Source organism: Pyrus communis, chromosome 5 (assembly GCF_963583255.1).
Source record: "Pyrus communis chromosome 5, drPyrComm1.1, whole genome shotgun sequence".
Taxonomy (NCBI): Eukaryota; Viridiplantae; Streptophyta; class Magnoliopsida; order Rosales; family Rosaceae; genus Pyrus; species Pyrus communis.
In genome coordinates, this window is record NC_084807.1 from 3,338,479 (window position 1) to 3,409,838 (window position 71,360).

At 38.3% G+C, this 71,360-nt stretch overlaps 6 protein-coding genes and 1 pseudogene across 6 annotated transcripts; 3 read left to right on the forward strand and 4 right to left on the reverse strand.

Moving 5' to 3' along the window:
- Positions 1-14,602: 14,602 nt before the first annotated feature.
- Positions 14,603-16,459, reverse strand: LOC137733251 (uncharacterized). Its single transcript, XM_068472399.1, has 3 exons — positions 16,338-16,459; positions 15,870-16,039; positions 14,603-15,639 (listed from the first exon to the last, which is right to left on the reverse strand). The coding sequence occupies exons 1-3, from the start codon at positions 16,457-16,459 to the stop codon at positions 14,654-14,656; spliced, it is 1,278 nt and encodes a 425-aa protein (XP_068328500.1). The 3' UTR covers positions 14,603-14,653.
- A 2,622-nt stretch (positions 16,460-19,081) lies between these two features.
- LOC137733993 (MATH domain and coiled-coil domain-containing protein At3g58210-like) lies at positions 19,082-22,583 on the reverse strand. Its single transcript, XM_068473220.1, has 4 exons — positions 22,465-22,583; positions 22,211-22,366; positions 21,157-21,326; positions 19,082-20,179 (listed from the first exon to the last, which is right to left on the reverse strand). The coding sequence occupies exons 2-4, from the start codon at positions 22,330-22,332 to the stop codon at positions 19,191-19,193; spliced, it is 1,281 nt and encodes a 426-aa protein (XP_068329321.1). The 5' UTR covers positions 22,333-22,366; positions 22,465-22,583; the 3' UTR covers positions 19,082-19,190.
- Positions 22,584-28,981: 6,398 nt separating this feature from the next.
- On the forward strand, positions 28,982-30,334 carry LOC137733572 (uncharacterized; annotated as a pseudogene).
- Positions 30,335-41,782: 11,448 nt separating this feature from the next.
- On the forward strand, positions 41,783-44,380 carry LOC137733762 (MATH domain and coiled-coil domain-containing protein At3g58270-like). The gene is made up of 4 exons (XM_068472942.1): positions 41,783-41,938; positions 42,041-42,183; positions 42,308-42,465; positions 43,320-44,380. The coding sequence occupies exons 2-4, from the start codon at positions 42,056-42,058 to the stop codon at positions 44,219-44,221; spliced, it is 1,188 nt and encodes a 395-aa protein (XP_068329043.1). The 5' UTR covers positions 41,783-41,938; positions 42,041-42,055; the 3' UTR covers positions 44,222-44,380.
- A 1,572-nt stretch (positions 44,381-45,952) lies between these two features.
- LOC137735382 (receptor-like protein EIX2) lies at positions 45,953-49,199 on the reverse strand. The gene has a single exon (XM_068474806.1). The coding sequence runs from the start codon at positions 49,170-49,172 to the stop codon at positions 46,170-46,172; it is 3,003 nt and encodes a 1,000-aa protein (XP_068330907.1). The 5' UTR covers positions 49,173-49,199; the 3' UTR covers positions 45,953-46,169.
- A 10,581-nt stretch (positions 49,200-59,780) lies between these two features.
- On the forward strand, positions 59,781-62,236 carry LOC137733573 (MATH domain and coiled-coil domain-containing protein At3g58250-like). Its single transcript, XM_068472707.1, has 3 exons — positions 59,781-59,914; positions 60,000-60,157; positions 61,495-62,236. Exons 1-3 carry the CDS (start codon positions 59,781-59,783, stop codon positions 62,154-62,156), a joined length of 954 nt encoding a protein of 317 aa, XP_068328808.1. The 3' UTR covers positions 62,157-62,236.
- A 1,244-nt stretch (positions 62,237-63,480) lies between these two features.
- LOC137734954 (oligoribonuclease-like) lies at positions 63,481-68,153 on the reverse strand. The gene is made up of 8 exons (XM_068474297.1): positions 67,970-68,153; positions 67,235-67,366; positions 66,406-66,482; positions 65,670-65,751; positions 65,458-65,513; positions 64,871-64,957; positions 64,159-64,249; positions 63,481-63,756 (listed from the first exon to the last, which is right to left on the reverse strand). The coding sequence occupies exons 1-8, from the start codon at positions 68,124-68,126 to the stop codon at positions 63,641-63,643; spliced, it is 798 nt and encodes a 265-aa protein (XP_068330398.1). The 5' UTR covers positions 68,127-68,153; the 3' UTR covers positions 63,481-63,640.
- Positions 68,154-71,360: the final 3,207 nt, after the last annotated feature.

Consider the following 71,360-nt stretch of genomic DNA (forward strand, 5'->3'; position numbering starts at 1 on the left):
GCACCAAATGCGGAAGCCATAACATCTAAATGATATCAAGGTCGACACACCACTAGAGTAAAAATAAGATCCTAAGTATACTCTGAACAAACCATGCTCTGATACCAATTTGACACACCCCAATCCCAATGTTTGAAGGACAATGGGATGGCCATGTGCTGGCCGACACCCTAGGGTGACGTAATCCATTTAATGAATGCATATGCCAAGAACATGTGAAACATGCATATAATTTTCACTCGTAACCATGCAATATAATATTCAAGTACAAACCTTAATAAAATATAATATTCAACTGTCAACAATTTAAAAGTGATGATGCATGACATGTTCAGAGCATACTACTAATTAAGATTACAAAGAAAGGGGTCCTACACCTAAAGGACTCGAAGATACTGATGTGGGAGTGCCTTGAAGTCGGGATTGTATGGCTTGATTCTAAGTCCTGAGAAGGCGCAAAGCAAAACATGAGTGGACCAAGTTTATACATTATACATTAGTAGTACTAAAACAGTTATTCTTCAATGTACTAACCCCCAATTTAGAAAACTCATATAGCATAATAAGTAGGTTTTCCAAAAACCCTAGCATGCCATAAAACCTTTCATAAAAATATATCATATAAAATGTGCTTAGTAGTGGTGTCACAATCGCTTGAAGGCCCTATCTTGCCCTACCGAAGCCATATATAAATATCTTACAACCGAAGTCACTACATCACCCGACCGAAGCCATATATAAATACCTTCTGACCGAAGCCATATATAAATACCTTCTGACCAAAGCCATATATAAATATCTTTCGCCCGTAGGCACATAGTATGAATAACCACTAAGCACATAAAATCATGAACATAATCTTTCCAAAATATATCTCATTAGAGCTCAATAGCTCAAATATCATATCATAAATATCTCAGTAAACATTTATTCGATAACATATGATATTTCATAAAGCGTAGTCATAAAATCATGTTTTTCATGTATGCATTTCTAGTAGTAAAATAATGCATTTTGGAATGGGTCTACTCACCTTATTCTGCTGTTGAAGAGTCGTGCAAACTAAAGAAGACGGAAAAGCCATTGACAAATGCACCTAAGCACATAAAAAGACCAGCTAATAAAACTCTACTTAAACGATTGAATTTGGGAAAACGGAGCATGGATTTGGAATCAGGACGTCGAAATTAGTTTAGGAAAATTTCGGGCCGAAACCCAAAAAAGTCAACCCAAAAGTCAATGTTGACTGGTCAACAGTTAAAAAGTCAATAGATTAGGTCAACGATCAACGGGTAGGGTCAACTGTCACTGGGTCGGGTCAAAGGTAAACGGTTTGGGTCAACCTGGTCACCAGAATACCCATCGAAAACTGGGTTTTTGGCCAGAAGTTTGGGCAATTTTCAAAGCTTCGTATCTCAATCATTTCTTAACCAAATTCGACCTATAATATATCAAAACGAAGCTAGGAAAGTGTAGAAAAAGATTGTACCTATTTGGAAGCCTAATGGTTGCTAGAGATGGCCATAAAATGGCCTGAAAAGTGACTGGTCTACATGTAAGCTGGAAAACTCGCCGGAAGTTGGGTAAATTTTAAACGTTCATAACTTCTTCAATACTCACTGAAATAAAGTGATTCAAAAACAAAAATCATACTTCACGATGAGACAAAGAGAATGGTACCTTGGACGACGGCTATCTCATCGTGGTTTGGCTGTAAAATGCCTCGAAAATGGTGGTGCTCGCTGAAAAATTGGGGAAGCTTTCACCATGAGATTCCTATGTCCAACCACCACCAAAACTTCTCAAAACTACTTCCAAACCTACACCAATACACGATCTACAACTTTTGGATGAGGTTCAAGGATTACCTTCACCGGAGAATGTTAAAACTTGTCGGAAAACTCGGTGAATAGTGAATGCACTGTGCAGCAAGTTTGGAAGGGTTTTGAGGGTTCTCATTCAATTCTGAGTTCACTAGGGTGATGGTGGGGGTGTTGTTGTCATTGTTGTGTGAAAAACCCTTGAAGATGGTGGTTCTAGAGAGGGCCAAAAGTGTAGAGAGGGTGAGAGTTTGAGAGAGAGAATGATAGAGAAAGAGTGAGGTTAATAGAAAGAAAAGAGGGAGGGGGACTCACCGGTAAGGAGGAAAGAACAAGGGAACAAAAATCTCAAGTGGGTTCCATTGGCTCACAAATTAAAGCCACTAAAGACGAAACACGAAATATCCGAAAAACGTTCAAAGTTTCATAACGTAAAATCTTTGTGATAATTCCAATTTTAAATCTGTTCGCGACCACGTGTTTGTCGTGATGAGTACGATAAGAATAAATTACTAAAATTAGAAATACACGTTTCGATGAGACGGTTAACGAAAGTCAACTCAAGGGTAATTTGGTAGTTTCATAAGTCCGATAATACAAAATACGATAAATCAGGGACGAGGTTTCACATCCGACCTCCGCCGCCACTGCCTCATTCCATCCACCCATCTTTCCCTTCCCCTCTCCCTTTTTCTTTCTATCTACCTTTGCCTTCATATTCTTCATTTTCTCACCATTATCTGGCGCTGGTGTAATTATTGTCATCGATGGAGGTGGAGGTGAAGGTGGATGTCTTGTCTTGAGTTCATGGCGGCGCGTATTGGGTATCTACTTCTACCTTCCTATTCTTCATTTTCTCCTCACTGGTGTAATTAATGCCATTGATGGAGGTGGGTCGTTGTCTTGCCGTAACTTCGTGACGACGCGTAATTGGTTACTGTGAGTTCTAGGCATGGGGACAGTGGTTTTTTTCGAAATTCTATTTCTCTCTTAGGGATAAATTAGGAATTGTAATTAATAAACGAGTGCTACTAGACCTACTTCAATGCCCTATTTTTCCATCCATATGATAATCCCACCCACCAGTAAAGTTAAAAAAGTAAAATGTCATTTCCTCATCCACTATTATTCTGAAAATAACCTTAATATTATTTTGTTTTAAAAAATATAATATACATTTAACTAATAAATAAAAACAGAAATACAAAAGAGAATGCAAGAGTTGGAAATTCATCATCTACTTCAAACCACGCAAGTCCTTAAATCATGGCATCTTTTTCATAATATCTTTTCCTACTAACCCCAAATTTGCTGCCTTGATCTCTTTCCAAATCTCCACCCTATATTTTCACCGTATACCATATATATGGCCCAATATTCCTTACCCTTACCCCTCTCGACAAACCCTAGTACTCAAAGCTATCGCTACTCCACAAAGACCTTGAACCCCAAACCATTATTCTTCTTCCCAAACCATTATTCTTCTTCCTTTTTCTATCAAAGTCGCATATCTCACTGTTTCTTGCCTCCGTCTAGTACACACCCATTCCTTCCTCCAACCTTTCTGTTGATTGTGGCCCAAATCTTTCTTAGCTTGTCTAAGCCGCAGATATCACACCCCGCACACCATTATTTATTTATTATTTATAATTATGTTTTGTTTTTTTTTTCTTTCAAAATTCTTCTTTTAAAAAGATAAATATGACAATAACATTTTTATGAAATGGTGGGTGGGGAAATAAAATACTACAGTTGACACACCCCGACCTGGAACATCCACTTGGATTCTGAATTGAGCTATGTTGGCCGACACCAGAAAGGTGACGAAACCATAAAATGTAGTTGTGTGGAAAAAAAAGAAGAAGTGAATAAGTTTAAACCTAAAAGTGACTAAATGCAAAAGTGCACATGCACTACTACAATATAGGCTATCACCGGCGAAGCAAAAAGCGACAAGAAATCCAATTTTTGTCGGAAAAATGGCAAAAATCCGACATAAAACAATGTAATGTCGGATTATAATAGCGACGCTAATGCTACCGTCACGAAAGGGCTTCAATGTCGGTTTGTTCGCTTAATCCGCCACTACACAACGTTGGTTAAAAGCGACATTAATGTTGACGTCGGTTTAAAGCGACATATACTTCAACATTGCGTCAGTTTAAAGCGACGCATACTTCAACATTACGTCGGTTTAAAGCGACGTGTACTAGTAATTCAACTATAAAATATTCAACCTACTGTCGGTTTTAACCAACATCATGATAAAATTAAACAAATAAAATATCCCTTAACCGACGCCAGATAACAATTAAATAACTAAAATATGCAAACTAGTAATGGTTTTAACCGACACCAACTTTGTTAATAGTAATAAAAATATTTGGAAATCTGTCTCTCCATTTGTTTTCAATTAATTGTACCTAAAAAAAATTATATAACCAAAATAATAAATTTCAATTAATTTATTCAAGAATTCAACTGAGGTCTTTGGGTGTAGAATTTCTTGTTAAATGCATTCTATTTCATATAAACAAGTAAGTACAAAGCTATTAGAGAACCAGTTACAAGATGAAGATAAAAAAACTAACAATTACATATAATACTAATCAGAGCTCCATGCTTGCGTATAATACTAGCAGCTGCCATGATGCGTTCCCGTGCTTGCCTTTGTCGAAGACCACATATTCTGTAGCTCCATGCTGCCATATATAATACTAGTAGCTCCATGCAACCATGCTTGCCAGCAGATCAGTGCTCCAATACTTTACTACTTCAACATTAGGGCTCTAATCTCTATAGATTAAATTCAGGTTTTATACCTTTCAAAAATTATGGATCTGAAATTTCTAGTGTCCTTGCTCTTCAGATCCAAAATGAACATGCATGAATTTTTATATGGATTTTCGAACTGTCGATCTTACTGAACAAGAACTTAAAAGAGGAGCTCAGTGGAGATTATAGCTTTAGTGAGTCATGCATTAGACTGCTTAGCATTCACATATTAATAGCTACATGGAAGGTTATAAATACATCAAGAGTTCCACTTATTCTTCCTACCTTTTCACCACGAAATCATCCAATTAGAATAGATTTTGTTGTTATACCTTTAAATGACGGATCTAGAACGGAGACAATTCTCTGGTGGTTTTTCCTTGAGATGCGATTTGAGGCTGTACCAGTGGTTGCATCGTCTTTTTTTTTTTTTTTTTTTTTTGTACAGATCTCGGGTCCCTGCAAAAGAAACAACACAAGCATGAGGAGTTGAAGATTTTTTTCTTGTATGGTATATTTCAATCCATGAACCTAAGTGCATGAATCGGCAAATGAGGGTGAGAAGTTTACCTGGGTGTGTCGGCACCAAGATCGGTGTTGCTACCCTTCTGGTGATGCAATAAATCCATGTGACACTAATGAGTGTGTAAGAGAGAGAGAGTCACATGAAGTCTGACATTCTTTATTGGAAATCACAGCGTCGGTTTAAATTAATGTTGGTGTCGGTCTAAACCGACACTAACTTCTCACACACTTTTTAAAATTCACGTAGCGTCGGTTTAATGAAACTCGCGTCGAATTAAAAATGATAGCGTCGCTTAAAACCGACACCAACATTTTAAGATTTTAATAAATAAAATACTTAATAAAAAAATATAATTTTATTATAAAATATCATCACATTCTAATTGAAACATAGTCTAATTAATACTTAAAATACATAAAATTAATTAATATATTTTAACTCTGATTTTGATTATTTTTTATAACTACACTTATTGATCCTATATGAATATAATAAATAAATTCAATCTTCATTTTAAAATATTTACACTAGCGGATACCACAAAATCTTATGTTATACTCAATGAAAGTATAAATAAACTCTAAGTGTTAGTGAATCTATCGTTTTGATGGGATACGCATATTACGAAACTAATTTCAACGATCCAACTATCAAACTTGTTTGTATATGCTTCGAGATCGCATAAACCAAAAATTGTAAAAAACAAACATTCAAAGATCAAGTAACGGTACAAAACTTTTCGACAGTTATAAACGAAAAATCATGATTTAACAGTTATTTTAACTTTGATTTTGATGATTTTTTACAGCTACACTCCTTCATCCTATATGAATACAATGAACTAATTTGATCGTCAATTTAAAATATTTATAGAAGTGGATACCACAAAATCTTATGTTATACTTAATGAAAATATAAATAAACTCTAAGTGTTAGTGAATCTATCGTTTTGATGGGATACGCATCCTTCGAAACTAATTTCTACGATCCAACCGTCAAAATTGTTTATATATGCTTCGAGATCGTATACTCCAAAAATCGCAAAAAACAAAACATTCAGAGATCAAGTAACGGGACAAAACTTTTCGACTGTTATAAACAAAAAATCACGATTTAACGGTTATTTTAACTCCGATCTTGATTATTTTTTATAGCTACACTCCTTGATCCTATATGAATACAATGGATGAATTTGATCTTCAATTTAAAATATTTACACTAGTAGATACCGCAAAATCTTATGTTATACTTAACAAAAGTATAAATAAACTCTAAGTGTTAGTGAATCTATCGTTTTGATGGGATACGCATATTACGAAACTAATTTCAACGATCCAACCGAAAAACTTGTTTGTATATGCTTCAAGATCGCATATGCCAAAAATGGAAAAAAAATAAACATTCAGATATCAAGTAAGGGGACAAAACTTTTCGACGGTTATAAACAAAAAATCACGATTTAACGGTTATTTTAACTCCAATTTTGATGATTTTTTACAGCTACACTCCTTAACCCTATATGAATACAATGAATGAATTCGATCTTCAATTTAAAATATTTACACTTGTGGATACCACAAAATCTTATGTTATATTTAATGAAAGTATAAATAAATTATAAGTGTTAGTGAATCTATCGTTTTGATGGAATACACATTCTACGAAACTAATTTCAAAGATCCAACCATCAAATTTGTTTATATATGCTTCCAGATCACATACACCAAAAATGGCAAAAAAAAAACATTCAGAGATCAAGTAACGGGACAAAACTTTTCGACGGTTATAAACGAAAAATCACTATTTAACGGTTATTTTAACTCCGATTTAGATGATTTTTTACAGCTACACTCCTTGACCCTATATGAACACAATGAATGAATTCGATCTTCAATTTAAAATATTTACACTAGTGGATACCACAAAATCTTATGTTATACTTAATGAAAGTATAAATAAATTCTAAGTGTTAGTGAATCTATCATTTTGATGGGATACACATTCTACAAAACTAATTTCAATGATCCAACCGTCAAACTTTTTTATATATGCTTCAAGATCGCATACGCCAAAAATCGCAAAAAAACAAACATTCAGAGATCAAGTAACGAGACAAAACTTTTCGACAGTTATCAACGAAAAACCACAATTTAACAGTGATTTTAACTTCGTTTTTGATGATTTTTTATAGCTGCACTCCTTGACCCTATATGAATAAAATGAATGAACTCGATCTTCAATTTAAAATATTTACATTAGTGGATACCACAAAATCTTATGTTATACTTAATGAAAGTACGAATAAACACTTAAGTGTTAGTTAATCTATTGTTTTGATGGGAAACGCATTCTAGTAAACTAATTTCAACAATCAAACCGTCAAATAGGTTTGTATATACTTCGAGATCGCATACGCCAAAAATTGCAAAAAACAAACATTCAGAGATCACGATTTAACGGTTATTTAAAAAAAAACTAAAAAGAAAAATTGGAAGAACGAATAAGAAAAATGCAAGAGATGAAGATGAAAACACGGGGCAGAGTACATAAAAACCATCAATTTGTCGCTTACAACCGACACCAAGTTTCAAAATATTAAAAAAAAAACTAAAAACTATGTTGCTCAGAACCGACACATACTTTGTGTCGCTTAAAAACAACACTATTTTGTTTTAAGTGACGCGAATATTTAAAATTTTTTAAAACATATGTCGGTTATAAGCGACATTAAATGTTTACATCGGTTTAAAAGCGACGTAGACATTTTATGACGCTTATAAGCGACAGTAAATCCAACGTCATGTTTAGTTAGTGTCGCAACTGTCTTGTCCGCCACTATATTATATTAAACCGACACCACCTACTGACACTATAAGGCCCTTTTGTAATAGTGATGTGAGCAGGATTAAACCCATTTCACACATAAAGTCAGAGTATAAGTAAAGTACAGTAGAATTAGAATGAGAATTATATCATCAGATGTAGTCTCCTAAATCAACTTTTGCCAGAAATCCTCGTCAACACAAGAGCTCAACCACTAAAACTTGGAGGGGCGAAAAATAAGAATGAATGGGTCTGAAAATAAGGTTTTGTAAAACCTTTTTGAAAATGTATAATCCCTCGTCGTTAAACAAGTATAGTTTCCAAATATATATACTACATATAGTATAAAAACACTTACCATAACCAACAATATTTCAGAAATATGATAAGTCACAATATTTTGCATATAACATCCAGTAATCATAATATATCACGTAAACGAACATATAATATCGGATGTTCATCGACATATGCTGACACACAAGTTCATGCAGATGTATTCTGACATGAACAAGACTGGTCGTAAAAATGATTTATGCTTTAGTACTACAATCATGTGAACATTGGCGCTATGCACGTCACATACAAGTCTTAATTGCCTATAGCAATCTAGGACATGATTGACACTTACAATGGATCCAAAGTGAGTGTACCGATGCTATGTGAACATACACGTGAAGGATGGCCTTGGCCTGGGTGAGTACTAACACCAATGTAGCATGCACGATGAACAATAATAAAAGTATGATCATGCAACGGTAATTCGATAGTTCTAATCAATAAAATACTATTCAGGCCACAAATATAATTAAAGCATCTCATAATAGTACACATACCTTAGGATCCTGTAGGACGTAGAATAATTTCATAAATTTCGCCAAATTTGCTAATTCTTATAAACGTTAATCTAATCTAGGCGTAACGTAGAAAATTCTTTATTAATTATATAAATGGAAACTAAATAAATATATAATATTTAAAAGCAAAGACCCACTCACAGTCATGTCATCGGGTCGGACCTGCCTCGCGAGCATCGAAGATCTTTGCAATGCATTTCACCTAGAAACGAAACTATTTATGTAAATATATAACGTACTAATGTAAATTCGCGTATTCGTACAAAGTATGGCTAATAAAGGAATTATTTTAAAATAATCCAATTTCAGAAAACAAATGGTAAATTTAGGTTCGGCACGCTGAGAAACCTAAAAAGAGACCTCAGGTTCCTCTACGCGCCGCCATAAGGTGGTTGCACTGGTAGCCACATGTCGAGGACTGGGCACCACCCACACGTGTCCACACGCCGTGAGCACCAATGTACTTGTATTCCTCGCTAATGCCTATAGGTTGTATGCCCGTTTTTCCGAGCTCATTTCGAGCTCATTTCTCAACCAAAATCATTGATTTAAAAGCCAAAAGCGGAGTTAGGAATGTAGAGAATTTATTTATACCAAAGTGGGGCCAAGTTATGGTCAGCATTGGCCAGAAAAATGGCTTGACAGCCACGGTTCTACTTTTCCAAAAAGCTAGGAAATATTCCCCGAGGTGTTTCAACGTCAAACCTTAACCAAAATGCATGAAATGAATTATAATCCATAGTTTCGACACAAGGAATTCAACGAGTTCAAACCCTACCTTAGTCGGAATTGACGAAGATTATGCTGCTGAATATCTGATAAATTCCGGTTGGACCAACTCTCTCACTATTTCAGTTATATGTTCTTGTCGTGTGCTACATTGTTCGATATTATGTGCTGCTGAATATCTGATATATTCTGGTCAGACCTATGTGATAATGTGATTCCTAGCTAAAGGATATGGACATTGAATCTGAGCTTCTATTACGACAATTTTAATACGCATCAGTTACGATTACTCTTTTTATGTTGGGCATAATGAATTTTCTATGCCTTAACACAACAGAAACCCAACAGCAACGATTCTCCCAACAGTTGTAGTCCTGCACCGGCTAATGCATTTTTTTCATCGAGGGGTCCTGCACAGCTTACAGAAAACATTCTCTTTCTTTAGCTGGCACTTCTTTGTTTTTTTGAAATTCACCTGCACCTTAACATGAGATATATCTGTACGTATTTAATTTGAGTACATTCCCAATTTTACATTTCTCCAAACATTTATAGAGTCGGAAACCATATTTAGTTGGATTGGCACTAAATCTTCTCACTCTGAAGCAAGTGTACAGCTCCGATGAAATCGGATAATAAAGGATTTACATGCCGTGTCGATATCATTGTCACAAATCAGATAGCACCCACAAAAAATGTACTACCCGTACATTTACCAGGTTTAGTTCGATAATGTATCAGTTGTTTGCAAAACTAACTGTAGTACTTTTCGCGTTTCTTATGTATTCAGCCTGATATAATGGCTCCCGGAGTGGCCATTTTAGCTGCCATAGCTCCCAAGAATGAAAAAGGGACAGTCCCAAATGGGAAGAAGCCATCAAAGGCTTGTCTACACATAACGGGGGCTGCTACATTCATCAAGTCAGTGCATCGTCGATGGACTACTTCCATGATCAAATCAGCCCCTATAACTACAGTTATTCTTTAGACTTTTCGACATCTTGTGCAGCCATTCTATGTTAATGATATTGTGGGCATCAATCCTTTATTTAGGAAGATACTTACAGCATGAGAATTACACGATTTCCTTACCTGGATTATATTTGTTTGAGTTTATTTTCACTTGAAAGTACCGGCACATAGGAGATACTTATATCGACATCTTTTCTTGTATCAGCAACCATTTACAACAACATGAAAAAGCCTTTGACAAACAGCTCTAACCACTTTGCAAATCCACACGAGGTGGGGCTCGGAGAAATAAACCCACTTAATGCTCTTAACCCAGGACCAGTCTTCGAAACCACAACAGAAAACTATCTTGAATTCCCTTGCTATTACGGCTACCCAGAGAAGAATATAAGATTTATGTCAAACACAAAGTTCAACTGCCCTAAAATCTCCACTGAACAACTCATCTCTAACATCAACTACCCCTCCATCTCCATTAGTAAGCTCAGCCGGCGCCAACCTGTAAAGGCCGTTAGAAGAACCGTGACTATTGTTGGAGCTCGGAATTCCACGTACATTGCAAAGGTGCAGGCTCCGGTAGGATTAATGGTCAAGGTACTTGTTATATCCCACATCGTCCAGGGGAGTGGATCTTCTATGCCTTACATGTACATGCTCACCTCCATATAGCACGAGGCCTTTTGGGAGCTCATTGGCTTCGGTTTCCATTGGAACTTTGAAGTTAAGCGAGTTCGGGTGAGAGCAATCCCAGGATAGGTGACCCACTGGGAAGTTCTCGTGTGAATTCCCGGAAACAAAACCGTGAGGGTGTGGTCGGGGCCCAAAACGGACAATATTGTATTACAACGGAGGTGGGGCCCTGGGTGTGGTCGGGGTCCAAAACGGACAATATTGTATTACAACGGAGGTGGGGCCCTGGATGTGGTGGAGCCCATGTCAGGATGTGACAGTACTTCCGGAGAAATTGGTTTTTTCTAAGGGTGTGAAGACGGTGTCTTTCCAAGTGTCATTTTACGGCAAGAAGGCTACTGGCGGCTACAATTTTGGGTCCATAATATGGTTTGATGGTCGACGTTCAGTTTGTACTGTGTTTAGTGTGAATGTTGAGTAACGTCGGAATGTGAAAGTGTTAACTGCTTGGAGTGATCTAAAAGATAAAAGAGATCTTTCATGTGAGGATGGGAAAAATGTGAAAGAAAAGGAAGACAAAAGTATTGGGGGTGGGCAAACGGGTCCTGGGCCCGCGGATAGGGGCGGGTATTAGAGGTTCGGGGCAGGTACGAGGCGGGTGCTAATTTTAAAAAAGAGAAACGGGGCGGGGTGGGCCTTTGAAATTTTAGGTTTGGGCTGGTTCCAAAAGTATAGAAAAACGGGTACTCGGACCGGACCGTTTGCATGAATACCCCCGTGTTAGGTACTGTCTCCCAGGCCCACTTCCTATTGTTCCTCTTTGCGACAGTTCTCACTCTCGAGAACTCTCCACACACACACACCCCACTTCCCCATGTTTCCCCCTCATCCAATCTCTCGAACCTTCTCCCTCATTCCTTTTCTTTGTTTCTCCCCCCATCTTTGCAACTCTCCTTCCCGGAGCACAGACACACCCCACCCACACCCACACCCCACCGAGAAATGATATGCTGCCGCCGCCCTCCTCCCCCACCAACTCCTCTGTCTCCTCCTCCGATCTCGATACCGAGGTAACTCATTTCCTTCATTTCTTCCAATTTCGTCAATTTCTTAATTTTGATTTACAAAATTTGTGAAATTTTACATCGTAGGTTTGGCTTCTGGCACTCCTTGTCTGGGATGAAGATGGTCTTAGTTGGCAGGTACTGCTTGAGTCCTCCAGTTGCAGGATCTCCACTCAATTTGGGTATTTCTTGAGGACACTCCAGTACATGGCGTAGATGTGCCCCACCGCCACATCGCCGAAGCCCTTGTACTCCGTCCACTCTCAAATATGTTTCTGGGTTTTGCGTTTTGAGTTGAATCTAGCTCCATTTGATCTTTAATTACAATCACATTTATATAGATATAGATATTAGATATATAGATATAGATAATGTAATTTTTTGTTGAATTGGTGTTGTGAGTGATTGATTTGAAGAAAAAAAGATGGAAATTGAAAGTTCACCCTCCTTCTGTCAAACTTGGTAGTTGATGGACTCGGCGAGCTCGTCTTTTTGCTCTTCCTTCAAAGCAGTAGCCATTGGAAGAGAACTCCGAGGAGTAAGACCCCTGCGCCATCCCAACGAGCTCGTCGGGAGAGCTAAAGAAGAAGAGAACAAAACCCATGAGGGTCTTGATGTCGGAGAAGATCTGGAGGATGAGCGGAGGCGATCAAAACCAAGTAAAAGAAAAAAAAGAAAAAAAAAAGTAAGAAGACCCGTGGACCTGTCCCGAACCAGCCCATTTGAAACGGGCCGGGTTAGGGTCGGTTCCAATGATCAAATTTGCAATACCCGGCCCGATCCATCCCGTTTCCTTTTTAAGCAGGTTCGGTCCGGTCCCTTCAAATTTGGGCCTGGCCCGACCCGTGCCCACCCCTAAAAAGTACGATTGACATCTTTATATCATCACAAACCTGTCCTCAATATGCATAGAGAAAAAGAGCTGGTACGAGGTGAAGGCTAAGGCTCGTCAGTGTTGCAAAACACAAATGGACAAAGGCAATGTTTCAGCCATTTTGATCTAATTTACGTATCCCCTAAACCTTTCGCCTTCTCCCTGTCTCTGTCTCAGTCATTCTTTTTATCCACTGCCATCCGGCCGCTATTTGACAAATGTATTTTTTACTGTGATTGTATTTCCTTCTCTATTTGGACAATGAATACTACCTATTTGTTAATATGTTATAATTAAATTTGGTAATGACAAGGTTTCGTAGCCTTGATTGTTGTTTCAAGTAATCCACAGCCTGAAAGAGAATGTGTAATCTCTCATTTTTGAGCGGCAAGGCCAGCCTTGAGCTTCTTAACGGTCTCATTTATTCCGGTGGTAAACACAGATAGCAGCACAGAAACTGTTGTGTATATTTGCATTTCCGAATGCTAAAATAGCGTAGGCTGGTAAATCAGCTACCGGGTTAAACTGATAATGGAATAGTCCCTTGGGGAAACACACATACACATGCCTCCAACTCCAAGCTTTTGTGTATATAGAACGTTCTTCGTGTTTAACAGGGAAGCAATATCTGAGAACCAATAACAGGGAACAAAAGTTCAGCGGAGCAAGGGTGGGTGTGAGGTGGGTTTACTCCACCGTTAGGAGGTGTGACACACTTTGTTCGTTAAGCGCAGGCAATTCAGTCAAAGCAGTTTTTTTACGTTCAAGGTTTTAGGAACATCATCGAATACTCCCCAGCATCCAGTGTAAGTGAAAATGGAGGAATAATCGTTATGTTATTTGGCTGGACTATGAAGTAGGTTGTCAAGATGATCGCATCTAGAACCCTTTTGGAGGTTGCCAAGGCCAGTACAAATATGAACAGCAACTGAACAAATCTCAATTGGCTCAAAACTTTCCGAAAAACAGCTACGATTACTCCATAGAAGCAAACGCAGCCACCATGTGCTCTGCCATGCAGCAGAATCTTGGTACAAAACGAAAAAGCGGGATTCGGGAGCAACTACACTGCTACATGGTGCATTTTCATTATCACACATCAAACATGTACAATAACTCATCATAGACCACAATTATAGACGCATACACTATCAATTCCACATGACAAACGATTATCTATCAGGGAAAACACTAGTTCGTCTTTGGGCTGATTGAAAAGCCACAAGCTGTCTTGCATATGAGCTGATGCAACTAACTAGAATACAAGACATAATGCCAAATTAACTAAGGCTTTATACAAAATACCAGACCTAATTATAGTTTAAGCTACAATAGCTGCTACAATAAACCTAGCAAGTACTACAAACAAGAAACGACAATCACTACAATAAAACCCAGAATCATCGCTACTGATCTTCAGCTAGAGGAGTTTGATTCAGAACAAAAACTGAAATGGCGGGGCTTTCCCACTCCATTGTTAAGAAACATGATCACTTTCATCCTTAACATGCAAGGGAGTTTGACCTGTAATACATAGATTGCATGTGTTTTTTCATATAAAAGAGATAATTCTGCAAGGACGGCTAATGCCTCCCGCCGTAACCGAGCTCACTATCCATATTTATTGCAACAAAGCTTTCTTCTGCCACTCCCATGTCTGTTTTCGCAACCACAAATTCTACCTCCGCAACAGTTAGCCAAGCCTTCAATCTCTTGATCTCAATATCCAAAGCATCCACATTATTTCTCAGCTCCGTTACATGTCGTTCCCTTTCCACAAACTTCTTCATACCCAAAGCAGACTGAACATGAGGCTCCAACCAAGCCAAGTCAAATTTGAAGGTTCCGAGCTCCTCCCATAAAAGTTGAAGGTGCTCCTCACAGGGATCCTCGATCATATCCTTACCCCTTGTAGTCTTCAAAAAGTGCAGGAGTCTACCCAAAGCTGTGAATGCCCATTCAGTAAACACACGACTTCTCTTCCTCTGGCACTCGATCAATGAAGGATGCAACAAACAGACTTCCTCTAGAAATGGAACATAATCTTTGTCTATTTTCTGTAAACCCCGGAAATCCATGAGCTCACCAAGTGGGGTAGAGCGTGCTAGCTCATGTTCCTTGACTATGGGAGATTCAACAGGGCTATCGTTAGGCTCAGGGCAATATTGTTCAGAGCTTGGTTCTTCCTGGAAATCAATCACTTGATAAGAACTGGATTTCGTAAGTGCTTTTGAAGAGTTTGGAGCTTGCAACAAATTAGCATTTGTTTGCTTTTGTTCAGAACTTGGTGAATCCTGAAAAGCAGGCACCTGTGGAATTTGCACAGCATCCACATTTGAATGTCCTTGCCTTTCATTATCGTTCTCTGAGGGTTTTATAGGTGTAAAAAACCAAGTTTCGTGGACTTCAGAAGCACTCGTGTAGTCAACCTGACTTACAGCAACCTCGGCTTCCAGAACACATGCATCGTTCACAAGAAACCCTTCGGTGCAATCAAAAAGCTCGCTTAGAGGCATGAATGATGTGAAGCCCCAATCACTTTTACTTGCGCTGAACACATGTTTAGTTTCTGTACAATCAAACAACGGCGGATTACAAAACATTACTGTCATAGAAAAATTGCTACTGCAACCGACGCCATAACCTAGAGCCGACAGACAATTGTTTGGTACGGAGTCTTGTGAAAAATGAAAAATAAAAACTGCATAGAGTGCAATCAAAGATTGAGTGACAGAAACACCAACAAGTGCACAAACGTGAAATAAACAAGATGAAGAGTGTGGAGTGTATATAAATTACCAAATGTTATGGACTTATCACTGTCAAGTTGATTGACGACGGTCAAGGTGAATTGGGCATATCTGCTCCACCCAGATGACAATATTCTAGCATCTGCGACATTCAAATATATCGACAGGTCGTGCCTTCCGGGATTTCCACTGCTTCCCTTTGGATATACAACCATCTGCCTGAGATAAAAAAAAAAAAAAAAAAAAGACATTTAGGCTAAATGATTTAGCATCTTCTCGAGTAAATTTTTCATATTATTATTACATGCATCTATCTGAAAGCGAACATGATGGCTTTGCTACTTTTGGTTATCATATCTGGTTTAGTAATTCCTCTTGTTCAGTAATTTCTAGATTAAACTTTGGTTGATCTTCGTTGTAATTTATTTATTTATTTTTGTTCAAACCGAAAAATAGGGAAATAAGAAACTGAAGAATGTCATTGATTCAATCGGAGGAGAAACTAAAACATACGTACCATTTAAAATCACCGACGGCGAAACCCTCAGAGTAATGCTTCTGGGGTCTCAACCTTGAGAATTTTTCAATCCTCCATGTGAAGGTTACAGATACAAGCTCCCCAACTTGTTTTTTCTCCATTTTATTATGCAACTCAAAAGCAACAAACTAAACAAAAAAACACTAAATTATCACACAGCTGAAACTTGTTCTTTATAGTGTGGCTTTATACTCTGTGTGTGTGTGTGTGTGTATATAATATGAACTAGTTGTGGCATGGCTGTCAAGATATTCACAGTATTATATTCAAATGGGTAAGGATGCTCTCCTCAGCTCTCCTCAGCTTTTAGTAAACAAATTAAATAAAATTTAAACGTCATATTGAGATGGACTTTACGTTCTATACATCCTCTTCGGATCTCTTTTTCCTAATTCTAGGGATTCACCAATTCGGGCTATTAAATTTGATATAACGGTTATAAATAAGAGCTTACTTTAAAAGTTATAATAACTTTAACCGTTGAATTAAATTTCAATGATCCGAATTGATAAACCCTTAGGATTAGGAGGAAAGAATACGGAGAAGATCCCTGACCGCATTATGTCTTCCTAGTGCCGGAGGTACACATGAAGGCATGGCGCTATTGGTTAAACCCAATTTTTAAATGGAGCAAAAAGTTATGGCGTGCTGTTCGGGAATTACAAACCCTACCACCCAGCTAAGATCCTAACGATGATTGCTGTGCTTTGGTGGGTAAGGACTATTTCAATGCTAACAGGATGACCAATGTGAGACCTATACAAAAGCATATCCCTATCATCAAATGGATAACTTCGGCGATATAGATAGTCAAACTAAACTTTGATAGAGACAAGGCTGATCCTGGTTTTGTTAGTCGACATGCAATTGGTTTATCTACTATTGCTTGGGTGTTAATTAATTAGTAATTTAATATGATGCTAACCACTAGTTTGAGTGTGCTGCACAAATTAATCTCATAACCTTAACTATTCATTTTTCATGTCATTATTCATAGATTATCTTTGTCAAAATGTACTCAAATCGGAAATGGTTTAGAATTATTGTGAAGATTTTATTGTTTACCGACAACATCTTGTTCGTCTATTTATCAAATAACATGTTGATAACTAAATGATTTTTGATTTAGTGAATTGTTTTTTACGATGATCATTCAACCATACTTAAAAAATAATCGGTTTAGATTATGAAAAATATTGTTGAGTGGTCCTATATGAATGGTTAGTGCCATTTTAAGCTACCAACACATTAACTCTCTTGTATATGAAGAGTGAAATTTTGTTTTCGAACCAGTCAATGGGCTTTATTTATTTATTATGTTTAGGTTAGTGAGGCAAGCTCATGATTTTCAGACCCTTAAAATATAAGGATTAACTATTTTAAGTAAACTTTCTTCAAATATCCAACTCCTTAAAATATAGGGATTAATGTTTGGGGTGATCAATCACCATCTAATCTAACTAGCCTGTTGCACTAGGAGTTCATCAGTTTATTGCCGTCAGTTTTCTGCTGAAATCTATGACATCATTTTAGTGTTTTCTTCCTATTTGCCCTGATTTAGAGCCATTTCTTTCTTTCTTTCATTTCTGACTGAATATGAAAATTTCTTCAATACTAATTGATACAATAATGAATGGCAAGATCTAAATAATTACGAAAATCAAATCTAACAACTAAAACATCTGTAGCATTAAAGTTACATTGGAATTTCAGAGCATGTCTCAAATTAAATATCCAAAGTAGAATTATGAGAGAAACGGGTTAAAGGTTAACTTCCAACAACATTGATATTGTCATCAACTTGATATTTACTACCTGCATAATCTGTCAGGTGTATGATTTTATCACAAAATGCCTCAGTATTAGTTGGAGTGACGTTAGGATATTTAAACATTTCTTTTCTCAAAGACACGACCGATGTAGGATTTCAACATGCCCTCTCACGTAGAATTCAATTAGTAGGTCAAACGTGGGAGATCCTCGCATCGATAATCATGTGGAGCCAAGGGGCCCAACATCATCACGTGGGGCCAAGGGGCTCAACATCATCACGTGGCAGTACATACGGGCCAACTCCTCAGCCTTGTTACCAAGTACAAAATTATCAAAGAGACGGGTCAAAGACTCACTTTCACCAATATTGATATTGTCCGCAACTTAATAACTACCACCTGCATAATCCGTTAAGTACGGAATTTTATCACAAAAAGCCTTAGTATTAGTTGGAATAGGGTTAGGAGATTTAAACACTTCTTTTCTCAAGGACACAACCATTGTGGGATTTCAACATCCAACATACAATAATATTGTATCGTTTGCTCAAAAAAAAAAAAAAAAAAAAAACATACAACATAGCCAAGTTTTTATTAAATACATACGATATTATTTACACTCAAGGCCAGTCCTAAGAGTTTTAAGGCTCAAGGTGATGCCAAAAACATGCCCTAACTTCAAGATAATAAAAATTATTCGTTTTCGCACATAAAATTTCAATAAATTTATACTTAGATAACCTCTTCAAAGTTCAAACTCAATAATTTAGAAACATGTAAAAACCAATTTATTTTGTATTGAGAAAATATAACAAAAAAAACTCCAAGCTTACAAATAGATAGATGATGAGTTTTATTTTTCTTTATCTGAACTTTTAAATTATTTTTATAAGAATCGTGTGGTTTTTTTATTTATTTATTTACTAACCATGTCAATATAAGACTAAAATAATAATCATATTTTCGAGTCTTGATATATATGTATAAGCAACGAACGAGGACCAAATTAAACCTAGTATTGGCAAAGACATATACATTATTGAAGGGAGAAGGAGTACGGCTATTGCCTCCCACCATAACCAAGCTGGCTATCCATATTTATTTCAACAAAGATTTCTTCGGCCTCTCCCATGTCTCTTTTCGCATCCTCAAAATCTAACTCTGCCACATTTAGCCTAGCCTTCAACCTCTTGACTTCAATCTCCAAAGAATCCACATTATTTCTCAGCCCTTTTACCTCTAGTTCCCTTTCCACAAACTTCTTCATACCCAAAGCGGACTGAATGTGAGGCTCCAACCAAGCCAAGTCAAATCTGAAGGACTCAAGCTCCTCCCATGAAAGTCGAAGGTGCTCACAAGCATCCTCATTCATATCGGTACCCTTGGTAGTCTTTAGAAAATACAGGAGTCTACCCAAAGCTGTGAATGCCCATTCAGTAAACATAGGACTTCTCTTCCTTTGGCACTTGATCAATGAAGGATGCAACAAACAGACTTCCTCTAGAAATGGAACAAAAGCTTTGTCTATTTGCCCTAAACCCCTGAAATCCATGAGCTCGCCAACTGGGGCAGAGGATTTTTGCTCATGTTCCTTGCCAATCGGAGATCCAACAAGGCTATTGTTACCCCCAGTCCAAAACTGTCCATCACTTGGTCCATTCCACAAGGCCAGCACTTGAGCAGAACTAGGTGTAGTAACTGCTACTGAAGAGATTAGAACTTGCTCAAAATCATTTGTTTGCTTTTGTTCAGAACTTGATGCATCCTGAAAAGCAAGTATCTGTTCAGAAGTAGGCGCTGTAAGTTGTACGGCATCCACATCTGTATGCCCTTGCCTTTCATCTTCTTGGTCTGAGGGCTTTATAGGCGGACAAAACCAAGTTTCGTTGACTTCGGCCATATAGTCAACCTGACTGACAGCAACCTCAGCTTCAAGAACACATGTATCATTCACAAGAAACCCTTGGGAGCAATCACAAAGCTCACTTAGAGGCATGAAGGATGTGAAGCCCCAATCACTTTTCCTTGCGCTGAACACATGTTTAGTTTCTGTAAAATCAAAATAAGATGGATTTCAAAACAATAATAATAAGAAAAGCATAGCTCATAGGTAATTAAAGAACAATAACAATGGAAACTCAACATTACTATCATGTAAACAATAATTCTCTTCTCGGATGGTTAAGTATGTCTGGGCAACACAAGTAGACATGCTTTCTGAACAACTAAATAAATCTCCCTTCTATGGGAAAGTAAAAGTTACCAATCTTCTTAGTCTTCACTTTTTTGAGAAGAAACCAAAATATTATTATGAAAACCATCAAATTTAGCAGTCCACTTTCAAATTACAGCAGCAAAACTATAAGTTAAATTGAAAGACCAGACATTCAAGCTTCAAACCACAATCAATCAGCTTGCTGCAACTTTCCAGTCCAGTAACCATGCTGGCAATTGGTATGGATAACTCCCTGAACTCTACATTGACCGGAGCCCAAAGAGTAGACATAAAACTAACTCACAAGCACACCTGCCCCCGAACAATCCTAAAAAATCCTTCTAGTTTCACCGTTTCTAACCCCCAAAAAACGACCATCACCCTTCAACCTCAAAGAGTTTTGGCTTTCATGCTGTCTCCTATGACCTAGACAACTGTATACTTAACAACTCATAAATCCCTTTTGGAATCGCCCAATTTACCAGAGACTCATTTCCACCATATCTGAAACTCAGTGGGACGCTGTATGTCCAGAATAAACAAGAGAAACAAACTTTCATATTTCCTTTCTTTTTTTCAGCGAGTCCCCTGTTCAACGCCATGACCTAAAGCCGGTAGACAATTGTTTGGTACGAAGGAGTCTTGCGAAAAGGATAACAAGTGCAGACAAGGCAATCAAAGATTGAGTAGCATTCTAAACTAATATAATATTATTCGAGCAAGTGAGAGTTTGAATGAAAGCAAAACCAACATAGAAAAGCACTAACCTAATTGTGAAATAAACAAGATGAAGTGAGGGCATATAACTCACCAACTGTTATTGACTTATCATAGTTGACTTGATTGACAACGGTCAAGGTAAATTGGGCATATCTACTCCACCCAGATGGCAATGCCGAAGCATCTGCAACATTCAAATATATCGACAGGTCGTGCGTTCCAGGGGTTCCGCTGCTGCCCTTTGGATATACGACAATCTGCCTGATGATTTAAACATGTAAATATAAGAAAAGTGTTTATATCAAGATCTCAGAAAGACGGGTCATCGGCCAACTACTAATCAAACGTATACTGTCCTGTCCCCTATTTGCATCTTACCACGAATCAGCATAACAAGTAGGATTTTATCACAAAAAACCTCAGTGTCGTTACAAGAATCAAACAACCAAAGTACATATAGGCCCTCTTATCTCTTCCTTCTCCGAGCTCGCGTTATGGAAGAAGGAGAAGAAGGAATCGAGAAGAAAGTATCAGCAACAACCGGTTTTATTACGGGACAGCTCATGATGTTCATATCGGTCTATTATGTGCCTCTGCATCGCACCAATAAAAAGTAAAATACAAATAAGAGTCATGGCATTAAATCTCATATTGCAAGAAATCCAAGAATTTCTGGGGGCACTAGCACGAGCAAAAATGGTTGAAAAATCTACTGTTTGAAAGAGAGTAAAACCGCCCAAAATCCCAGAAGCAATCCAAAATCACCTACTCGATTAACAGGCAGAGCTTTTGTATACAAGAATCAAACAACCGAAGTACATACATACAAGAATCAAACAACCGAAGTACATACATACAAGAATCAAACAACCGAAGTACATACATACAAGAATCAAACAACCGAAATACATACATACAAGAATCAAACAACCGAAATACATACATACAAGAATCAAACAACCGAAATACATACATACAAGAATCAAACAACCGAAGTACATACATACAAGAATCAAACAACCGAAATATATACATACAAGAATCAAACAACCGAAGTAAATATATAACAAAAGTCAAACCAAAAAACGAAACAAGAAAACGAAGAACGTCATTGAGTAAAATTTGGAGGAGAAAGTGAAACATACCATCGAAAGTCACCGACATTAAAACCATCAGAGTAATGCTTCTGGGATCTCAACCTAGAGAATTTCTCAATCCTCCATGTGAACGTCACCGATACAAGCTCCCCAACTTGTTTTTTCTCCATTTGTTTCTTCCGCAACTCAAAAGCAACCAACAAACTTTAAAATAAACAAGAAAAACACCAAATTAGATACTTAGAAACTAACTTTTAACACCGAAAAAACCCAGAAATAAAAAAAATACAAAGAAAACATACCTTCTTCAAATGAAGGAATCAATCTTGGCACTTGCACAGTGAGAGAGAGAGAGAGAGAGAGAGAGAGAGAGGAAGAGGTAAGAGGATAAGGCAATGACTTCTGTTATTGTAGATTCTTACGCTTTGTAGATTTCTTCAGATCCAATTCGTGGCTCCTGTTTTCTCTGGCCATTACAAGATGACGTGGCAAACCATAAGCCACACCATGTCTACAGTCTACAGTGTTTAGTGAAATTTAATGCCGACGTGAAATTTGGAGGGTAACGGGGAAATGTCAAATTTACGCCATAGATGAGACTAATTGTAGGGCCACTACACAAGCCTTTACGGCATTTAATTGAACCGTAGATATTTTGTAGTGTTACTAGATACCGGGAACTCCAGACACTTGATGTACCCTATAAACGAGCACCTGACACCTGGCCTATATTACACATGTTTGCCATCTTTTTGACACGTTGTAAATAATATTCCTCTGTAATTTGATTTTTTTTTTTTAAATGTGACCGGCACACATCACGTATCGTTATAAAAATGAGGGATATATATATTAAAAATTTAATAACTTAAAAAATAAAATATCTCACCTCTTATATAAAAATACGTGATGTACCCTCCGCATTCCGATCACAATGAAAATTTGAGAAATTTTTCCGAGTACAGGTACTCTAGATAGTTGATGTACCCTACAAATGAGCACCTCACACTTGTCCTATCTCTCACATGTTGTCATCTTTTTGATACGGAGGAAATTGTAGCAACGATCATTTAACTTTAATTCAATTGGAATAATGGTCATTCAACTAAAAATTTGTAACTATTGATTCCTTAACTCATCAAAACATGCAGCTATGGTCTTTTTCGTCAGCTCTGTTAGAAATTCCGTCAAAATGAGTCACGTGTCATGCTCATGAAGATGAATCAATGGGCAAATATGAAAAATCAAATAAGAATAACTATAGCAATGATCTCTTAACTTTATCCCAATTGAAGAAATGATTCATCAACTTTAATCCAATTGGAGCAATAACCTGTTAACTTTAACACAATTATAGAAATGGTCCTAAATATGACTTATTTTGGCAAAATTTTGGCGAAAACAAATAGAACTATAGATGCATGTTTTGATGAGTTAAGGGACCAATGATCATAGTTTTTTAGTTGATAAACTATTACTCCAATTGGCTTAAAATTGAAGAAATATTGTTACAATTTTCTCTTTTAACACGTTGCAAACAATTTTCCCTTTACATTCCCTAAATTTTCAGAAACAAAATAAAAAATAAACAAAAAAGTTAACTGAAAAAACTGAATCCAGACTCTCGTCCTGGGTTTTCGACCACCACCCTGAAGGAAAAATTTTGTCCTAGCTAAGAACATGTAAGAACATTTGAATACATATGCATACTAATAACACTTTAAAGTAGGCATGCATTCAAAAACAATTCATAAAACCCATGACTTTCAAAGCCTAGTATATGGTGAACCATAAGACTCTTTAACAATATTAAAGAGAATAAGAATTTAGAGATTCTTTACCCTTGAAGCTCATCCTTGATTGCACAAGGGATTCACCCAAGTGGAGGGCCTTCAAGTCACCTCCTTGCTCCTTGGATCTTCCTTGAGGATTTGAGGATTTGTTCTCCAAAAACACCAAAGGTTTGGTGTCTCTAAGTCTCCACACCAAAGATGTAGTGTGAAGATGAAATGGATGACTTAGGGAAGAAGAAGATTGCTAGATGTTCCTCCCCTAAGTGGCCGGCCTCTATCTAGAAAATGAGAAAATATGTTTCACCCAAATTCAATTAGAAAACCCTAATTTGAAACAAAGCTATAATGTTGATTTTATACTTCATTTCATGTGAGTGGCAAACTTGTAATTAATACAAGTTTGCTACCCCTCACCCTTATGGCCGGCCATATGTTGTTATTGGGCTTAATTGCCCATTTTATTTTAGTTGTCATACAACTTAAACATAATGGGCCTTGTGGACCAAAACGTTTTTGTGCCCCGAAGCCCAAAACTAACTTAAACGCCCAATACGAACGTTTCGTATAATTAATTAACTATTTAATTAATCTTGATCATTCTTCAATTAAACCATTTAATTGCTTATCCATTTCATATAATTTCTTCACTTATATCCTTACTCGGTGTACGATCCATTAGGTTCCAATTAGCGAGATAGTGGGCGATGTTACTCTTAACGATCGATTGTGAATTGAAACCACATTTCAATTCTCCCTTAAAATTAGTGTTTGCTAATCTTTAGGGCTTCCACAAACCATAGGTGACGCCTACCAGCATGTCATGGTTACCCAAGCTAAGTAGAAGTGGTTGGAGAACCTATCCAGTTACAACTACAATGCAATACGGTCCTTCTCTAATACAATACTCTTAATCACATTGTTTAAGTGATAGTTTGTTTCATGTCTACTATCCAATGTGATACTTCTCTATATGATTCAATTGAATAAGATTTGGAACAAGCTTCCTTAGTCATATTCATATGCTTTGGCCAAAGACTCTCGAATCATATCTTAGAGTATTCTCCTTCCACCATGGAAGGTTAGAGATCCCTTGTTGTGCATTCATATGCCTACATGACTAGATAGCTTGACCCCAACAATGTCGTGGACACTCCAATGGAATGCCGTTGACATAATCAAAGATCAAAGACCTAACCATTAGACATCAATGATGCCTCAGGTCAAAGGACTACTTTGCATATTGCAACTATCGAGTTCTCACATGACATGTATGTTCGAACTCTCGTTTGATCGTTGTTCAGTGTACTCGATTACTCTTTTGAGCACCTATGTGTTTGCCTTAGTGTCCAACACCAAATGACTTGAGACTAGTTCATACTCACACTTGAGTCGACATAACACATACTAACCTTAGCGGATTGTCAATGCCCAATTGGCAATCCTATGGCTAGGAACGTTTTAGGAATGAACATAAGAGAAAGGTCTCGTTAATTTAACTAACTTAAATCACTTGTCTCTTAGATCAAATACATTCCTTGGATTCCCTTATTGCTTAAACACAAGATACTATAAATAGTGATTAACAATAAGTTTTGCCCTCTATTAAACATATAAAAGTTTAACACAATAAGTATTCCAAAAAGCTATTACATCAAATGAGTGGCTTTGTGGGCATACTTCCAACACACCCCACCCTCACCCATCTATCCCTTCCCCTCTCCCTTTTTCTTTCTATCTCCTTTTACCTTCCTATTCTTCGTTTTCTCCTCACTGTTAGGTGCAAGTGTAATTATCACTATCCATGGAGGTGGAGGTGGAGGTGGATGTCTTGTCGTGAGTTCATAGCGGCGCGCAGTGTGTATCTCCTCCTACCTTACTAGTCTTCATTTTCTCCTCGCTGGTGTAATTATCGCCATCGATGGAGGTGTGTCGTTGTCTTGCCGTGAGTTCATGGCAGCGCGTAATGGGTGGTTGGTTGCTGTGAGTTCTAGGCATGGGTAGGGTGGTTTTTTCGAAATTCTGCTTCACTCTTAGGGATAAATTAGGAATTACAATTGTACTACACTCACCCCAGTGTCTTATTTTCCCACTCACATGATAATCTCACCTATCATAAAAAGTTAAAAACGTAAAATGTTATTTCCTGTCACCATTATTTTCAAAATAACCCTAGTATATTTTGTTTTAAATAACTCTAATATATCTTAAATAACATTTAATAAATAAATAAGAATGGAAAAATGAAAGAAAATGCATGACTTGGATATTCATCATCTACGCAAATCCTAGTACTCACAACTATTGCCTCTCCGCAGAGACCTCGAATCCCAAACCACTCTTCTACCTCATGTTCTGTCAAAGCCACATATCTCACTACCAAGTCCCTCCTTCGTTGAAGTTTCTCACCTTCGTCTACCACACACTCATTCCTTCCTCCAACCCTTTTTGTCAATTGTAGCCCAAATCTTTCCCAGCCTCTCTTCGCCACAGATATCACACCCCGCCCACCATTATTTATTTATTATTTTAAATTATGTTTTTTTTCCTTCAAAATTGTAGTAATTAATTAAATAGGGGGTTAAAAGTATTTTTATAATAGGATAAATATATCATTAACTTTTTTTATTAAATAGTGGGTATGGAAATAAGACACTGGGTGGGAATATTAGCACTCTTGATAAAAATAAGTTAGTTGGAAATTGTTTAATTAAAAATCTAAACAAATATGTGTCAAGCCTCTATTTGTTGGGAACACCAGCTTTAGACGGGTACCGTGTACCCTGAAAAATTCCTAAAAGTGGTATGAAAATGTTTTAAAAAGTTGCATTTTTTATATTTAGCCTTTCATTCATAAATTATTAATTTAACCTGAAAATATTTACTCGTTTGAATCTCATAATAAAGTTCTAATATATTTTTTATCACTATGTTCATAAAACTCTTTGAACACAACTTATTGCCTCAACTATTTCTAATTTGGCTAATAATTTGTAAAAATAATCAATGAACTACAACTCGTATAACTAAAGAAATTTCCTTATTTATTATAAAAAAAATAGAGATTCATCTCCTTAGTTCTTATAAAAAATAGAGATTTGTCCCCTTAAGCAACCTGCACCACGTAAAGTAAAACTACAACCGGTTACAGGTAAAGAAATTTTCTTATTTGTATTTTTTTAATAAAAAAATACGATATTTCATTTAGTTAATAAAGAGTATTACAATAATAAAGCAATAAGCGACTTCAAGTATTTTTGTTTGGATCACAGTCTCATTGAACAACTTCTAATCTAGAAATATTACTTCCATCTTATAAGATACTTCTGCTCAGCATTTTTTATTTGGCGTTTCAAACTTTTTATCATCCAAAATAGAAATAAATATTACGTCGTCCTATATGGAGAAGCTAATATTACATTAAATTCTATTTTAAAAAATAAACAAATAAATTAAAAAGATTCAAGAGAAAGCCAATTCACTAATTAACACAAAAAAAAATTCTATGGGCTAGGAGTAGGAGATCACTTTCAACTTTGACAACTTGGGGTTTGGTGGTCATGGTTTTGTTTTGTACATATATGCATCGGATTTTAACTCTTTTATATTTTTTTTAGTGATATTTTATTGAAAAATGTTAAGGAGATTCTCTCAAAGTAAGACTTTTTGTACTCTCTGTTATTTCATATTTTTACACAATATTTTATAATGTTGGCACGAAAATTATCCCAAAAACATGAGATGACGGAGAGTACAAAGTCTCACTTTTGGGAGTCTCATTAGCATTTCTCTTTGTTAAAAAAGCATAGAAAAGACCACTTAGTACTACGGTCTAGTAATATTCCTCTTCAATTGTAAGTAAAATGTCTTAAGTTCGATGAATGTAGCTTTATGCAGACTAATCTCTTGGTATGCACTCACGTTAACCCAATAGTTTTTCAAGAGGAGGGGAGGTAGCTACGTGGCGGGATAATTTTCAATACATGAGTTGTTACTGGGTTGTTCCTTTAAACTGAATATTTCTTATGTGTGCATTGTTTATTTTTTATTTTTCGAAAGGATTTCTCCTAGGTTTGATGGATGAGCGGATGACTGGATGAATAACATACTCTATTTATCTTTTCATTCAAAATTTTTGAATTTAAAACGATTTTATCAATTATCATCCTAAAATAAATGTCTTCTCTTTCAGATTTTTTGTTTTGTAATTAGGGACTTATTGAAGATTTAAAATAGAAGGAAGAAACGTATGATATTTAAAAGAATCTTTGTTGCCCAAGTAATCAAACTTCTACCTATTAAAGAGGCGTAACATAGAAATTAGAATCCCCCGTAGCAGGAATTAAGCCCTAATTCAACCATGGAACCAAGGCAAACACTCTTGGTTCTCAAAGCATGCCAAATCCAAAATGTCAACCTTTCACAGACCCTTGCAGGAATGGCTCATACTACTCTTCTCGGTCCTCCGGAGATCAGACTCCCCACACCACCACCTCATCCCCAACGGCCTGCTTCCAGCGATCGCTTCACCGACCTCATGGTCGCCAATTTCAACCGTACTACAATTCAACCGACGCGGTAGAGACCCCTAATGGGCTTGACAGAGAACAACTCCCCCACTTGCTTGTCCTCCGGTAACCCTTGCCTTGATTTCTTCTTCCACATTGTACCCAGTACTCCTGCCTTTTATGTGAACCAACAACTCATGTTGGCCTGGTCACACGATGCCCTAACCGTCCTCAATCTCATCTGCAACTTTCGAGGTGTCCGTGGCACTGGAAAATCTGACAAGGAGGGGTTCTACAAGGCGGCGTTTTGTCTCCACCAGAACTACCCCAAAACCCTAGCGTGCAACGCCGCATCTGTCGCCCAAATCGGCTTCGTTAAAGACGTCCCCAAGATTCTCTACCGCCTTATAGAAGGCCAGGAGGTGAAGGAAAACCAGAAGGCCGAGTGGTTACAGAAATAAAAAAATAATAATAATAAATAAATAAATAAATAAAAGTCAGCAAGCATATCTCCTACAGCTATGAATCTGATGATACAGGTCCTAAACAGGGTAAAAGAGGTGAAGCTGGAAAACAAAGGAGCCGGCATGGAGCTTACAGAGGTTCGAGTGATGAAGGATTTGGAGTGGGGAAAATTGGAAAAGGCAAAAGCTGGCGCTTTGAGGAGAGAGAGGTTCATCTTCCAGACCAAGAAGGTTTTTGAAAGATACCAAAGTAATCCAGATTACCGGTTTTTACACGAGCGAGTTTCGGATGTTTTCGCTCAGTGTTTAAAGCACGATATTGAAAATTTGAAGTCCTCTAAAAAGAATCCTCACTTCACTCTGGCGGCCAAGTGGTGCCCTTCCTTCAACTCCCCCTACGACTGCACCATATTGTTGTGTGAAAGCTTTACGAGTAAGGTTTTCCCCAAATAATTGTACACAGAATATCAAACGATTGAGGATAAACACTACGCATACAGAGTGAGGGACCGGCTGAGGAAAGAGGTTTGGGTGCCGTTAAGGAAGGCCCTGAAGTTACCCGAGGTTTATATAAGCTCCAACCAGTGGAGCTCCATTCCATACAATCAAGTTGCCTCTGTGGCGATGACTTTTGCAAAGAGACTTTCTTGTGGCATGATAAAGTGAGGTTTGAGGAGAACTTGGAGGACGTGGAGGCAGGAAAAACCAAAATCGAGGTGGGTGCTTTGCTTCCTCATCAGATCATAAGTTCTTTAGAGGAGGGAGATATTGATGGGAAAATGGCTGAGCTTCAGTGGAAGAGAATGGTGGATGACATGTTAGAGTACGGGAAGATGAGGAATTGCTTGGCAGTATGTGACGTCTCGGGAAGCATGTGCGGAATACCCATGGACGTGTCTGTGGCTTTGGGGCTTTTGGTGTCTGAATTGAGTCTTTCAGTCCGTCCCCTCAGCTGCATTTGATACAAGGCGACGATCTTCAATCCAAGTGTGAGTTCATGAGGAGTATGAACTGGGGAATGAACACTGATTTTCAAAAAGTCTTTTATTTACTTCTCGAAGTTGTTATGAATGATAGGCCAGAACATATGATAAAGAGGATTTTTATGTTCAGCGACATGGAGTTTGATGAAGCTTCAGAAAATAACTGGGAGACGGATTATGAGGCAATACGGAGGAAGTTTAAGGAGAAGGGGTATGGGGATGTGGTGCCACAAATTGTCTATGGAATTTGAGGCACTCAAGTTCTACGCCGGTGTTCGAGACACAACCAGGGGTGGCGCTAGTGTGTGGCTTCTCCAAGAATATGCTCAAGTTGTTCATGAATAATGACGGGGAAGTTCGCCCAGACCATGTCATAGAAGCAGCCATTTCTGGCAAAGAGTATCGAAGTCTGGTTGTAGTGGATTGATTCGATGGTCATCATCAAATTTGTTGCAGTTTTCTTTTCTATTTCCTTGAAAACAAAATTCGATGTTAAAACTCTTCGTTTTTCAATTTCTTACAACCATATTTTCTTGCTCCATGTGTGTTGATTTCTGCAGACTGAGTTTCTAGCTATTTTTCCTTGAAACAGGTAAATTTCAAATGTTCCTTTTTAGCAATGATCTCACACACATATGGATATATAATCGTTATCGATTGTATATTATTTCTCGAGCCACGCAAGAGCAACTGGTTGATTATTTGTTGGGAAATATGAGCTTTTGGCATAATATTAATCACATTGTTTTAATAGGAGTTTTCCTCTGGAAATATATGTGAATCCATGTGTGTGATCATACACAAGGGAGTCAATCTCTCTGTTGCTCTCTTGGTTTTGCAGAAGGTGAAAGAATCTGATATTGTAGAATCTGGTGCATTTTATCCTTGCACATGCGTGTGGCTCCTCATTTTTTGTTTATTTAAGTTGAAGAAGGGTGTGACGTTTCAGATTTTCATTAAACTTTAGGTAAACTTTACAAGGCTTTATACACCAAGAGGTCTACAGAATATAGGGGTCCCGTAGCAGCTATACTATACAATTAAATACAAATTACAATTAAAGGATAACAGCTCATCATAACTGCCCTTGTCTACACTCCCCTGTAAACTTGACGCTAGAGAGGAGACAAGTTTGGAACACAAGGACTGAAAACACGTCTTCGACAAGCCTTTCGTAAAAAGATCAGCCAGTTGCGAAATGGAAGGAAGAAAGTGAACACGGTGAGTTCCTGAAACGACACGTTCCAGGACGAAATGATAATCCAAAGCAATGTGTTTCGTGCGAGCATGAAAGACCGAATTAGCAGCCATATATGTGGCACTCAAATTGTCACAATGCATTAGTGCTGGCTCAAAGACTGGTACACAAAGCTCACGCAAAAGACCCATTAGCCAAATAGAATCAACACATGTAAGGGCAAGGGCCCGATACTTCACTTCGGCACTAGATCGAGAGATCGTCCGTTGTTTCTTAGCACACCAAGAAATCAAAAGCCAGTGGTAGAACAACATGTGTCAGGGCACCCTGCCCAGTCCGCATCAGAATAAGCAATGAGACGAAACGGTTATGAAGATGAAGTTAAGCGAAGTCTCATACCCAAGCTGCCCTTAAGATAACGCAATATTCACTTAACCGCTTCTATGTGAGTAGTAGTAGGATGACCCATAAACTGAGAAACATTTTTTATAGCAAGGGAAATATCCGGCCGAGATAATGTAAGATACTGCAAATAACCCACAAGCTGCCGATAAAGAGATAGATCCGAGAGGAGAGCACCGATGTGTGCAGAAAGTTGAGTCTTGGCTGCTATAGGTGTGGAACAAGGTTCACACTCTAATAAGTCACCACGTTGTAATAACTCCAAAGTATATTTTTTTCTGAGACAAGTGAATGCCATTAGATAAATAAGATACCTCTATGCTAAGGAAATAGTGCAGCTTGTCGAGATCATTTAGTTCAAACTCAGTGCTTAAAGTTTGGATAAAGGATTGAATCAAGGGAGAAGAATTACCCGTCAAAACGAAGTCATCCACATATAGAAGAAAAACAAGGATAGATGAGCCATGATGATATGGAAACATTAAACTATCAACTCGACTTTGAACAAAGCCCACTTAAATGAGAAAGGTGTTTAGATGTTGAAACCAAGCTCGCAGAGCTTCTTTAAGATCGTAGATGGCTTTTTGAAGCTTACAAACATAATTGGGACGATTAGGATCAACAAATCCAGGTGGTTAGGTCATATAAACCTCTTCCATAAGTCAACCATGGAGAAATGCGTTCTTCACGTCAAGTTGATGTATCAGCCAACCAAAGGACACGACAAGGCTAAGCACAGTTTGAATCGTGGTAGGCTTCACAATGGGACTAAAGGTCTCGGTGTAATCAACCCCAGGCTGTTGATGGAAACCTTTAGCGACAAGACAAGCCTTGTAACGCTCTATCGATCCATCAGAATTACGCTTTATTTTGAACACCCATTTACATTCGACAGTGTTAGCATAAGGAACATAAGGAATTAAAGTCCATGTACCTTGTTTGAGCAACGCATTGAACTTATCCAACATAGCCTGGTGCCACTTAGGAGATTGTGAAGCCTGTGTAAAACAAGTGGGCTTTACATCAGATTCAACAAAGGCAGTCATCGCAGAGGGAATAGGATGACGACTGTGGAGCCAAAAATAATCACAAGGCGACACGTGGATTTTTGGTAAAAATGACAAAATTACCCCTGAGACACATCGGTTGTCCTATGCACGAGCAGTGGACAATCATTCTTTAATCAAGCCAAAAGTGTCCAAAATAGGTAACAAATTCCAAATTATCTCATCCATCCTCATCTTAGGTAATTCCTTCATAACCTACAAATTATTCCATATAAATGGAGATTAATTGGCTAATTAATGGATTAATTCCTAATTAATCCATTAATCACCAATTAAATCACCCATTTTCACACAAGAAAACCTTTAAAGGCCGGCCACCTCCATTCCCTATATATATGACCCTATTTTTTCTAAAAAGCTAAGTCCACACTCTTGTAAAACTCCAAAAACTCTCCAAACACTTTTTCTCTCTAAATTCTAACTTTGGCATCGGAGGTTCTTCAGCCAAAGCCCCCCTCATTCATCGTGGGCACGTAAGGCTCTTAGCCTTAACCTAAGGTGTTAATTGTTTTGTAGGTGAAATTTTGTCCAAGATCAAGAAGGCGGAAATTTGCGTCCACAAATTAGTGCTTTCATTGAGAGTTGAAATTCACACTCGTAGAAGACTCTCGCAAAAAAAAGGTTTTTTTTCTTTATTTTCTAGTCTACTTGTATTTTTTGTACGTTCTTATTATTAGAATTTTTTATTTGCAAAGATTCTTTGATAAAACGAAAAAGAAAAATACAATGGCTAGAAATTTAGAAAACTCCATGAGTGAAAATTCCAATATAAAAGAAATGGGATCGCGGAAATCCACGAGATTAAATGTGATCCTAGTGGGAGCGGCACCACCACCACAAGGTTCCACCATGGCACCACTACCACGGCCCGAGCTGTGCCACCAAAGCAAGCCCAAAGCCGTGCCATCCAAGGCTCGTGACACCCAGGCCATGACCTAAGCCATGTCACTCCAAGCCTAGCCTTGCACCTACGTGTGTCACATGCCGAGTAACCCACTCCCGTGGCTCAACCTGCTCCCACCGAGCAGCTTACTCTCGTGGCCCAGCCTGCTCCCGCTGAACAGTTTGCTCTCGTGGCCCAACCTGCTCTCGTGGTCCAACCTGCTCTCATCGAGCAACCTACTCCTGCAGCCCAGCCTGCTCCTGCAGCCCAGTCTGCTTTCATGGCCTTCCAAGCAACCCAAATTGGTCCAAGACTAGTTCAACCGTCCCAGCTCTAAATTTCTGGACCGATGATCAAACTGGGAGCATTTTCACCATATTTTTCTGCAGATTTGACATTTCCCAGCTCAAATCTCGCGCCCGGAGTCTACCACACTTTTACTGCTCAAAGAGAAACATTCCTTCCAAGCTCTTCCAATCCAAATGGCGAACAACACTTGTCTCGACCAGTCATAAAGTTGATGAGCGCCCTAACATAGCAGACGACCTTGGTGAACCAGCTCTTGCAGCGCACGAAAACGCAACGTGTTCCAAACGAGGTGTCCCGAAGAAGGACAAGGGTAGGGGTAGATGAAAAACCTCTCCAATAGTATCTCGACAAGCAGCCACTCGACCTGCCACGAACCGAGCGTTTTGGCAAAGTACAATCCCGATTGGGCCCCCGAGATAGCGTATACTCTCATCTTAGCACGTGCAGGAACGTGCACTCTCAACTAGACCCACGAACGAGCATACATTCACGGTTGGGGCCACACTCTGATAATCAACATGAGTAGCCTTCCAAGCGAAGTGTTTATTTGCGGCTAGGCCCACAAAGAGCATCCTCTATATCATATCGGAGTAGGCAGCATGACAGGTGGAGAGAAGCAGTCACCCAATCCGGCTTAAGTTTAACCAGCAGCCTGCGAAATCTCTCGTCTGCTAGGAATCCACCACATACACAACTACCGAGGCATAGATGAGCAGAACAGCCTAAACCAACAGGTCAAGACTAGGGCAGCCGAGAGCTCTGCCATTCCCAACAAAGGTAAATTCAGAAAGAAGTAGAAATGATCCTGACCAAGCGATTGCACAATTTCCTGTGCAACGAAGCTATTGACAAGACGCTTCGATAAGACATGACGAAGATGAGCGAGTCATCTTTCAATAACAAGATCGAGCAGACGGGACTACCCCACATAGATTGTCAGATATAAAGACAACCTCTGCTCTGACAAATGCAGCAACTCAGCCTAATGGCGCACCGGGGGCAGACGAGTACCAGAAAGACACACCAGCCCAACTACCAAAAACTGGGGGCAGGCTAAGGATTATTTCGGTTGTCCCAGCAGTCCAACTTTCCTCAGCTGCACTCACGACAATGATTTCCATGCTCTTCAGTGTGAAAGGGTAAACCAATTCCCCGACACCCCAAAATGGTATGTTCTTCAGTGCGAGATGATAAACCAATTGTTCTCCAGTGCTAGAAGGTAAACCAATTCCCCGACACTCATATGGGTCTGCTCTCTAGTACGAGAGGATAAACTAATTACTTTCTAGTGCAAGAGGGTAAACTAATTCCCTGACACCCATATGGGTTTACTCTCCAGTGCGAGAGGGTAAACTAATTGCTCTCCAGCACGAGAAGGTAAACTAATTGCTCTCTAGTAAACCAATTCCCCGACACCCCAAAAGGTTATGTTCTCTAGTGCGAGAGGATAAACCAATTTCTCTCTAGTGCGAAAGGGTACACCAATTCCCCGACACCCATATGGGTTTGCTCTCCAGTGCGAAAGGATAAACTAATTACTCTCCAGTACGAGAGGGTAAACTAATTCCCCGACACCCATATGGGTTTACTCTCCAGTACGAGAGGATAAACTAATTGCTCTCCAGTGCGAGATCTTAAACTAATTGCTCTCCAACGCAAGAGGGTAAATTAATTGCTCTCCAGTGCGAGAGGGTAAACTAATTGCTCTCCAACGCAAGAGGGTAAATTAATTGCTCTCCAGTGCGAGAGGGTAAACTAATTGCTCTCTAGTGCGAGAAGGTAAACTAATTCCCTGACACCCATCTGGGTAAGGTCTTCAGTGTGAGAAGGCCACATAGCATAAAAGATCGAATGCTTGAAGATCAACTAGGCAGCAAATGGTCAGAGGGCAACATCTACTTTTGCACTTAACAGTTCACTCATTCGACACTTCATCTTCAGCAGCTCCAATCTTGGCAGCTTTATCCTTGACTGCTCTATCTACAGCAACTGAGAAATCAAACTTAAGCAGTTTCCTTATTTTTGGCAAAGCAGCCCAGACATGGCAGCCCAAATCGTTTCCCATGCCATGCCACTTCCTCGGCCCATACCGAGCCAATCCTTGGCTTCAATCAAGCCGAGTAGCACAAGCAATGACCTATGCCATACCACATCTTTGGCCCATGACAAGCCGACTCCTGGCCCCTACCAGCCGACGTGCCGTACCACCCTGACGGCTGCCCCATGGCAGCACCTCCTAAGAAGAAGACAAAGAGAATTAAGTTTTCCTTACATCGGTGCGGCACGGAGAAGACGAAGAAAGCAACGAAAGAAGGTCCTTTGCACGGGCAAGATGTAGAAGATTGCTAGAGGAGGGGAAACAAATATCCTCTAAGTTCTCTCTTTCTCTCTCTCTTGTAGGGTAGAATAAATCACTCTCCAAAGTTGATTTAATAACCCACTTAAGGTGGACTTAAATAGGCTTTGAGAGAAATTTATTTCCCTTTCCTAGAAGTATCTAATTTCATATTAAAGAGGGAATCTACATCAAAATAGGAAGCAATCCTAAGTTTCCTAGAGCAAGAAGATCTCTACACCTGCTGCTCTTTCTTACGAACAGCCCAGCAGGTGTGGGGGCATTTGTGGAGCCAAAAATAATCACAAGGAGACAAGTGGATTTTTGGTAAAAAGGACAAAGTTACCCCTGAGACACACCGGTTGTCCTATGCACGAGCAGTGGACAATCATTCTTTAATCAAGCCAAGAGTGTCCAAAATAGGTAACAAATTCCAAATTATCTCATCCATCCTCATCTTAGGTAATTACTTCATAACCTACAAATTATTCCATATAAATGGAGATTAATTGGCTAATTAATGGATTAATTCCTAATTAATCCATTAATCACCAATTAAGTCACCCATTTTCACACAAAAAACCTCTAAAGCTGACCACCTTCATTCCCTATATATATGACCCTATTTTCTCTAAAAAGCTAAGTCCACACTCTTGTAAAACTCCAAAAACTCTCCAAACACTTTTTCTCTCTAAATTCTAACTTTGGCATCGGAGGTTCTTCGGCCAAAGCCCCCCCATTCATCGTGGGCGCGTGAGGCTCTTGGCCTTAACCTAAGGTGTTAATTGTTTTGTAGGTGCAATTTTGTCCAAGATCAAAAAGGCGGAAATTTGCGTCCACAATGACTAGCAAAGTAAGCCTTGGTTTTGGGTTTGAAAATTCCAAACTTAGACCATGTGTAAGGTCCTGAGGAATGAGCATGAGCTACGCCACTAGTTGGCAACTGAGATGCATGTGAATGTAATTGGTGATGCTGAGTTGCAGTATGAATTGACATGAGGACAGTTGCAAATGTGTTGACATCAGCTAGTTCCAAATTTTGAGGCACAATCACGGGTGTTGCAGGCAGCATGGGTGCCACACCACCAGCTGACAAGGGAGATGCTTATGGATGAGAGGGTTGTTGCTTAATTGCAGCAGGGACTGACGTGGGGACAGTGGCAAACATGTTGACATTGGTTAGTTTTAGATTTTGAGGCACAGTTACGGGTTGTATGGAGGACAACATGGATGTCAAGGCATTGTTGTGCTGAAGTGGGACAGGTATGGGGACAATAGAAACAAATACCAAGTCTGATTCTTGCATGGAAGACGATGCCATAGAAGAGAGGAATGGGAAATCATCATCATTGAACTTAACATGATGGGACAAGTATACACGTCCAATGGGGGGATGGAAGCAACGATAGCCTTTATATTGATCACTGTAGCCAAGAAAAACACATGAAAAAGATCTGGGTTGTAGTTTGTTAGTTGCATAATCACCTAGATATGGAAAACAAGCACACCCAAACATGTGCAAAGCTATATAATCAGGAGCTCGGCCAAATAAAATTTGAAATGGAAAAGCCCACTTGAGAACAGGAGTGGGTAGCCGATTAATTATATAAACAGCGGTGCAAAGTGCCTCAACCCAAAATTTATGCAGAAGATTGGCAGCAAGTAATATGGTGCGTCCCATTTCTGAGATACGACGGTGCTTGCGTTCTGCAAGTCCATTTTGCTGCGGGGTATGTGGACAAGAAAATCTATGGTGAATCCCCTTATGCGCACACAATTGACAAAAAGACAAATTATCATACTCTTTACCCCCATCACTTTGGAGTATTTTAACCATTGTAGAAAATTGATTAAAAATGAAAGTTATGAGATTGTTAAAGTGATTAAAGACCTCAGACTTCTTACGCATAGGATAAATCCATGTGTATTGTGTGTAATCATCCGTAAACAAGACATAGTAACGAAAACCCGACACCGACACAATAGGAGACATCCAAACATCAAAATGTATTAATTCAAAAGGAGACATAGCATAATGTTTTGAAGATGTAAATGCTAGGCGATGGGATTTAGCCAACGCACAGTGATTACAAAAATCTTTAGTGGAGACAGTAAATGACAAGCCTAATACATCACTAAATGCTAACACACTAAGAACTTGACAGGAGGGATGCCCAAGACGACGATGCCAGAGTGAGGGTGATGCAAAAATGGAAACAAAAACATGTTTGGCAGTATAACCATTTCTAGAAGCAAGACCAAGCTTAATAGGATAAAGACCATCTTCACATAGGCCTTGAAAAAGAATAACACCCATCTTTAAGTCGCGTATGACAAAACGCCATGGAAAGAATGTTAGACTAACAAGATTATCACGTGTAAACTTAGCAACCGACAATAAATTTTTCCGAATTGCTGGAACATGCAAAACTTGGGAAAACCAAAAAATGAACGACCTGGACTTAAACCAGTGTGCGCAATAGGGAGGGTCTCACCATTACCCACAACAACCTTGTCATTAGAACTATACCCCATAGCTGAAGTAATGGAGCGAGAGTCACTTGTCATATGGTGAGTAGCACCAGTGTCTGGATACCATGTAGGATCAGAGAGGGAAGCAATATGCATGCCATCGAAAGCTCAAGAGATATCATCATCAAAACAAATCGCTCAAGGACACAACATAGCTATATGACCAAATTGATTGCATGCCCAACATTGAGGGGCACGAGTAGCAGGACATAGTCCAAGGATGCCAAGTTGTTGTTGTGCAGCATACTGACCATATCGGCCAACACCACCATGCATAGTAGAACAACCACCACTATAAGTACAAGGATGTCGATTACCACTTGAAATGCCATGATGGCGTAAAGGCGGACCAACACGTCCCTGATAGAAATTACCACCAAAATTACGTGCGGAATAGAAAGCAGAGGGAGCTAAAGCAGCTTGAGTTAAAGTATGTTTGGAGTCATAAACTAGAAGACAAGCACACAAATCGTTGAGTGACGGTAGTGGAGGAAAGTTGGACAGCGCCAAGACAATAATCTCATATTTAAGCCCAAAGCCATTAAGTACATAAGTCACTAAATCATCATTCTGAACAAGTTGGCCAACCAATAGAAGCCAATTGATCTGCCCAATGTTTGGCAAGACCCAGATATTCCAAAATCATTTTAGTACCTTTCTGAAGAGACAACAACTGAAACTGAGTATGGGTAGAGTTGGCGAGGGATTTTGAGAAAAATTTTGACGAAGATGCTCCCAAATCTCATAAGAAGTCGATAACCCAGCGATCATAGAGATAACAGGCTCTGTAAGTGTAGTATGCAACATGCTGACAAGTGTTTGATCAGTTAGGTACCATACCAGGTAATCAGGGTTGGGAACACTAGTAGTCACAGGAGGCACCACAGTGGATGAGTCGAAATCAACAAAGGCATTTGGTGAAGCTGCATGAGTGGTGGTGGTGATAAAGGGAGGAAGGCAAGGGTGGGTTCCATCTACAAAACGCCAAAAGTTTTGGCCAATCAAGAATAGCTTAACTTAACTTTCCCAAGGTATGTAATTAGACTTAGAAGGTTTGACAAAAACTTGTGTAGAGATATTAGGGATTGGAGATGTAGGAGAGAAAGTTGCGGAAGCCATGGAAAAAAAAAAAGGATCAGAGGCTCAATACCATGTGAAGTTTTAGATTTTCATTAAACTTTAGGTAAACTTTACAAGACTTTATACACCAAGAGGTCTACAAAATATAGGGGTCCTGTAGCAGCTATACAATACAATTAAATACAAATTACAATTAAATGATAACAACTCATCCTAACTACCCTTGTCTACAAAGGTTTTTAAAGTTAATTTCGACAAGGACGATTTGTAACCCGTGTGCGAGGATAGCTAGATAACTTACTTTACTATGAATTCATAACTCATTATGTCTTTTCTTGTTCAATTTTTATTTTGAAACAACAAACAACTAACTAGACTCAAGTCTATTTTAATTGGTCACAACCTATCTTGATTGGCCCACCAAACAGGCCTTAAAGGTGAAGAAAGTTGTGATTACTTATGTTTGATTTAATTTAATGGATCTTCTTCACCGTTGGATACAATATTTCTTATTGTTTCAACGATTTTAATTATAACTTCTTAAAGTTTGTTACAGTAATATAAGTATTGCTATATTGCTTTTGATTTATTGATATTAATATATTGTATACTAAATTCTTCCTAACAAGTTGTATTATATTACTTGTAAAGAAAATGTTTTAGGTTTTAATTTTATAGATGAAGAGTTTAATACTAATTTACTCCTCTCAAACAACTTATATGATACAAGTATATCGTCACGTCGCATGTCGGGCAAATTAAATAAAGACATTAGAATAAAATATTTACATATATTTTTTATTGGTACGAGCACTATTCTAAAATTCCTAGCTTAACACTATCTAGACCCCACCTAGGCGCTAGGCGCCTGTCCATCACCTCGATTAATTCATATGCACTTAAAAGTTAAGAAATGGTGCCTAGACTTACTCAGGCGCTTACCTAGCCCACCTAGGTGCGTGCCTAACCCGCTCAAACCATCTAGGTCGTGACTTTCACGTAGACAGAAAATAGATAACTTTTATTTTGCAGTTTATGTATCCCATTGAAATTATGTATTTTTTAATTATAAGCAGACACTTACTTAAATTTGCATAATCTACCTCCCCACCTCATGCGTTAGGCACCAACCCAGAAGTCGACTAGCGACTGACGTATTTAGAGCAGTTCCACCCCTAACACAAATGCGCCAGCACCCAGCGCATTTATTCACTCAGTGAACAGTGATAGACCCCGATGAACAGTAATAGGCCAAATGCATCTTCACCCCTAAAACTAAATAGCCTAATCAATTTTATTAAAATATTATTAATTTTTATTATAAAATAATAATTTAACTTTTATTTCCTGACCTTTTAATAAAATAAAATATTATTATTATTATTATTATTAAAATACGCACGACGAGCGAACCAAATTGTTATCCTCATCATCCTCCTCCAATAAAACCAGAAGAGAGAGTGAGAGTGAGAGTGAGCTGAGAGTTTGTGCTGCAGGCTGAGCAGTTGAGCTTTGGGGTTTAATTTCTACATCTCCACCCCTGCACTTCCCTTCCATTCCCGCCGCTACCTCCAAACCTCCACACCTCCTGTCCTTCAAATATTTTTAATTTCTGCATCTCCACACCTCTTCATCGTCCGCTTCGTCCTCCCGTCCTTCTCCCTCCGTGGCTCCTTCCCTCTCGATAGCCTCAACCAACTCCACTCCTCAGCATCCACAACAACTCCCTCTTTGGCACAAAAAAAATAATAATAAAGGTGGTCGACGTCACACTGGCGTTAACGTGGCGTCAACGTGGCGTCAGATGGGCCGGTCCCAAGGTCTGTCAATTTTGGGCTGGCCTGGAGACCAGCTTGGACTGGGTGCCAAGTAATTCGCTTGGTTGAAGAGAGTTCCCTAGGTGTCGGGCTATTTTTTTGGCTGTGTGCCAGCCTATCCCACCCTCGGAGGAAATGCTCTTAGAACCTTGCATGTAACATGTTAGTGTAATAATGAACTCATACGATACAACGCCTATAAGTCCTTCTCCTGTCCCCACCTTTTATTATAAATATACGTTAAAATTAATTTTGCCACCGCATCTTTGAAATCCTTCCTTCAAAATATCTGCCGTCCAAAAAGTTTCCTGATATAAAGTAACCGACATCAATTGCCTCTGCTTGGCATTTGACTTGCATATAAGTCCTCCTCTCTCCCTCTGCGAACTCTGAATCGTCGATTGGAAGGTATGCCTGAGTTCTTCATCCTGTAAATTAGTCTCTGTTGTGTGATAATCGTTGCTAATGATATCGATGGTGATTTTTGTTTCCTGTTTATGGCTTGCGTAGCTTGGATCATCAACGATGGAGGATAAGCAGCAACTGGCAGGCGAGCTTGTCACCAAGTCATTCACATGGACAATCAAGAACGTCTCTAAGGCGACAACCCAGAAGCATTATTCTGAGGTTTTCCTCGTCGGTGATTGGAAATGGTAATTTAATTTTGTGCATCCCCTCCTGCTAATATTCAAATCCGTTCGAGGTTGTGTGAGTTTTGAGATGAATTGTTGTTGGTTTAGGGATTGATTGATTGATTTTATTGTTTGGTTTGATCAGGCGGATCCTTGTATATTTGAAAGGGAACAACGTAGAGCAGTTGTCCATGTATTTGGAGGTTGTAGATGCTTCGGACTTGCCATATCTGTGGACTAGGTATGCCCAATTCAGCTTGACTGTGGTCAATCAGCTGAGCAGCAACATGTCGATAACAAAGGGTATTTTCTCTATCGTTCATTTGGGTTGATTTCGCAGTTACGATTGCGTTTTTTTGTCTGTTTTCGTTTCATTTTGTGCTCAATTCAGCTTGGATGTGGTTAATTTATGAAACGGAAATTGCGATTCTTGCATCCGGTAATGGAGGCTTTGGTTTGATTCAGTCTCACACTTCCTCCTGTAGATTGATTATTTTTTATGATCGCAAATGGGAACCTGATTGTCATATTTTCGTTTTTTTTTTGTTTATTTTTTGTTTATTTTTGTTCCAAAACAAATGGTTAGAATTTAACTTTGTTTGCAAATAGAAGTAAGCTCATTTTAGGATGTGGTCTTCGGGTGTAGTTAAAAGTTTTACATTTGTTTGGAATCACGGACTTGAGGGAAAAACTAAACTAGAGGAAGTATGCAATTTTGGTTCTTTTCGTTATCGGAAAAGCATTAATTAGAGAGAGAAAAATTGTGACTTTAACGTTCCAAGGATCTATAGAAGGGAGGTTTCTTTTGTAGAAAATAATGCAACTTTGAGACCCTTGGATTCATCCGATAGTTAAGATCAGAAGGAAATTCTATGTTTCCTCTTACGTGCTTGAATAACTCTACATGTATATATGGACTTGGGTTTGGTTGTGTTAAAATTAGGAATAAGCTGTTGAGAGTTGTCCCACATCGGTGAGGGACAAGGTTTGCTATGTGCTTATATGATCTTGGGCTACTCCCCATATTGCCAATTGGTTTTATGGTGGAACCTCAATTTCATCATAAGCTTCCTTTGTTGTTTTTTTATTAGTTCTTGGTTTGTTACAAATACTTTATTAATTGTGTTTCTGTGATCCTTCATGTTTTGAATTTACAGAGACTAAACACAAGTTCAATGCAAGTGAGAGTGACTGGGGATTCACGTCATTCATGCCTCTAAGCGATTTTTTTGACGGAGAACAGTTTGTTTGCAATGATAAATGTGTTATTGAAGCCAAGGTTGCAGTCCGTAAGGTGGACATAAAGAATTTGGGAGACCAAGGAACTGACAGTTCTGCACCCAGAGAGTCGGAACATTCAAGTGTGGATTCTGTGCAATTTCCACTCTCATTACCAGTTACAACGCGTACATCTGAACAGGTACAAGCAAATGTGAAATCGGAACAGGTGCTTGCTTTCCCGGATGCACCAAGTTCCGGAGAAGTTTGCATTAAGCCCACTGATGTCCCTGTTAACCCTTCCTTAGTCAAGGGACACGAGGAAGTGCCCCCCACACCAGCTGGTAAGCTCATGGATTTTAGGGGTTTAGGGAACATAGAGAAAGCTTTTGTTCCACTGCTAGAGGAAGTTTGTTTGTGGCATCCCTCGTTGATTGAGTGCCAGAAGAAGAGAAGCCGTACGTATATTGAATGGGCATTCACAGCTTTAGGTCGAGTTTTACATTTTCTGAAGACTACGAAGGTGAGGGACATGACTCCAGACACCTGTGAACACGTTCAACTTCTGTGGGAGGAGCTTGAGACTTTCAAATTTGACTTGGGTTGGCTGGAACCTTATGTGCAAGCTGCTCTGGATGTGAAGAAGCTTGTGGAAAGGGCGGGGATAGTTAAAAAGCAGAGAGAGGATGTGGATGCGTTGGAGATTGAAGTGAAGAGGCTAAGGGCGAGGCTAGCGGTTGCAGAGGTGGATCTAGAAGTAGCAAAAAGAGACTTGGCAAAGGTAGAAAAAGGCTTCGGTGACACCGATATGAACAGGAAGTTAGGTTATGGGCGGCATTGACCTTATTTGAGAAACATCTCATTGATATTAAAAGTGGTGTGCAATATTTGCAGCTCATTGCAAAATATAATGTATGATGTACTTGCATTCCAGTTGTGTTTCAGTATTTTACGGTATTTCAAGAATATCATAGCAAGCAGAAATTGTTTGTTTTTTCTTCTTTTGGAGAATTCGTTCACTTGAGCTCAATATCGGGAGGTTTATCAAACCAAATAAAGTCCCAACTCTTTTACTAGCGCTATCCAATTACGTTACGACCACATACGGGGAGTAGTAAGATGGGAGAGGCTGCGATTAAAAGCAGCACAAACTCACCCAAAATATTTCGAATCACACCCCGAGGACCTCCCCTTCCCAACCGTTGCATTGAAGGCTCGGTCTCTATTTAATTTTAACCAACCAATATCCTATTTAATTATCATATAATAATAGCATTTTTTAGTACAAAACCACATCCACTCTCTTTTTCTTTTTCATTGTTGCTTATGGTTTGGTGATCATGTCATTGGTAAACTCAAATGCGATCACAAGGTGCAGACTTTGGTAGATAAAACTAAAATAAGATGTTAAAGTCGAATATATCCTCCCATTAAAGTAGAGTATTTATGTCTTATTTTTAAAGCAGAATATCGTTGCATGAAAAAGAAATAAAATAAAATAAAATAAGAAGATGTCATATATAGTGACTACATACCGAGTGAAAAGAAGAAGATGGTAATGGATACTAAAACGATTAAGTTCTTGGTAATGAGGGAGAGATAACAACGGGCCCTTTCTATTTACTTTCGATTTCAAATGATTGTAATGCTACATATGGCTTTGAGATTGTGACGGTATTTATAGGATTAGGAACATATCTTAATCAAGAAACATAATATTAGATTCATTGATGCACACATAGTATTAGGTTTTGCTTTCCATCCACAGTTTTGAATAAAGATTTAATAAAAATACGGTTTTGAATCATTTGACATTAAAATCTTAGTAGAAAAGAATATCACTAGACCGTAATACTAAGTGGCAATTCTACTAAGATTTTAAATACAAATGATTCAAAACTTTATTTGTCAAATCTCGTTAATTATTCAAAACTGTGGATTGGAAAGGAAATTAAATTTTAACCTAATATTATGTGTGCATGAACCTAATATTATGTTTCTTAATTAAGATCTGCTCCTAATCCTATAAATACCATCACCATCTCAAAGCCATGTATCATTACAATAAGTTGAAATAGAAGTTCCACCTCAAAGACCATTCTCGTAAAATATTAGTCAAATCAAAAATATATGAGGCATCTAATTGAGTTCAAAGAAATTTACAACACTATGTTAAAAAAATATTGAAATTTTATTGTGACAATTAAATTGGAAAATAGTTTCGGACTGAATTGAATTTTTTGCAAGGATGATCTAGGAATTGAGACTTACAAAGACGATTCGAATTGTTGAAGTTCGATATGAAGTAGGTCCCATAACTAATCCTTTTTTTATTTAAAAAAAAAAAGAAAAAAAAAGAAAAAAAGAAATCTCTTCCCTAAGGGTCTGAACCTATATATATTAGGTTAGTGTTGAACCATGATAATGAATTAGTTAAACAAAAAATGTTAAGGTTGTTATTTAAAACAACCCTAAATATTAAACCGTAAACCCACTTCAATTAATATGAAACAATTAAACATGAGACCCTAACGAGGTGTAACTTTCTTTTTTAATATAATAAGACCCTCACCGATTTTTTTTTTTTTTAAAGTAAAAAAAATATATGAATCTCTTTTGGTTGTTGCATTAGGTCGAAATCCTTGCAAAACAAACACTAGGTTATACTCCATTCAGAATTTACTGATAATTTCTTGCATACAAGAAACTCGACGTACTGTTAAAACTTAAAATGTACTGATAACTTATTACAAACATATTCAAATACTTTAATTTCAAGAACTATTCAATTATAAGTTCCTTTGAAAACGAGCCACTTTCACTGCAATTGCTAACATTGCCTTATCCTTGATGGCATCAAACCATCGAAAATAAGCATGCCTCCATGACTTCTTCAGAAACAATGTGCCACAAACGCTCCAAAAGCCTACAATAAAGCCGAGTGTAGAGCTAACAAAGAACCACAACTCATCATGTCCATCCTCATTGTCATTGTCTTTTGGATCCTTGGTTGTCGGATTGCCAGCTTCCGAGCATGCAATAGAAAGAGGAAACCCGCAAAGTAACGGGTTGCCCTCGTAAGTGGATTCGGGCAGTGTTTGCAGCTGGTTGCCCAAAGGAATTCTACCACTCAAGTTGTTATACGATAGATTCAAGTTGGACAAGAAGGTCAAGTACGAAATGCTCTGAGGAATCTGTCCCGAAAGTTGGTTGAGCGAGAGATCAAGATTTTGGAGCAGCACCAACTTTCCAATCTCCAAGGGAATGTCTCCACTTAATTGATTCATTGATAAGTTCAAGTTGGTCAGCAGGACGAGGGTGCCTATTTCTTCAGGGATTTCACCTTCAAGTTTGTTCACAGAAAGATCAATGCTTTTTACAAACATCAGAGATGTGTTATACTGGAGTGCTCTTCCTTTCATCACTGTTGTTTGTTGATCGTACTCCAGATATATGTTATAAGCACTGTAATAAGCAACTTTCAGAGCAGTGACATTATTCAGGCACTTGGGAATGGTCCCTGAAAAGCTGTTGAGAGCAAGGTCTAAGATGTGGAGGTTCTCGAGATTACACAACTGTTGTGGGATATGTCCACTTAGAAAATTCGACCTCAGTCTTAGGATTGACACAAGCGGCGCATTCAATCCTATCCATGAAGGTATTTTCCCAGTAAATTTATTGTCCCCAAGATCAATGTTCCTCAAAGAAGTGCAGTTTTCCAAGGAAAGAGGAATCTCACCTTCGAGATTATTGTTGTTCATCTTCAACATGAAAAGAGAACCCGAGGCACCCATTGAACTAGGAAGCTTGCCTGAGAGATTGTTGTATGCAGCATCTAGAATCAATATGTCAGGCAACAAACTCCATTCTCGGGGGAATTCTCCAGATAACTGATTGCTTCTTAGAGAAAGGACTAACAAGTTTCTCATGTTGCAAATGGAGGGCGGAATGGTACCGTTCAAATGATTTTCTGCAAGATAGAGTGATTCCAATTTGGGAAACTTTTGGTCCAAATTCCATGGGATTGGCCCGGAAAATGAATTGACTTCAAGCCTAAATCGAACCACATTGTCACCCGACCAAAGTGGTAATGGCCCATCAAATTGGTTATGACTCAAATCCAAAACCAGTGCACATGGGAATTTCAATTGGAGTGGCAGTTTTCCATGGATTTGGTTGTAAGATAAATCCAAGTACTGAGCTTGGGAAGATATCTTCAAGAACCAGTCCCCGGGTATGGAATCCAAGATTCCAGTAGCATGAAGTTTGACAAAAAGGAGTTCAGTTTGAGACTGCAGCCATAACCCAAAGGTAGGACCTACTTTACAGCAGCCAATGATAATTTTGTGAAGCATGAAAGGAGGAACCCAATCATAAGACACTTTAAAAGTGAGGGGAATAGGTAGAGTTGGCTGTGGAAGTACACTGCCTACTGCAAAGTATTTCAATCTTGTGAGATTTATGAAATGGGATTCAGTTAAAAAGCCTTCCCACGGATTGAACGATAGATCGAGGTGAACTAGCTGAGAGAGTTGCCCTAAACTTTCAGGAATTGACCCATTCATTTTATTATTGTAGAGGGTAAGAAACTTCAAATTGGGTAGCATCCCTAAAGAGGCAGGCAATTGGCCATTCAACATATTAGAAGACAAATCGAGTGACTCTAAAACACTATTGGGACAACTTGATAAACCATCCAAAAGCTCTTGAATCCCCCCATCAAATTGGTTTTGTGCAAGATTTAAGATCTTTAGATTGCAAAAATTCCCAAGAAGTTTCGGAACTTGACCCTCAAGGCTATTGAAAGATAAGTCAAGGTGTTCAAGTGATTTGAGGCTTTCAAATTCACTTGGAAGGGGACCACTCAAAGAATTTCCGCTTAAATCAAGTTTTCTGAGGTTAGCCAGATTGAAAAACCATTCAGGAAACGGAAACGTCAAATTGTTGTATGACACATCAAGGATCAAAAGTGATGCAAGGCTAATATTTCCTGGTGAAAGTGGTGGAAGGCTTTGAATTTGGCATGATGACAAATGTAACTCTACTAGGAAAGGAAGCATGTTGACAACATTTAGCCAACTTACCCCGGTGTTGCTGAGGTCCAATCCTTTGAGGTCGAGGTACTTTAGGGAAGAGAGACGATAAAGCCAATTCAGGTTTTCGGAAGGGAGTTCAAGCATGGAGTATTCAGATTCTTCGCTAAGGTCAAGATAGTTCAAGTTTGGCAAATTACCAAGATGAGGTGGAATCTCTCCTCCAAATGAAGCAGATGAGAGATTGAGATACCTCAAACTTTTAAGCTGACCAAAGAACTCGGGAATGGAAATCCCTCGAAAATCATTCCTGCTTAGGTCTAGGTAATTCAAATGTTTCAAGCTAAGCAAAGAAGGATTTACCTTACCACCCAAAGAAGAGTACTCCATCTCGTCCCACTCTCCATCAAAAGCAGAAAGCGTATACATATGCGCATTCTGGAGATTCATCATTTCAACACGACCCGTGATGTTGTTGCATGAAATTCCCTTCCACTGACAGCAGTCAAGTCCAACCCACGAAGAAAGCCTCCCGGAAGGATCAGTAACGTCTTCTTTGAAGGCGAGAAGCGCACGTCTTTCTTCGTCGATGCATGAGTTCACACTAGTGTGTAGATATGAAGAGGCCAAAAACCAGAGGAGCAAATAGTGAGCCATTTTGAGGTGAGAAGAAGGGTTGAATAAGTAAGTTGCAAAGCTAACCATTATCGTACAAAGTTCTCTTTGCTTTGGTGGAGATAGCTTCTTAGCACAATACATGAATTTATGATTAAGATGATGCCTCCCAACTTCCAAATTTTCAAAGTCTTCAACCCATTTTACAACTTGTTTATTATAAAGAGTAAGATTCTCTCTCCTCTTTTTTCCTCCCTTTCCCTTCCATCCTATTTAAACGGTTACGGTTAAGGCACGTCAATATTTTATAGAAAGAAAAAGATAAAATAAAAAGTGTGAGATGAGATAATGAAAGGAGATGAAAAGAGAAGGGAAGAAAATCTTATTCCCCACTGTAAAGTTCAACCAAAGTCTGTACTAGATAGACTAATAGACAGAATAATAGGACAACAATCCTATACGTTTTGGGCACCAAAGTCTTTGATTGGGACGTGGGTTTTGAATAAAAAAAAAGGCAGCAAAGGCATTGACTTAGACTTAGAATTCACGAGTCTTGTTCAATGGTAATCAATAATTGTCTAATTGTAAATGGTTTATTTGTTGATAATTAGCTAATGATGTGTGAGGAGTGGCCGGCAGTCTGATGCTAAATTAATATTTTTATTAATAATTTATAATTTTTTTTGATTTTTTTTGTTAGAAAATTTAGTCTTCTTCTCCGTGCATTCTTTGAAGTTGGTCTGAATGTGCATTTTCCACTAATCTTTCCATTGAACTTTCAACTAAGTTCCAAACTTGATCACAATATTCTTTGAACTCTATCCTTTTTCTTATGTCGTTATCCTTTTATTTCAACTTTCAATTTCTCCCCACTAAACGTTCATGGTTCAAAGGCATTCTTCTAATATTAAAATTATGGGTTAATCTCAGTTTACTATTTTGAAGTTCATTGATTTTCAACATTTGATACATCAAGTTTTTTTCGTCCCAATTTGATATCTAAAGTCATAATTCTACGACACTTTCATAGATCCGTTAAGTTTTTCATCAAAATCTCTGTTAACTGATGACGTGACGATTACATAGACACTGACTAGACGTCACATGTCAATATGGGCCCATGTAAATTAAAAAAAAAAAAAATTAATTTAAAATTTAAAAACTTAAAAATTTAAAAATTTAAAAAAACTACCCGAATAATTTTACACCTTTCTGACTTCTTCCTCGGCCACACGCACCCGCACTCAACCTTCAGATCCTCACCCCTCTCAGCCCATCCCAATTCCGATTCCTCAACCCACCAAAATGCAGCGTTTCGTTTCGATGTGTTCTTTGTTTCCAATTCCATCCAATTAAATTAAGGAAGTTTTAACGAAAAGTCCACACTGTTTATTTTAACAAAAAACCATATTTTTACACTAAAAAGTCAATCCTGAGACTATTCATTTTATCATTTATTCTGTCCCTATCATTAAAACTCAAAACTTTTAAATTCTTTTCATTAGTTTCCTTTAAATTAAATTAAATTACCTGAAAATTTGGGAATTTGTGAAGATAGCAGTCACCTTCTTCTACCTCGGGAAGCACTGGTCAGATGGGTTACAGTGGTTCCTCTTCTTCACCACCACCTGCTAGGATCAGATATGGTAAGAGGTAAATTGCAAGAAAGTAAATGCAGGAAATGGAAAAGGAAATCAAATGAAATTCATATCTTCATTTATAGTCTCTTTTCATCATAAAAAGGGTTTAAATACATCCAAAGATAGCTAGGATTTGAGATATGGATGAGCCTAATAGTATTACCTAAGTAATGAGCCTAATGGATAGTAATGACAATAGGTGGTCTAACTAGTCATAACCAAAGCTCAATAGGTTAGAGTCGCATCCATCCCACCCCTTAAGATGAGGCTTGTCCTCAAGCCTCTCAAACTGAGAAAGACGCAAGCAGCAGTCGGGAAAGAGGCCATCCAATTTGTCCAATTGTGTACCATACTCATGTGCAGTATTAGCTTTTGTATGGTCTTTAAATCACGAACCATGTCCTTCCAAAACTTTTTCAGTGTGTTCACCCAAAAAAGAAAGATCATTAACTCATATCCTGCCAAAATGAAATCATGCAGATTTGCCAAATACTTTGAGATGGAATAAAAGAGTTGGAGCACACTAATCTTGACAGCATTGAGCAAGAGAACAATCAGCTTTGTTGCATCACCGACCACCAACTCCGGTGGTAGATAGATTGCATTAAAGATGACCAATACCCCATTGTAAGTGAATGAATTGCAGTCTAGTACCCAAAAAGAATGACAATTGTTGTCCAAATGGTTTTCTGCATTTTGTGCAGCTGGTACCCGAGTCTCGGTAATTATGGTCAAGAGTAGACAACTTCGAATATTGGCATTCAGATTTTTAGGCTCAGTAACTCCCATTAGTTGGTCAATCCAACTTGTAGCACTGCGGACAATGAGATCACTGTTGGTGCTCATAAACAAATGCGCCCATAAATTGCAGACCCAAAACTTAGTGAATAAGAAGACCCCAAGCTTAGTGAGTGAAGGCCAATTGTTGTTCTGCAATACACCAGAAAATGTCGAAGAGATCTCCCACCAGTTGAGAGATTCCATGGATGATTGAATGCTTTGATGGTTCCTGAAGTAGAGCATTGCTGCAAAAAGAGTGCTAAATCAGCAAGACTCTTCCAATAATCGAAACATTTTTGCACACCATCAAAGGGGTTTGTCATCTGGTCTACTACAGAGCAAACATGTCTGATCCAAGCTGCAGATGAACTATCACTAGTGAGGAACCATATTACAGCCGACTCATTACTCTGGACTGCATAGGTGAATAAGTGGATCAGATAAGCATTTCTCTTCCACTGTGTTGTTTGACCCCTGTCCACCTCGTGAAAGTAATGTTTGTATTCCTTCCCCATAAAGAATATGGATCACGTTCACCAAAGCTAAAGCAATCAGAAGAGTGTTATGGTTACATTCACATCGAACATAATACAATTTCCAGCCATTAATAATAATTTCTGTGTACACCAGAGAAAACCATCTTCCAAATTCTAGTATGGCTCTCATATTTGCCAAGGTAACTCGCACTTTGGCATGATGATAAAAAAGATCAGCTACAACAAAATTTCTGCTCAACACTTCACTCCATGTGAACAATGACACGAAAGCTATCTGTTTCTCAACCCATTTGGCAATAAACAAAACATTCACATTCAACCAATAACGAAAGGTGGCAGCAACTTGAGCTATCATCCCCACAGAGACATTATCTAATTCATGCTTACGAAGGTGAAAAACCAAACCATGAACAAAAGTGGTCACTGGAGGCTGAACATGAGTAGGAGACATAGAAGTAGCAGGACCAGAAAAATAACTCTCCATTAAAAGAACATGAGTTGTATGAGTCATAAAAACATCTGCCACAAGATCGACGTTACATGTAACATTGAAGTGGCACCATGTTACATATTCCTCACTATCCCAATACTTGTCAGAAGCAGTTCTCAAAACAATGAAATCAATACGAAAGATAAGAAAAACATGTCTTTGATTTTCAGAACTAATATAGGTGGCTGCCATTGGATTCACGTACTTAAACATAACTCCTGTGAATGGTAAAAGCCTCTGTAACTTCATGAGAGATTCCATGTTCAGCGCACCTTTGTGATGCATACCAATAAGTTGTGTTATCCAGCTTATCCACACGTTCTCAAATATTTCCATGAATTTCTCAACTGGCTTGAAGTGGTACACCACATTTTCCTTGCTCGAGACTATTTGGAAACGTCTACAAATAATAGAAAAATCTTCAAAGGGCAGAAACACTGCTGTAAGAATCAAGATTGGTGGTCTTGTAATATGTAAATTGCTCCGTTCGAAAGCCAAGAGAGAGAGCTCTAGCCTTACAGGAGACAAAAGTGTAATGTCCACAATGCTCAATTGATCCGAAACAATTTTAATACTTGTTTCTGTCAACTGACACAGTTGCCTAAACACATCCTTGACAATCTGTAGTTCTCGTAGAACCCCTCCCTCATCAAACGGAAACCTCAACTTTCGTATTGCCCTTAAAGCTCTCAAAGCACAGCTTGTATACTCATTAATAGCCAAACCAGACTTAAATTGTTCCATAAGGTCCAAGGTGAGAAAATTAGGCATTGGGTCCTTAATTCTTCTTTTTGGCATTCCATCAAACATCTGGATTGCATGGGGAACCCAAGGTTGATCTCCGACAAAACTGAGAACATCAAATTGAAACTGATGATACCCTTGCCCTTGCTCTGCTGTAACATCAGAATAGCAAATATCATTTGTGCTTGGTCCGGATGAGCGACCCTTGTTGAAGAGTTCCCACTTCACACGACGTTGTCGAACTCGGAAGATTGGCTTAGGACCTTGAACTTGTCTGCCCGCTTGTGATCGACACTGTCTTCGTCGTCTTCTGGTGCAGCCATAAGACCTGACCTGATGGTGCAGGATCTACCATGGCCACTGTTTTGGGGTCCAGTCGCCGTCGAAGTGCAACTTGCATGTGTTTGTCTGTTCCCTTTCGGATTGCAATGGGTGTGTGTGTGCTCCTATTCGTTGGAGAAGTTTGTTCTTGTGTCTGTGGTAAAGGTACCAAAGATAATGAGGGAGTAGCAGAGAACAACAGAAACATGGGATTTCGTTGTCGTCTTTGGCAAAAACTCACGGACGGAGCCTTCCTTTTCATCCTCACATGAGAACCCATTGCAAGTTTATGCTTTGCTCGAGCCGATTTAAGCGACGTTTTTGGAGATGTATGGCGAACACCTCTGACCATGCTGAAGACATTTCCTGCTGTAGGAGCTGTATGCACTTTCGAATCGGGACCCAAGTCGAGTTCATAAGGAGATCCCTGATGGGGGTCATTAAGTCGAGTTCATAAGGAGATCCCTGGTGGGTTTATACTCGAATGGAATGTGGTAGTGATCGGGAGGAGGATGAGGTGGAGGTGGTTTTGGATGTTCATACTGAGAAACATTGGTTTCTGGATTCCAATAGAACACCATACCACTGGAATCATCAATCACACTCGTCCACGGCGCTGGAAGTGTGGGATCGACGGGTCCAAACCTTAGAGCCGCGGTGGATCTCTAGCTCTGGTACCAATTGATAGGATCAGACATGGTAAAAGGTAAATTGCAAGAAAGTAAATGCAGGAAATGGAAAAGAAATCAAAGGAAATTCATATCTTTATTTATAGTCTCTTTTCATCATAAAAATGGTTTAAATACACTCAAAGATAGTTAGGGTTTGAGGTATGGATGGGCCTAATAGTATTACTTAAATAATGGGCCTAATGGTGTAACATCCCACATTGCCCAGGGGAGTGATTCTTAAATGTATATTCTCATCTCTACCTAGCACGAGGCATTTTGGGAGCTCACTGGCTTCGGGTTCTGTAGGAACTCCGAAGTTAAGCGAGAAGGGGGCTAGAGCAATCCCATGATGGGTGACCCATTGGGAAGTTACTCGTGAGTTCCCAAAAACAAAACCGTGAGGGAATGGTAAGCCCAAAGCGGACAATATCGTGCTATGGTGGTGGAGCGGGCCCGGGAAGTGATTCGCCCGGGCCGGGATGTGACAATTAGTATCAGAGCCTAACCCTGGCCGCGTGTGTGTCGACGAGGACGTCAGGCCCTTAAGGGAGGTGGATTGTAACATCCCACATCGCCCAGGGGAGTGATCCTTAAATGTATATTCCCATCCCTACCTAGCACGAGGCCTTTTGGGAGCTCACTGGCTTCGGGTTCCGTAGGAACTCCGAAGTTAAGCGAGAAGGGGGCTAGAACAATCCCATGATGGGTGACCCATTAGGAAGTTGCTCGTGAGTTCCCAAAAACAAAACCGTGAGGGAATGGTAAGCCCAAAGCGGACAATATCGTGCTATGGTGGTGGAGCGGGCCTGGGAAGTGATCCACCCCGGGCCGGGATGTGACAAATGGATAGTAATAACAATAGGTGGTCTAACTAGTCATAACCAAAGCTCAATAGCTTAGAGTCGCATCACCACCACGCGTCGAGCACGCTCCACCATCTCCGTCTCGCCTAATCTAGACAAGCCTTTCAACCTCTCTGCCCTCATAAACGAAACCCTAGCTCCACCTCTACTGTTTTTGCCTCCTCCGTCTCTGCCTTATCCTTCTTTGTCGTTGCCTAATGTGGTCTAGAGGTTCGGCATCGTCAACGAGAACGGCACCATGTCTGACCAGTTTGAGGTCAGGGATTTCGATCCTGATGAGGTGTTGGGGAATTGGGGCAACCAGAACGGGACTGTGGCGGAGAGTAAGCCGAGCAGGTCGGCTTCCTTGATCCCTGACGAAACGAAACGCCGGGTTTTGTGGGTTAAGGAATCAGAATAGGGATGCTCTGAGAGAAAAAGTGAGGATGAGTGTGGGTGTGTGGGGCCAAGGAAGAAGACAGTCACCCGTTCCCAACCAAAAAGCAAACAAAAAAAAATTTAAAAACCCATCGTGTGTGGCCGAGGAACTACACTGTTGCATTTCCATGACGGTTGCCACTAGACTTCAATCGGAGCTCTGTCAGCGACGACATGGCTAGGTTTTGTATCAGAGAAATTGGAGGTTTGGTTTGTTGATTAAGGGTTGTGTGGCTATGGTTCTCGCCGCAGGGGGGTTAAGTAGGAGAAGAAGAGGGAATGATGGATGGGATACAATTTTGAATTTTGAATTTTGAATTTTGAATTTTGAATTTTGAATTTTTTTTTTTGACCCCATTCTCCCAGAAAATAAATAAATAAATTCCACGTGGACCCTAAATGACACGTGGTGCCCAATCATTGTCCACATGGGCGCCACGTCATCATTTAATGGCATACTTAATAGCCAGACTAACGGATGTATGAGACTGTCCCAAAATTATCACTTTAGGTATGACTCTGAGACGAAAAAAACTTCATGTACTAAATGTTGAAAACCACGAAACTTGAGGGTAGTAAACTGAGATTTACCCAAAAATTATTTATTTTAATAAAATTGGTCCAAGGAATTGCTCCAATTTCTCCACACTAAATGTTCATGTTCAAAGGAACTGTTCCAATTTCTCCACGCTAAATGTTGTAGATGTTAAGAAGGTCAATGATAGGATTATAGTAATTAATATTGTGATAGGAGAATTCATCAATGTGATTAATGCGTATCCATCTCGAGTTGAGTTGGATAGGAGTCTGAAGGAGAAACTTTGGGAAGATCTGGAAGAATTGGTCAAATGAATCTCTCAGACAGAAAAGGTACTCACATGAGAAGATTTAAATGGACATGTGAGAAAGGAGACAGATAACTATAAAGCTTTCCATGGTTTTGGAGAGAGAAACAAGGAAGGGGAAGCCATTTTGAATTTCACAATGGCATACAATCTCTTTCTAGACAATACCTTCTTTAACAAGAGAAAATAGTGGTCATCAGAAACACAAATAAATTTCTTTTCATGAGAAGGGGGATCATATAAGTTGTAAGGATTGCAAAGTTAGCCTAACTAACCAACATCGCTTGTTGGTGTTGGATGTATGCCCCCCACCCCCTCTTTTCATGTATTTTGTTTTTCTTACATTATGAGGGGTATGATTTATGTCTCCCTTGACTAGGTGTAACTTTTTTTCATATCAATAAATTTCCCTCGTACAACTGAGGTTATCCAAAAATAAAATAAAATAAAAACAACAACAAAGCCTTGTCCCACTAAGTGGGATCAGTTGTATGAATCCTAAAACGCCACTACGCTAGGTTTTACGCCAAGTTTTCTGTTAGGTCCAAGTACTCTATATATTTTCTTAAGGTCTCCATCCAAGTCTTCCTAGACCTTCCTCTACCCTTTTTCCCCTGAGTTTTTGTCTCATAATCGCATTTTCTTATAAGAGTATGTATAAGTCTTCGTTTCACATGTCCAAACCACCTTAACTGGTTTTCTCTCATCTTATCTTCAATTGCAGCTACTCCTACTTTACCTCAAATATCCTTATTATTAATCATGTCTTTTCTCATGTGCCCACACATTCAACGAAGCATTCTTATCTCCATTATACTCTTGGTTTTGCATGTGTTGATACTTGACCGCCCAACGTTCTGTGCCATAAAGCATTGATGACCTTATTATCGTCCTATAAAATTTTCCTTAAGTTTTAGTGTAATATAACGGTCGCACAACACACTCGATGCACTCTTCCACTTCATCCATCCAACTTTTATTCTATCGTTGAGATTTCCATCCAATTCTCCGTTCTTTTGCAAGATAGATATAAGATAACGAAAGTGTTCACTCTTTGGTATTTCTTGATCTCCAATGTTCACCCTTATCTCATCGAACCTTCATTTGCACTGATTTGCACTCCATAGACTCTATCTTTGACCTACTTAGGCGAAGAGTTTCATATTCCAACACTTCCTCTAAAGGTTAAGTTTCGCATTTACTCCTTCATGCATCTCATCTATCAATACTATATCATCTGCTAAAGTTTTCACAAGGGATATCATCTTAAATATGTCATGTTAACTCGTACACTACCCTATGCAAAAGGGTAAAAAATTAAAGCTGATCCTTGATGTAACCTTATACTAATGGGAAAACTGTCAGTTGGTTCTTAATAAGTTCTTACTGCAGTCCCTACTCCATCATACATATCTTTTATTGTTTGGATATATGTTACTCATACTCTTTTCTTCTTTTAGAATCCTCCAAAGAATTTCTCTAGAGACCCTATCATATGTTTTTTTTTTTTTAAATCTATAAAGACCATGTGCAAATCCTTTTACATGTCTTTATATCGTTCCACTGATCTCCGTATAATTGAGTGCTCTGGCATGAACCCGAAGTGATTGTTAGATACTCGTGTCTCTTGCCTTAGTTTATACTCAATTACTATCTCCCAGAACTTCATTGTATGACTCATTAACTTAATACCCTTATAGTTCATGCAATTTTGTATGTTGCCTTATACTTGTAGTTAGGCACCAAAGTATTTTTTCGCCATTAAGTTGGCATCTTTATTTTCAAATTCTTATTGAAAAGGTTTATGAGTCATGTTATACTTGTCTCTCTCAAGACCTTCTACACTTCGAATATTGTTAAGACCCACTGTTTTTCATTGCTTCATTTTTTTCAAAGGTTGCATCCACTTCACCCAAAGAAGTACTCATTTCGTGTCTTTCATTGAAAAGATTATGAAAATAATCTCTCCTTCTGTCTTTAACCATGTTCTTCATAGCTAAAACATTTCTTTTCTCATCCTTGATGCACCTCACTTAGTTCAAGTCTCTTGTCATCCTTTCCCCTTACTCTAGCCAATTTATAGATATCCAACTCTCCTTCTTTGGTATCCAATCACTTATACATATCGTCAAAATCTATTCGCTTTTCTCACGACTTTCTTCTTCTTCGCTATTTTATACCTTTCACGGCTTTCATTGGTTATATCCTTGTATAAGACTTTACAATATTCCTTCTTAGCCTTAACATTTTATTGTACATCCTCCTTCCACCACCAAGATTCCTTTTGATGTGGAACAAAACCCTTGGACTCTCCTAATACACTTTCTGCAACTTTCGGATACAGTAGCCATGGAATCCACATTTGGCTAACATTCCCCTCTATATCCTAAATGCATAGGCAAGTACTTTCTCTTTGAAAGTGACTTGTTTTTCCCCTTTTGATTCCACCATCTATTTCTTGGACACTTCAAGGTCTTGTTCTTTCTTCTATCTCTTTTGATATGTATACCCATCACCAACAGACATATTGGTTAGCCAGATTCTCTCCCAGTATAACTTTGCAATCCTTACAAGTTATACGATCCCCTTTCCCCCTTAAAAAGAAACCTATTTGTGTTTTTGACGACCCACTCTTGTAGATGGCCACGTGCTCTTCTAGAAAGAGACCATATGCCATTGTAAAATCAAAAATGGTTTTTCCCTCCTCGTTTCTCTCCAAATGCAGCACACCTATGTAGTTGTCTGTCTCCTTGCCCACATGTCCATTTAAATCTCCTCCTATGAATACCTTCTCCGTCTATGAGATTCCTTGGACCAATTCTCCAAGATCTTCCCAAAATTTCTCTTGTAGACTCCTATCCAACCCAACTTGAGGTGGATTTGTACTAATCACATTGATGAGTTCTTGTCCTATCACAATGTTTACTTCTATAATTCTATTTTTGAAGCTAAAAAATAAATAACCAGCAAGGGATGAGGTTTGATCTAAACAATTCAATAAGTTAATAGCATGGGTGTAAAGATAAATTTACATATTGAATTGAGTTTGTGAGGATATTTTAAGTAATAAATATGGGTTTAAAGAGATATTGATAGTTTAATTAAAAATAATATGAATGTAGTGAGTAAGCTGGGTGTAGATATAAGTTATTTGGGTTCAAATAAAATTTCCTAAAATCAAAATTTTGAGCCCACTGTGGACAGCCTAGGGTTTTTTTCATGACTTACAACAAGGACTTAGCGAAGTATATTAGGTGTGTCAAATTCTTTTTTTTTTTTTTCACCGCTTTTATCAAGACAATCTCTCTCCCTCTCCCTGTGTTAATATATCTCGAGAGTCGAGACTCATGACACATTCGTTAGTTGCAAGGTAAGTACGTAGTCTCTGTTAACTAAGTATCGGCTTTAGTCTCCTTGTTTGTATTTATACATTATATCCGTTTAGTTATTTACTTATTTATTTGATGAGCTTGGTATATATAGAATGATCAAGAAGGTGGAAGAGGAGGACCTTGTGTCTGGGACATTCACCTGGAGAATTGACAATTTTTCTAAGTTGAAAAAGTACCAGCATTACTCTGAAGTTTTCGTCATTGGTGGTTATAAATGGTGCACTTGGTTATCTTGTATTTACAAGCTTAATTTTTTATGGTATAATATATAATTTGTAGGTGGGTTTAGGGTTTACTCGTTTGATCTGCAGGCGGATGCTTATATATGCAGAGGGAAACAACGTCGATTGCTTGTCTGTGTATTTGGATGCTGCAGAGGCTTCAACATTACCATATGGGTGGAACAGATATACAAAGTTCAAGTTCACCCTCGTTGATCAATTTGATACCAACAAGTCAATAACAAAGGGTATCTTCTTTACTGATCATATTAGTCTTAATTCGAATTTTTACCTAATGGGATTGCCATTTACTCAAGGAAAAGTTTGGTAAATAGAATTTAGCGATTCTTTGCCTTCCTCATACTTTTAGTTTCTTTTGTACTTCTTACTATATAGCCTTGCCATTGTTTGTGTTGGATATGTGCTACACTCGGGAAGGGAAACCGTACATGAGACCTAGGGTCACAACAAGAAAAAGGGGCAACACCATTTTTTCACACATTTTTACACTCATTTTGTGGGGCTCACTTCGTAATGTATTTCAATAATGCGAACCATCTATATTCAATTCATCATTCATTGATCATAATCCAAACTTATCAAGGCGTTCTTTTGTAGTTAATAAAATGGACAGACATTGTTTTGCAAAGAAAAACTAGAATGACTGACATTAATCTAATGGTCATATGGTTTATGATTTAAATGATTTTTGAAAGAAGATCTAAAAGATTGACGGTTCAGATTGTTGATATAAATTACGAAATGGACCCTGCTAAACAGGTGCCAAAATATGTCAAAAAATGTGTTTCCCCTTATCGTAATGATATATATTATACATATGTATGTGTATGTACATGTAGTTGGGAAATTGTTTGCCAATATAAGATTGTTTGTATTCACTCATTGCTGATCATCCATATTGTCGTAGTGTGGTAGGCACACGAGCATCTCCAAGAGTTATTAAATTCATGTTTTGAACTACATATGTAGAGCCACATAGGATTTTCTTGCTTTAAGAGTGTAGCTAAATTCATTCTTCAAATAAGAGTTTCTAACCAAGCCTTCAAACATTCATTTTAATATGGTAATGTGTTCTTTTCTCACCATCTGCATTAATTAATCCCATAACAACAACAAAATGTGGAACCAACTTGTTTCATATTAGATAGTACATAAAATAATATTAAATTTTATAGAGCCTGTTGGAGAACAAAATCGTAAAGTAGCAAAATTTACTCTTTCAAATTGCCGCATAAATTAACAAACTGGTATTTGAAGAGTTAAATTTGTGTGGAGACTGTTGATGTTAAAGATACCTAAGTCTATGCCCCAGCTGAAGGTAGTTAGTTAGTGTTGGAAAGTATACTACGTACGGTCGATAGCTCAATTGACTTAAGTTGGTTAATTGAACATTTGTTTCGTATCTCTTTGAACTGTGCTTTTCTTACCTATTCAGTTGATCCATTAGAACATACAATCCAAATGGCCTCTTCTATCTTTTATATGGATACATTAGTTATTCATATGCTTTGATTCTTGATTAATGTTTTTGTGATCGTTGATATATATACTTCTGATTTTACAGACTTGGAACATACGTTTACGGCAAGCACAGTTGACTGGGGCCTTACATCATTCATTCCTCTAAGTGAGCTTCATCGCCATGATACGGGGTACCTGGTGAATGATGTATGTGTTGTTGAAGTTGAAGTTTCAGTTCGTAACGGTATTAAAATTTTAGAAGACCAAGAAACTGGTGAGCTTATGGATTTCAGGGGTTTAGTGCGAATAGGGAAAAATTTTGTTCCATTGTTGGAGGAAGTGTGTTCATCGTATCCTTCTTTGATTGAGTGCCAGATGAAGAGGAGTCGTACGTTTGTTCAATGTGCATTCACAGCTCTGGGCCGAGTCTTGCATTTTCTGAAGACTACAAAGGCCAAGGATATGAACGCTGATGCTTGTCAACGTCTTCAACTGTTATGGGAGGAGCTTGAAGCTTTCAAATTTGACTTGGCTTGGCTGGAGCCTCATGTTCTATCTGTTTTCGGCATGATGAAGAAGGTAGGAATAGTGAATAGACTGAAAGAAGATGTCGATATTTTGGAGAACGAAATAAAGACACGACGGGCTATCTTAGCGGACGCAGAAGCCGAGCTTGAGGTAGCAAAAAGAAATTTGGCAGAGGCAGAAGAAGAGTACTTCAGCAAGATAGATATGGATAGTGAGCTAGGCTATCCGTTAGCTTAATTTACGGTAGAATTTTCTCTCAGATATATAATAATGATCCCTCAGACAAATTTATGCAGTGCATGCAAATATGTAGTAGAACTTGGAGTGCTATGAAGTTTAAAACAAATCTAGCTCTGAATTTAAATTGTACCATATTTTCGTTTGTTTGTCTGGGGACTGTTTCATGTCGTGTTTTTTTCAAACGTGAAATACTCGCAAAAAGATGACGAAAGGAAATTGTTGTTCGGGTTCTTCGGATAAAAAATGGATGGTGGTGTTTTAGAATAAAGAACAACCAGCAAGGGATGACAAACCAGTGTTCACACAGTGGTGATTGTTGAAGAAAGTTGAGATTTCATCGTAAAATCAATTGGTAACATAGCGAGTAGTTCGACCTCTTATAAGCACTTGCATGGTTTGGTACCTTGCCGATGTGAGACTTTGTTCTCACATTCTCACGTGTGACAAATTTTCAAGCCTAACATGTGGACAACACAAACAGAATGATGTCACTGACTTGCAACCATTGGGCTTCATGTGTGGGCCAACCTAATCTGACCATGATGAAAGTTGGGATTCTAGCATAAAATCAATTGGCTATATGATGAGTAGATGAGTAGCCTTACATGGTTTGGTCCCTCAACAATGTAGGACTTTGTCCTCACATTCTCCCAATTGTACTGATTTATATTGGACAGGATGGTTAATTGTACATTTACGAAGAATTTGAATCCTCTACCAGGTTTTTTGGCTACCGGTTATACTAGAATTTAACTAAAAACCATTTAAGCACATTTACTTATCGGTTGCTAGTTGTAGATATAGCTGGAGTCTCGTGGCTTCATGATATTCTAATGTAATCTTCCTTTTCTTTCAAGCTTACGCCCCGTTGTCAACCAAAAAAAAATAAAAAGAAAGAAAGAAAATGAGTTCAATTCACGACTTCTCTCTTGCAGTTACCCGTAATGTGAATCCCATTTCATTCTTTATTTTTATTTCTATGTTATTGAACTAACAAAGTTGAACAATTACAAAAGTAAACAGAATTGCAATTTAAGGCCCCAAACGCCCAGATGAAACCGAACCATTTGCCCAAAAAATAAAGAACTAATTTGGTTTGATTAGTTTTCCGCAGTGATTTGTGTTGTACCCAAACCGAACCAATGCATTCAGTTGTAATTGATTCTGTTGCAAATTGGAGGCAAAACCAATCCATTCCAAACCATACCCTGATAACCCTGCAAGATAGGGCTCAGAATCTGGAAAACTTGGAAGTCAGTTTCGGAAAGTAATTTTTGAAAAAATGTACAAGATTAAAACCAAGGTCTATTGAAATTTAAGATTAAAAACAACCAGCACCTAAGTTGGATATAAATATACAACTTGACAGGTTTTCGTAACAACGATGGAATCCCAATACAAATCACTCTCTATTGTTTAATTATAATGCATAATTATAATAGTAATACACAAACTGCTGGTAATGAAGTAGCCTCCTTGAATCACTTTCTGAATCCTTTGAATATATTCTCCTTGTAGTATTTGAGCTCTTTGATGCTTTCTCTGATATCATCCAAGGCTCTGTGTTTATTTTCTTTACAAGGGGCTTTCTTATTATCTGCGCTAAACAACCATGTTAGTCAATGCTTGTCCCAAGTAAATTCACTCAGGAATACCTCCTATTTGAATGCTCACGATTAAACCACGTCAACATCCTGTGTTTCTGAGAGAGAGAGAGAGAGAGAGAGAGAGAGAGAGAGAGAGAGAGAGAGAGAGAGAGAGAGGAGACTGGAGGGGAGGGGAATGAAAGGGGAGAGAATCCTACTCCAATAAGAAACCACATAACCACCAAGACCTAACCACCATGCCGGGGCAATGGGAAGGGAAGTCACTGGCGTGGCCAACAACATAGACTGAGGTCACCGAGGGATGGATGTTTTAATTCATAATAAATAAATAGTGTGCCTTTAAGTGGTAGAGGAAAATTACAGAGTATACCAGGTTATGTAAGTATTTTTACCTTTAGGATACCAGCGAATGCATAGAGCTTTAATACTGCTAACATCCACTAGTACATGGGAGAAAAGGCTAGCCAGATCCGGCATGTACTTCTGCCAGAAAAAAAAGCCAGTTAAAAGAACTCCAACCAAGCTGATTATATTTATATCTAAGTACGGTAACAAAATGAGAAAAACATAGTTGGGACATCTTTCTAAATAGACACAATTACACCCTTTCGTTTTTTTCCATTTCCTCCAAAAGCCCCATAAACCTTATTGCTCCAAACAAAAATAAACAAAACCACAACCCACATCGTCATAAAACTTTTCTAAATCAACTTCATATAATCCTCCCTTCTTTTTGTTCTTTTAATCTCACCTCCTCCACAACCTCATTTGCAATTAAAACTATATCTACAGCCTGGTCCCTATTTACCAACACTCCATGTTTTTTTACTCCAAGCTCCACTACACATGTTTCCCCTTAATACAATAAGCTTACCTGCTTCTGACATAACAGAAAAACAACCAAATAAGTGAAAAACAGGCATTAATGCAAAAGCAAAATTGATGTGTGGCACAGTGGGGTCCTCGCATGCTTATCGGCTTATGAAATAAATTGCAACGCATTACTAATAACCAAATACTAACAAATAAGTCAATCCCGTATTAGAATTTTTTGCAATTGAAGTAAATTATAAACAAAAATCCAGAAAAAATGATTCAAATTACCTTCAAAAACACAAAATCTACATAAACTGAATTTCCTGCTAGGAGAGGTTGATATGTTCCAATGTTTCTCTTTACAAATTCTATGACCTGCAGTATTCAAGCACATATTTACTTACCAAGAAATATAAAGAAAGAAGTATGTGACTATAATATATCATTAATAATAAATTTGCTCAAACAGAACTAGAACATATAAAAAGGTCAGAATTGAAGGGAACAGAGGGTGATTACCATATGTAACAATTAAATTATGTGGTTCATCAAAACTAGGTTGTGGAATTATGTTATCCAAAACAAATAAGGAAAAGTACAATGAGTATCAAATTGGTCTTCTCTACACGAGGAAATGACCAAAGATTCCAGGTTGTTTGTTATTTTGACATCGAGAAACTCAGAGGTGGAATTCTCTAACAATTATTCAACTGAAAGAGTTTAATTCTTTTTATTCAATCCTATGATTAAACACGAGTTATTAAAATCACAACAAATATTGATTAAAAGAATCCCAGACATCCAATGACAGAATAATAATTAATTATGCCAACCAAAATTAATATAGCTCATGTGTAAAAAGAGTTCTTTTGCACCTGCTGTTCAGCTTCTCTTTCACTAATCGAACTTTTGAGCACTTTTGTTGCCAACCCTAATATTATTAAAGTTTGTCAGTCGTAAAATCTTACACCATACGCTAAAATGATAATAGATTCTTGTGTACGATATGATGCTTGGCGATAAAGAGAACAAATGTTTAACCATATGTTACCAAGAAGTACGATGTCGGATTACCGTGCTTACTTACCACTAGCTGCATGATGTGTTTGACACCATTCTCCCATTCTATCTAAACACTCCTTGGTTTGGTGGATAACTAAATCAGGGCCCTGAAATATAAAAGGGGTAACAAGTAGGAAAAAAAAAATAATAGATTAGGAATTGAGCCCAAATGATAAAAGAACAGACAGGCATCATAATAAGTATCAAGGAAAAGGATAACATCTAAGCGTATTCCTTCAAACAAACATCCTTGACTCAATCAGGTTTTTGTTTCTTTAACTTCTTCAGAATTATATGATAATAAATTTAAAAATAAAAAATAAAAAAAACCAATGATGAAGACAACCTATTTCCAGTCTTTAAGGAAGACAAAGGGAGAATGAAAAAGCCTTTGACGGTTTCCGTCGTAATTAAACTACGAGTGAACATCACTCCTACAGCTTCTAGAGGATTGAAAAAAAACTAAAACCTGCCCTTTGAAACCTACTTAATGAAACATATCTGAGATGTTTTGATCTCATTTTCACTTTCAAACATTTTGATTCTGTGTATCTTTGTTTTGTTTTGTTTTGTTTTTTTTTTATTGGACATAATAAATGCAGGGGATACATGCGGCATAAAGTAATTATGTATGAATACTCTCATACAATCTTTTAAATTGCAATCAGGGATAACACAGAGTAGTTAACTACACCTGCAAAATCTAAAAATAGAACTACACACAGGCATATCCACACATTAATGCACAATGCTGAAAATACCTCCACCAATTTGGTTAATCTTCCATCAGTAATTATACAAGCAATCTCCAGTATTCGATCAACTTCAACATTCAAACCTGCACGTCCACGGAAGCAAAAGTGAATATTTTTGTGTCATCGCATATTTAGGGCAATTAACCATAGAAATCATTAAGTGAAGTGAAAGAAGACAGCACAATAATAGGTCAGTTTGATTTAATGTACGTTGCCCAGCATTCCTACATATTTTATGTGCATCTTTGTCTTCTTTTCAAGGAAGGAAACAGAATGAGTACATTAATAATCAAAAAGACTAAGAAGTACAATTAAGGTGGACCAGTAGTCTATATATAAATAGCCCTAAACCTGCATGAAACAGAACATTCTTAGCAGGAAATACAGACACCTATCCAATAAAACGGAAGAAGCCGGCAACTACTAACAGAAAGCCTAAAAACCCGAAACATCCAATCCAAGTTTGGAAGAAGAAGCAAAAGAATTGCCAAGCCAAAAGTCTAGCATTTTCCCATAAGAAATACACAGATTCCCCATCCTTCCCCTCAGAATCTCAGATTAGGTTACTCCCAAGTATCATCCCAGAAACAGAACCTCCCCCTTTCCAACTGTGAAACGAAGATTAGAAGAGAACATGGAAAGGACCGGACCTGAGCTATGTCTTTCCGCGGGCATTGCCACGACCCTCTAAAACTCAAATAAGTAACATCATGCAACATGTATATACTCCATACAACACAGTTCCACATAGAATTAGTTCCCAAGAGTAGCGAAGAAATTATCAATGTTATTTAGTTAGGCATTTTTGTATTATACCAAGCAATATTACCCTTACCAGTCATTTCCAAGTCAATCCATATCAGTGGCATTTTGCACTCTTCTGGAGGTATCTCTGTATTTTTCTTACTCTGCTTCTCATTTACCAGCAACTTGTTATCAGAGTCGTTGACTTTCTTCTTGCTATTGCCTGCCTCAAAAGATGCATCATCAAAATGAATATACTCATATTTTTCAATCCACATAGCAGGATTATCAACAAATATTCACCTAAGCAAATCATTATTATGGCAATTACTTATTATATATGCCCAATGCCTAGTCTATCATGAATGTGGGTTACATTTAGAAAAAATAAAGATTTTTTTTGTCTGTAAACAAAAAATTTATACTTCATCAAAATTGCAGGATCCATTAAAAAAATAAGAACTTTTTTAGAGAAATATTAAGAAAAAGAGCCTAAAATGGTTGTTCACTGGAAGTATGCAGCATCCAAATATACTGGAAAGATGAAAGTAAATAGTAATCACGAAAACTTCCTAGTAGGACTTAGCCCCGGAAATTGTCGAGACCAGCTCAATACAAAAGCAAAAAGTGGTTTACAGCCTAAATCAGCACCAAACTTCACCACTAACCAAGTAAGCAGTAAGCTTAATTTATAAGCAATCAATCCGGAGAAGTAAACAAGCAATAAGCTTCAAAGACGCCTTTCCCTCCAGCCGTGTCACATTTTTAGGCTAAATAATAAACCCTAAACCCAAAACCCTAACACATGGAATGAAAGTGAATGAACCTGAAGATTTTCTAGTGCCATCGGAAGAAGACGAAGTTGGATCGTCGTTTTCGGCGTCAATCTCCAGCGCAGAGAATGCATTTTCGAGGAACTCCATTGTTTCTCTGTCTCTGTTGATTACGATTGCTTGGGTTTGGTTCTGAAACTTTAAACTCATTTGAACGTATTTTAAGTTTGTCAGAAAAAATATTTTTGGGTTCTAAATGTATTTAAAGTGACTTTTACAAAAAGTATAAATTATATGTTTCTTTTAGGAAGTGTTTTTTCAGGATAATTTGTATTTTACTAATGATTAGTTTTAAAAATATTTTACTAAAAATATTTTCAATTATTTTAAAAACATATTCAAACGAGTTCTGGTCGGCCGAATTTCGATTTGGTCTGTCTAGACCAAAAATGATCATTGGGCCCAAAGTATGCTGGCCCAGATAAAATTTCACTGGAAAACACTAATTGGGCTTTATTTACAAATTTCTTTAGCCACCTCTTACAAAATATAAATTTCTTTGGACACCCAAATATATTTAAGAATATACCAAAACTATCGTTTAAAACAAAATTTCTTTTTGTTTATTTGAAAATTAAAAAAAAAAATAGAACGTTAAAAAGGAAAAGGAGAGTTTCAGACGGCCAAGCCGCCATCAAAGAGGGGTGAGACTCAAGAAAAGAACACCTTGTATGCGAAGGGTCTTAAAGGAACGTCATTTACTTTTTAATTTTGGATATTTGCCTGTGTTTTGGTCTCCACCACTCTCTCTGACCCTACCCCCTCTGTTTTTTTCTTCCTTCCTTCCCCATTTTCCGTGGGATTTGCTTTCCAGCTCCATCCTTCTTTTTCTCCTTGGCAAGGTCATCCTCTTCTATCATTATTTTTTTTTCCTTTTCACTTTTGCTTAACCTTTATTTCCCTGCATTTCTTTCCTTGCACTTTTTCCTTATTGTCTTAGATTTGGGTTTTATGCCCCCTTTTAGCCCTGACGTTTCTCCCCGTCATCAATCCTCCACCACTGACATGTGGTGTTTGGTGGTTGTTAAAGTGCGTTTCGCACTATTTGGTAGGATTATGGGAGCGTTTTTTCCGGGGGTGGCTCACTCACCGCCATTTTTCGTTCATCCAGTTTGTTCGTGGGTTCTTTCTCTTGGTGGTGGTGACATATCGGCGATGGCAGCGCAGCTTGCGTGGTGAAGTTTGCACTCTTCCAGATTTAGGGTTTTCATTGTTGTAGGCTTGCTCTGACAAAAAAAAAAGATTAGATAATAGGAAATTTTATTTAAACTCATGTAACTTCTTTCTACACCCAACTTAAATTTTAAATGTTAATTGTCTATTTTATCCTATTGCAAATACCAAATTTATCAATAAACCCATGTACTATAATTAAACTCTAGCATCACCCTTTCTTTATCCTACGTTCATTCTGGCTAAAACCCTAATAACTCTAATAGAGAAAAACAAAGCTTTTTCTATTGATGGATGGTGATTTTGAAGTTTTTAATCCTTCAACTAAGGTATGACTCGATTTATGGATATTTTGCGTTTACTTCTTCTTTGGATTAAATTTCATACTTTTTATATTATATTGCATTTGTTTTTCTCTGACGGTGTCTGTCGGCATCCCAAACCACCATTGCAATGACTTTTGATTAGTACTGCAAAGACATATTGACTTGATTCTTGGTGTAGATAAAGATTGCCCAACCTCATCAACCTTAACCATTAACTAGCGAGCGTCATTCTTTGGAAAATTCAAGTCTATGGAAGGATCTCTTGGATCCCAAGTCTATGGATGTGTTTGGTAGCAGAAAGAAAAAAAAAACAAAAAAAAAAAGACATGGAAATGCTAGTCCAATACGGCATATGCAATTATAGAGCGGTAAATGACGCCTCTTTAAAAAAGAAAATTCAATTAGATGTTATTTATAAAAGGAATGAGTGTTAAGATAACTTTATATTTGAATTGGGTTTGAGAGTGTAACAACCCGTCCCGGGATTTACGGAAGAAAATGGGTATTTTTGTATTTTCACTAAGTTTGGGGGATACTTTCCTTTTTTAAAATTGTTTTTGAGTCTTAATTGGTGAACCCAAGGGGCCCACCCCCTGTTTTGTTCCCCGGTTCCCTTTCCCTTTCTTTTATTTCTTCTAAAAAGTCTCTCTTCTCTCTTCTCTCTTCTCTCTTTCTTCCTCTGTGATTTCTCCATCCCCCCTCTCGGTGCTATTTTCACCGACAAGAACGCGCACGCACACACACCCGTGCCCACACCTCATCAACAACGACAGCATCACCATCTTTCGAGGCACGTGGTTGTGTTTTAGACGTCAAATCACGAGGAAGCACGTCGGGGAGACTTCCCCGGATTTCCTGCGAGAAACCGACGGCTTTCGAGGCAATTTCCAGCCAAACCACGGCGAGTTGGCCGGCGTGCAAGGTATCAATCTCTTCGTCTCGCTGAGTAATACAATTTTCCTTTCTGTTTCACCCAATTTCATTGAGTATCGAAGAAGTTATACTCATTTGAATCTTTCCTAGTTTCAGGCGGACACCCGTGGCTTCCAGGCTGTTTTCTGGCCAACTCCGGCTACGATGATGGGAACCAAGGGTATATTACGATTCCTTACCTTCAGGGCTTCAATTTGGTATATTGAATGACATGTTTTGGTTGAGTTTTGAGCTCCATCGGAGCTTGGGAATTCTCCGGCCGAAATCCGGCCTTCTCCCTCCTTGGAATCCGGCGAACCACCAAACCCAAGGCCTTTGGGCCTTTCCTGCCAAGCCCAAAACCCTGCGCAGCTCAACCCAACCTTTTCATTATTTTTATTTTTGTTTTGTTAATTTAAAGGCCTTTGGGCCGTTTCTTTTAGGGCCTCAGGCCCGTTTACCCTAAAACCCGTTAGGCCCAAACCCAAGTCCAAACCCTTTAACCCAATCCGGAGAGCCCCGACCCGTTTGACCTGCTGACCCGGATCCGGTCTGACTGTTGACTTTGACTTTGACCGGTCAACGGTCAATGTTGACTTTGACCGTTGACTTTTTGGGTTTTCGTGCAGGACCCCTCCTAGGCTAATTTCGACGTTCTGAACCCGTTTCCGATGTCCGTTTTCCCAAATTCAATCGTTTGAGTAGAGTTTGACTAAATGTACGATTTATGTGCTTAGGGAAGATTATCTGTGGCGTTTCCTTCTTCGCTAGATGGCGTGGCCTTTCGACGACGAAGTACTGTGAGTGGACCCCTTCTAAAAATGCATGTTTTGATAGTAGAAATGTGTACATGAAAAGCATGATTTGATGATAATGTTTTATGAAACGTTTTACGAGATAACATGCTTACTGAGGCTAGTTTGAATTATTACTATTTTTCCTATAACCCATGTTCTTATAGAATATCTGATGG

What these genes read in the sequence shown, in the direction of transcription:
- LOC137734954 (XM_068474297.1), bottom strand. Translation starts at nt 68,126, where the DNA reads ATGAGTTTAAAGTTTCAGAACCAAACCCAAGCAATCGTAATCAACAGA. An exon ending in GATTGACTTGGAAATGACTG is followed by an intron (nt 66,483 to 67,234) that starts GTAAGGGTAATA and finishes GTGGACGTGCAG; the next exon opens with GTTTGAATGTTGAAGTTGAT. An exon ending in GATTAACCAAATTGGTGGAG is followed by an intron (nt 65,752 to 66,405) that starts GTATTTTCAGCA and finishes TTTATATTTCAG; the next exon opens with GGCCCTGATTTAGTTATCCA.
- LOC137733993 (XM_068473220.1), bottom strand. Translation starts at nt 22,332, where the DNA reads ATGGAGAAAAAACAAGTTGGGGAGCTTGTATCGGTGACGTTCACATGG. An exon ending in AATGTCGGTGACTTTCGATG is followed by an intron (nt 21,327 to 22,210) that starts GTATGTTTCACT and finishes TTAAATCATCAG; the next exon opens with GCAGATTGTCGTATATCCAA. An exon ending in TGATAAGTCAATAACAGTTG is followed by an intron (nt 20,180 to 21,156) that starts GTGAGTTATATG and finishes TTGATTTTACAG; the next exon opens with AAACTAAACATGTGTTCAGC.
- LOC137735382 (XM_068474806.1), bottom strand. Translation starts at nt 49,172, where the DNA reads ATGTATTGTGCTAAGAAGCTATCTCCACCAAAGCAAAGAGAACTTTGT.
- LOC137733573 (XM_068472707.1), top strand. Translation starts at nt 59,781, where the DNA reads ATGATCAAGAAGGTGGAAGAGGAGGACCTTGTGTCTGGGACATTCACC. An exon ending in GGTTATAAATGGTGCACTTG is followed by an intron (nt 59,915 to 59,999) that starts GTTATCTTGTAT and finishes TTTGATCTGCAG; the next exon opens with GCGGATGCTTATATATGCAG. An exon ending in CAACAAGTCAATAACAAAGG is followed by an intron (nt 60,158 to 61,494) that starts GTATCTTCTTTA and finishes CTGATTTTACAG; the next exon opens with ACTTGGAACATACGTTTACG.
- LOC137733251 (XM_068472399.1), bottom strand. Translation starts at nt 16,459, where the DNA reads ATGGAGAAAAAACAAGTTGGGGAGCTTGTATCTGTAACCTTCACATGG. An exon ending in GCCGTCGGTGATTTTAAATG is followed by an intron (nt 16,040 to 16,337) that starts GTACGTATGTTT and finishes TTTTTATCTCAG; the next exon opens with GCAGATGGTTGTATATCCAA. An exon ending in TGATAAGTCCATAACATTTG is followed by an intron (nt 15,640 to 15,869) that starts GTAATTTATATA and finishes TTGATTGTACAG; the next exon opens with AAACTAAACATGTGTTCAGC.
- LOC137733762 (XM_068472942.1), top strand. Translation starts at nt 42,056, where the DNA reads ATGGAGGATAAGCAGCAACTGGCAGGCGAGCTTGTCACCAAGTCATTC. An exon ending in CTCGTCGGTGATTGGAAATG is followed by an intron (nt 42,184 to 42,307) that starts GTAATTTAATTT and finishes TGGTTTGATCAG; the next exon opens with GCGGATCCTTGTATATTTGA. An exon ending in CAACATGTCGATAACAAAGG is followed by an intron (nt 42,466 to 43,319) that starts GTATTTTCTCTA and finishes TTGAATTTACAG; the next exon opens with AGACTAAACACAAGTTCAAT.